Source organism: Spinacia oleracea, chromosome 3 (assembly GCF_020520425.1).
Source record: "Spinacia oleracea cultivar Varoflay chromosome 3, BTI_SOV_V1, whole genome shotgun sequence".
Lineage (NCBI taxonomy): Eukaryota > Viridiplantae > Streptophyta > Magnoliopsida > Caryophyllales > Amaranthaceae > Spinacia > Spinacia oleracea.
The window spans coordinates 152,979,827-153,051,915 of NC_079489.1; the positions used below are offsets into that span (position 1 = coordinate 152,979,827).

A 72,089-nucleotide genomic window follows, 5' to 3' on the forward strand; every position below is an offset into this window, starting at 1 on the left:
TTCTCTAATGTATGTCGTTCATGGAAAGATATTTCATCAGTGATCAACCCGGAGTGGATGCACAATAAAGTAGAGAAACCTAAGCTCAAGAACAAGCACAAGCACGAGCCCAAGCACAAGCGCAAGCAGAATCGCGAATACAAGCACTAGGTAGCTTATATAATATAATTAGGAGTCTACTATTTGATCATATATATTATTATTATTATTATAGCATAATTTCTTTCAAAGTTATCTTTGATGTTTTTATTTGAGTTTACAAAATAAAATTTATAAGCTTCTTTCTTGTAAAATTTGGACGATAAAAAATTATTTTTAGCAAATTTACCTTATTGTAATATACTTTTAGTTTCGATCAGTTTGGTATTAATTCTCTCGATCAGCACTAAATGTTACTACGTACCTTGAATGATTAGAAAGAATTTGATGAGGTCATGCATGAAATTGATCGACTTAAACGTAACTAGAGATATTATTTTGAGTAACATCTCTTAAATTGAGCTGGTTCATCACTTGTTATTAGACCTGTTAAAAATTAACCCGATCCGAATTCGACCCGAAAATACTGGATTTGAATAAGATTTTATGATCCGTAAATTAATTTTATCCGAACCCGAGCAACCCAAAAAGTAATGGGTCAAAACTCGACCGAACCTGTTTTGGAGCCGACCGATTGAAAATCATTGTATTTATAGTAATAAATGAGATTATGAGAAAATTTAAGCACAATAAACACGTTGTTTTTACTTTTATTGTGTGTAATACTCCCTCTGTATTTATTTAAGAGATACACTTGCCTTTTCCGGCCGTATTTATTTAAGAGATACACTTGCCATTTTTAGTAACTTATCAACCCCACCATCTAATTAAATAATACATCTAATATACCATATCACCCACCATTCTATTAAACAAATATTTTCATAAACCCACCCCACCCTCCACCCACCAAAATTACATGGTCCCCACATATTTAATTATTAAAATATCTATCCAACCCCACTTGCTTTATTATTTTATTTCATTCAATTATTCTTCTTAATACCCGTGCCCAGCCAAGTGTATCTCTTAAAAAAAATACGGAGGGAGTATAGATTATAGAGTCTATAGCCATATGGTTGAATTTGACTAAAAAAAATACGGAGGGAGTATTATTTTGATTTGAATTATACGTCATTTTATGGTTGAATTTGACTAAATATAAACTTGTGTAGGAAAATTTGTTAATGTGTGCCCATAATTTGTATATTTATCACCTAAATTAATGAAATATAATGCGGGTTTTAAAATCTCTCAACCGTTGGGTCGACCCGAACCCAAAAGTTCTGGGTCTTGAACAAGCATTTGTGACCCCAAACCCGAAAATAACTGACCCGATTCAACCGGAATCCGGCAATAATTTTTTACAACCCGACCCGGTCAAAACGTTTAATAGGTCTACTTGTTATAATAACTTTTTGGAGATTGGAGGGGAGGGTGTTACAAGTTTGGAGTCATATATGCATGGATAATTTTATTTATTTATTTTTATGATTACGTTTATCATGTCGTAGCAAGATGAACGTACGACCGAAGGGATGAACCAATCTTGAACAATAGAGCAAGAGAGTAAGTTCGAGCGAAATGTTCTTTATCAGATGGAGAATCGTAATCAACGTCATGAAGGAATCCTTAGACATTTCGTCAATTACGTACTAAATATAAATAGGAATTGATTATAAAGATAATAAGTTAATTATTTTAGTAATCATATTCGCTTGTTAGAGAATATATGTCATTAGTAGAATAATATTGATTGGGCCAACAACTAAAATTTATTATTTCTATGAGGTCACACATTACTACACTAGTTGAACAAAAGCAAACAAATCCATTAGTGGGCCTTGTACCAGCCAGCCATAAGGGGAAAGGGATGGAGAATTAATTCTCCTAATTAACCTAGAACTCTAATGTTATATATTGATATAATATTAGGTTTTACATACAAGAAGTTAAGCAATCACTTTGAAAATGTTTCAAAGTAAAAACTCAGAAACCCTCCCCTTGGAAAACGCCGCTTACACTGCCACCAAAAGCAAGAGAAGTTTTTTTTTCTTCGGTTCTAGCAGATTTTGATGTTCAACTGGTGTTCATGGACTAATTAGAGGTGCAACACTTGGGTATCTCAGATCTTCAAAGCTTGCATATATACAACCGAAAAACATCCAGATGAAGCGGATGGATACGGGTGATGGATATTGGTGATGCTCTATCAAATCCAAATCCTGTCTATTTCCATCCATATTACTTTGGACTTTGAAATTTGAATACACTTTTCCATCCATAATCCTATGTTTTTTTTTTTGGCAAGTAAGCATAAATAATGTGGGTTAGAAGGATAATATTACAAGGGCTTCCTTCAGCCATTGTTAGGTGCTCGATCCATTTTAAAGAAAGAGAGAGGATACACCTTTTGTTGTGTTAATACTCGCATCGGTTTAACCGGTGCGGAGTTTAAAACATTTGAATTGACTTATTAATTTAATTGGTGTTAGTTGATAGTGGGGTATTTTTTTAATATAGTTAGTGGGAAATGTGTAAGGGTGGGGAGTGGTGAGTGGGGGGTGTGAATTTTTAAATGATTTTTTGTAGGGAGTAGGAATGTAGGTGAGTTAGTAGGTAAGTGAGAGAAATAATATAATATTGGTAAAAGTTTCCATTTATAGAAGCGGTGCAAGTATTAAGGGACGGCCCGAAAAGGAAAGCGGTGCGAGTATTAAGGGACGAAGGGAGTACTAGTTTGGTGTAGAATATATGTTGATTCAAAATCACATTTTGTCGTGTTATCCACGATTTTACAAAATTCATACATTCAATATTTATTAAAATTAAGGTGCGATAATTATTCCTTCCGTTGTCCTTGTGACTAGTTCGAGATAGAAGTTTGCGTTTTTAAGTTGCCATGTCATCATTGTGACACGGCTTAAATTCAGTTTAGAACATATTGACATGGATTTGCTCGTAGTGGTGTAAATTCAGGTGGACAAACAGAAATTCAGCATAATGTCTTTTCGAAATCAACTTAACAGGCAAAGAAAATACTCAAAATGAATTTTTATTTTCAGTTATGGAAAATATCGAAAATTGCCTAATTGGTACGTAAAGGCCCAAAAATTGCCCAAATGAAAGGCCCATGAAAGTTCGGTTTTCGGTTTGGATTAAGGCCAAAACGGAATCCAAACCGAACTAATTCGGTTTTCATTTTTTGACACCCAATCCAAACCAAATAACCTTTTAATCCAAACCAAACCAAACAAGATTTTTAATTTCAATCCAATCCAAACCATAAAATCGAATTTTCATGGGCCTTTCATTTGGGCTTGTTTTGGGGCCTATATTATACCTGTTTTTAGGCAATTTTCGGGCCTTTATTATACTTTTTGGCCAAGTTCGGTTTATTCGATTTTAGTTCGGTTTATTTAGTTTCAGACTCTTCACTCCAATCCAAACCATAAAACCAATTTTTTTTTAAAAATCTCAATCCAAACCGAACCGAATAGGAAAAAAAAAAACCAAACCGAATTTCTTATTCGGTTCGGTTTGGTTTTCGATTTTTTGCTACCAAACATTCACCCCTACGTAAAGCCTGTACGAGGTTTATCCTAAAACCAATTGATATTGGTAGAGACTAGAGACCGTACTTCAACTTTTCAAGCGGGAGACATATCTATTCTTCTCCATCGTATTTCAACTCAATATTTAATAAGGGCGACATATTCAGTGGCTTGATTAATCGCAAATCCATGGAAGATTTTTACTAAGTAATTGTCAATTTTTTTCTTCTAACATATAGTTAAAGTTGCTTGTCAAATTAAGTTGATTGGGTTAACACACTATATGATCATCATTTGTGACCTCACTTGTATTTGTTATGTGTGCCTCGAATTTTCCTTGAAAGATGTTAGGGTGTTATAGTGGAAGGTCTGACTTCAAATGGACATATCTCATGATCTACTCATTAAATTGAGTTGATTCAAGTTGGAGGTGAAAGTTTGGCTCAATAGCTTTCCAACGCTTGGTCATAAGCTCATTTTGGATGAGAAATGAGGGAGTTATGACTATTTTACGAGAAGCTGTCATGCAGCAGGGGAAGTTCGGCCGAACCTGCTGGAAGTTCGACCGAACTCTTAGATAGTTCGGCCGAACCTGAAGAGAGTCAGGAACTGTGATTTTGGAGGTTCGCCCGAACTTTGGGTAAGTACGGCCGAACCTGACCTTGGTTCGGCCGAACCCTTTAAAGGTTCGACCGAACTCTGCGGGTAATCTGTTTTCTTCTCCGCAAGGTGCAATCGACGTGACCTTTTCTTGTCCCTTAGATTGGTTGGATGTCTAATACTATAAATACCAAATGTAATGAGATTTTCAGAATTAAGAGAGATAAACACAAGTGAGGTTGAAACCCTAGATCTAAGCACACATATAATTCTCTCTTCTTCACCTTTGAGAATTCCTCTTTGTAATCCTTTCTCCATTGAAGAGTAATACAAGCTCCAAACCCTCCCCCATGGTGGATGTAGCTCATTGAAGAGTAAACCACCTTAAATCTTTGTGTATTGTTTTAATTTGTTCATTTATTTCTTCTCATAATTCCAACATCAAATTGTCATACAAATCAACATTCAAGCTCAAAAGGTCCTTCATTTATAACAATATTCATGTCAGATCTTGTTAGAATCGTCTCAAATATACTTTCAGTGGTTAAAATTGTCCATTGACAAACGTGAAACCTCAAATTATATATATATATATAATATAAAACGGAGGAAGTATGTTACAATTCACGAAGTTTCTTTGTGAGGACCTTCTGTATTAAACTTACCTTTAAAACATAACAAATGGCGTGCATGGCACGGGAAAAACGAAGTTTCTCCTTAAGGTGAAAGCTTTTGTTTAGACTTTAGACACTGCTCACACTAGCTTACGGAAGGATCAACATAAATGATATGTTTCAATTAACGGAGTTTATTTGTGAGGAACCTCTGTATTACCTTTCTACATACAATAATTAATAGTGTCGTCGTTTCCACTACATTTCATAATGAGGCTACTCAAATGACGTAACCTAAATCAGCTTTTCTTAGAGCATCTTTAACGGACTAATTAGCTTATATGTTACATAATATTTCAAGCTATTCTCTTAGCTAATTAGTACTCTAATGGTTAATTATTAGCTTAATATTTAATTTTAGGTTTTAAACTTATCAAATGTTTAATTAGCTGTAGTAATACATATGCTGTACACGTCCACACCCACGTAAACAAAGTGGACGGGCACAACTTCATACCTTGATGTAATCACAATAAAAGAAAATTTAATTTCTAAATAAAATATAATATATGAAAAATTAGTACGATGTAGAGCTTTAAATACTTCGTGTCAAAGGACCAACTCAATCAAAAGCTTAAGCTGATGGTTGAAGCCCCAAGATTAGTGTTATACTCTATCAAGCCCCCTCACATGAAAGCCCTTTGGGCTTGAAGTGTGGATGCATCATAGGCCTCCTCATACCTAGCGCAAAATATTTCACTTTGAAAGGAGGGGTGGATGGGATTTGAACCCGTGACCTTTACGCCACGGTGGCTCCCCCACAAAATCTTGATACATGATCTTGCCAGCTTATTGGTAGAATAGTAAGAGTAATATTAATTAATTTACAAGGATTGCAGGGCATAACTTAATTTGATTTATAAATAGAGATCATCTCAAACTGAAATTCCACAACCCAATTAATTATTAAAAGTTTTTAATTAATTTGCAACGAGAAATTAATACTACTAAGTAAGATCAATGGCTGCTACTTATCTTGTTTTGTTCTTTGCTCTATTGCTTATTGTCAATGCTGCCGCTGAGCCTCAAGTTGGTAATATTCTAAAAAAGCCTTGCTATTCAACGCATGCACTAATTAATTAATATTCGTTCCATACATAATTATTGCTATTATTATTTTTTCTTTTACATGAACTAATTTTGTTTTATATTATTTATGTGGAATTTAATCTACAGTAACGTCTTCTTATTTTTTCACTTTATCTGTCCATTTTCGATGGAGATAAAAATTTATTTCTTCTTTTGACTGTAGAATTAATGGACTAAATTAAAATGGCTCTTAAAACCTCTCTGCTTCATTTCCATGAAGTAGAAGATGGTCGTCCCATTATCGTTTTTGGGTCAATTAGAAACAACCTCTCTGCAATTACAGGGGTAAGGTTGCGTACGTCCGACCCCCCCTACCTCGCTTCTTGCGGAAGCCTCTTTGAAGCAATGAGGTAATGATAATGATAATGATGATCTCTATACTCGTCAAGCCGTTATATGGCCTGTGTTTCGGGTCCCTATAGTGGCGGAGCTAGAGATTAAAATAAGAAACACGTTTATATACTACTTAATTGAAGAAGATATCATAAAATGTTCCCTGCTTTAGTGGTAAAGGGTGATGTGATAGAGCTTGGTGCGCATTTGGTATATCTAGTGCTCGACTATAGTATATTTCCTTTTATATACTACATCCATTTCAAAATGATATTTACACTTTTCATTTTAGTCCGTTTCATAATATTCTTTACACTTTGTTTTATTCTTTTTTTTGGACATAAAAATTTATTATCTTACCTCACAACATTTACAACTTTTCACCACTACAAGAAATTGTACTATTAACGACGGGAAATCCCGTCGCGAAAGACCAATAATTGTTGATTAACGACAGGATTTTCTATCGCGAACCTGTCATAAAAGGGGCCCGTCGTTAATAGAAAATCCCGTCGTAAATCCGTCGTAAAAGACATTTGCAACGGTTATTCCCGTCATTGTTTGGTTGTTAGCCCCGTCGCAAAAGGCTTTTACGACGGGATTTTTGACCCGTCGTAATTAAGTTGTCGTTAAAGATACAAATTCTTGTAGTGCACTCACTTTCTCAATTATGTGACTGATACCTTTAATTATATGTTTAAATTCTCAAAAAAAAAAAAAAAAAAAAGACACGCGGATCTGCCACAAGGACAGCACAAAACTGACCGGTGATTGCAAAAGGAACAAAGAATGTAAAAAGGCGTGCGTGAAAGTGGAGAAAGACGGCGACGACGACAACGATAACGACGATGATGAGAATGATGCGTTTACGGGGACATGTATACAAGAATTCACAACCGAGACTGTAAAGGGTGAATGCCGTCAAGTTCATACACACCCGCGCGCGCGCCATGGTCATGGTGGTACAAAGACTGTATGTAACCCTGATACAACCGTAAGGAATGTTCTTCCTACTAAAAGATGTGTCTGCTCTTTTATCTGCTAATCTGCTTAAATTATAAGTACAACATCGATCGATACTCAAGCTAGCTTATAGTTGCATTATGCCTACAACTACAAGTATGGATCAACTTTACGTGTGGCCTTGCGATTGTTGCGTGAAATTAATTCATTAATTAAAGCTTCTACTTTTTATATATTTTATTACTATATATGTATTGCTTTTATAAGTTTCGATTTTATTTACAAGCAGCAAAACGTATCTTTGATTGAGATTGTAACTTCAATTCAACATTTATTATCATATACTACCTCCGTTTCTGAAAGTTCTTTACGCTTTGGAAAATCTGCCCAAAGTATAAAAACTTTGACCGTAAATTCTCACTATTATATACATCAAAATGTTACATGTAAGATCTTGTCAGATTGGTCTTGGTATGTATTTTCACAATATCAAATTTTTATAATTTTTTCACATACGAAATTGGATATATTAGTAGTTAAATATTGCATTGGAGTTTGTGCAAATCTAATATATATATAAAGGGGAGTTTTTTGGAGAACATTTAAGGCGTCCACGTAGGATTTCCACGTCATCACATAATTTATCCTACTTCTCTACCTTTTTGTATATATATACACACAAAAACAAAAAAATCTACAAGAATCCCAATGAGTTCATTATATAGTTTTACGCATTTTATTTTTTTGGTTGTTACACCATACAAGCTTAGGAAATCGGACGATTTCAAAGTCGGAGTAGCTGCTTTAAAAAAATCTAAATTTTAGAGTAAAACTTCAATCAATTGGCTTGCTTTCAGAAGTTCAGTGATATGGATGATGTTTTTTTTTTGACGTGATATGGATGATGTTGGTTTGATAATTTGTACAATTAATTTAATTACATATTTTAAAATTTTGAAACATAAACTATTTTGATTCCTTTTTATTTGGAGTTTGAATTTCTTTTTGCAGTATCCAAAAGACCAGGAGTGACCTAATAGAGGAATTGTTCGAGAAAAGAAAGAGCTCTCACCAAGAGAATAGGGCAAATTATGGTTCTATAAGGATTTATATATGCAAGATTAGATAAGAAAAATCTATCACGTCTTATTTCTTTTGTTATTTTATTTTATGGGTATTTTTTTAAAAGTTGACTAATGATTATATTGTATGACTTTATCCATGAATTAATTTGTTATAATAAAAAAAAATGTTTGTAAGTTTGTAACAAACAATAGACTTCACTTTTTCAAATACCATCTTGGTCTAATCAAGTTTAAACATTTAGTTTCACAGTAAAATAATGTAATATAGAGCGCCACGAAAGATTTCCATGTCATCAATTTTTTGGGGAGTATTTAGAGCGCCACGTAAGATTTCAACGTCATCAAAAATATATTTATTTTAAATTTATTAAAATAAAAATAGATAAATAAAGACCCTTTAAAAAGATAAATAAACACTTAAAAAGATAATAAAATACTTAGTAATTTTAATATGAGTAACTACTGGTATAAAATAATAAGAGATAAATTTTGTTAGGAGTCTAAATAGATAAATAAATGCTTCATAAAAGATAATATGGGATAAATTTTACTAGGAGTCGACTACCATGCTCTATATAATGCAGCTACATTACCACACAAAAAAAAATCTCATTAGCTATTATGACGGACTCAAATCCCGTCCATAAGATATACTTTTATCCCAAAAAAAGTAACAAATTGTATTTCATAAGTGTTTTTTGGAGGAATGAGAAAGGGAGAAATGAAGAAAAGGATGTGCACCGAAGGTGAGGTGACGTGCTGGTCATGCACTCTCTGCATGGTCAAAAATGGTAATTTAACCGCACGTTGAGAGAATCTACTCTCGGGTGCATGTAAGTATGTAACTATGAGGAGGATTAGTAAATGGAGTGACAACCAGAGCTTCAAAATTTTGAATTCCTAGAATTATCTTCTTTTACTAATTTTCCTGTTTTCAATTATTTTGGTATTAGCGATTCCTCAAACGTTTGGGTATTGATGTATTTTAGTTTAGGATGGATTTCGGTTTAGGGGCACAACCATATTAGTAGTGCTGTCAATATGCTTCATTTCTGTTTGAAAATACCTACTACGATAAATAATCATGGAAAATGTATCCCACAATAATAACGCAAAATCATAAGATACCTAGAGAAGTGGATAACAAAAGAAAAAAAAACTAACTTAAAGTAAAATGTTTAATAAAAAAAAAGTGGCCAAAGTATTCATTTATTTTTATTCATTTAAGACATTTTATTTAATTAAGCTAAACTTTTATTTATTTAATCTTAACTTTTATTATTTAAGTGATATGTAAACGGAGAATCGATTGATCGACTATATACAATCGACACGGAGCCACTATACGTTAACACAACAAACCGCAATTTAGGTGTGAAAATTACACCAACATAGGATATACAATGATAAACGTTGACATAACCAGGGTTGTAAACCCACATGTGTCCATGTTTGTGCTATTAATAAATTATTATTTTGGTTTAATTGGGGGTCATTTATGAAAGATATTTTCATGTTATTTACTACTAATACTTAATTTATTAGAATTCATCAACTAATGTTCTAAAGGAAACTTCAAAATTATGCTTATACATACAATCACATACGTTAATAGGAGGTACTTTAAACTTTATAAGGTGGAATGTTAAGGCCAATAGGGGTTAGGTCTAGGACCCTAAATTGCGGTTTGCAAGAAATTGATGCGATTTATTCCAATTTTATTACGGAGTATTTGTTTTATGTATATTCGTAATAATAAACTTAAAATATCCTACTCCTTCTGTCCCTTATTACTCGCATCGCTTTCCTTTTCGGGCCGACCCTTAATACTTGCACTGCTTTTATAAATGGAAATCTTTACCAATATTATATTATTTCTCACACTTACTTACTACCCCACCTACACCCCTACTCCCTACAAAAACATTTTATAAATGGAAATCACATGAATAACTAACTCGAGTTTTACCAGTATTGAACTAACTATTTTATAAAAACATTTTAAATATTAATAACACATTTATACTCCAGCTTGAAAAGTGACATATTTAAACTTTCTATTATGGCTATAATTTATAAAATACCTATCTGTATACGATGATATAATAAAAGAAACATGTACTTTTCATTACAAACCCGTGCATCGCACGGGCTTCGATACTAGTAGTAACTGTAAAGATCTTTTTGAAACGGAGGAAGTATACTTTTTTTATTTCGATCAGTTTGGTATTAATTAATTCTCCTGGCACTAAATATAACTACCTCCATTTCATAAAGATGTTTACAATTACTATTTGCATAAATATTAAGAAAGAAATAAAAAAAGTTGGTTGAATATAATAAAATATAAATAAAGTAAGAGAAAGGTGTAAAAAGGTGGGTGGGTACATGTAAGCGAAAAATGAACAAAGTAAGAGAAAGTGAGTGGAAAATTATAAATAATATGGGTTTCGAATGATAAGGTAATAAATTTTCAAGTCCAAAAATAGAATAAAGCAAAGTGTAAAGATCAGAACATATGCCCAAAATCGAGAGCAAGTTTTGTGTGAGAGAAGAGAAATTTGTTTTCAGTTTTCTGGAAAAGTGTTTGAATTATTTTCTGTATATGTGTATTTGAAATGAACTAAAGTTCTGATTTAAGTAATCAGAACGAAGGCAAATCAACAGACAGAAACGACTGAATCAATGAAGATTGCAACGGTAAAAAACGGTAAGAAATAATCAATGTTGTAACGGACGTCATTAAGGTTAATTAATCCAACGGTTACGTAATCAATACAGATTTTTGTAAAAATGACTTAACCAAAACGACCCGGTACGAAAAAGAATAGGTTGGCCCACAAAACCAACCCACGCCCGCGAACTGCCTTCCCAAGAGCTCAAGTACCAAGGCCCACGACCCGGCCCGACACGCGCGTGTGTGTTAAGTGTCCACCCATACTACTCTCACACTTTCTCAAACAAAAGTTACTCCCACACCCTAACTAATAAACAAAGGGAATGTGAAGAGTTTTTCCAACGTGGGACTCTCTCATTTTCACTCTCTTTTGTTTGTATTTCCCAATGAGAACTTCCAACATAAATATGTAGAGAATTGGAAAGCTTAACTATTTCATTAATCATAATTTTCTTCATATAGGCTTGATACAACCCAACTAGGTTAAAGACCCGGCACAAAAAAGCACCGTCCGGCACGAGCACGAAGTCGTGGGTCGGGCCTGAGCCGCATTTTTTAGGAGAAAGCACGATAAGGCACGGCACGACTCGACCCCGCACGACAAAGCACGCTAAATTTCTTTAAATTAGGTTTAGGTACGAAAGCCCGACCCGGCCCGACACAAAAGCTCGTGGGCCTGGGCCCTCTGTTGAAACTTTTGGCTCGGCCCGGCACAATACAACGTGGGCGCGGTTCGTTTAAGCCCACGGCCCGTGGGCTCGTCACGAAGCCTGGCCTAGCCCGACCCATGACTGTAACACCCTAATTATTCCTTGCCTTTATAAAACCATTTTCCAACTTAAAATATAGGAATTACTAAGATATTACCGCCACCATGATAACGGTTAAGGCTATTACCATAATTACGTAGCGGAAATAACTAACTTTCAAAACATAATTAATAGTTAATGGCCTTCATAGAAATCTGAACCATAACGGCCCAAAACCAAAACGTTTAAGTAATTGAAATCCATTAACTAGTAGTTTAAATAATTTAAGTAGTCTACACTAATAAAATAATGGAGTTTAGAATGCAGGAGAAAACATCGTTCAAACACAATCCCATGCTGGATAACTTCTCCCGCAAGTTATCTCTACAACCTGTTATTGAAACTCTACTCCCGAACAACGCAAATGCAATGGTGAATCATCATAGGGTCATTAAGGAAAAGGCCATGACCAAAAGAAACATGAAGCACGAAGTCAGCGAAAGATGAGTACGAACAAGGTAGAATGAAATCCTAGTCTAACATGTTTCACTCACAATAAATAATCCACATGCAAAAGCCATATAAATAAACAATTAATCATGGAGATAAGACTCGACTCTTGACGCGACTCTTGACTCATAAATTAATTAAGAATAAGATTCGAACGGGCCAAAAAGAAATATCCATAAAAGGAAGGTTGTTGGGAGCCCACCAAACATCAAAAAAATATAATAAAAGTAACCACTTGTCGGACCATCCCGACGGAATTCCAGCGCATAAAGAAAATGAAACAACGTCTTGTATCACTAGTAGGAGTACAAATTTTCGGCAAGACTCCCTCCATTGTTCATATTAAATGTATATACGTTCTAAGAGTTTTGAAACCTAATGCAATTATAATTGTACAATTTAAATCCTAAGAGAATTACATTCTCTATTATTTCTTAGTTTGTCGTATATTAATGATTTCTCTAATGTATGTCGTTCATGGAAAGATATTTCATCAGTGATCAACCCGGAGTGGATGCACAATAAAGTAGAGAAACCTAAGCTCAAGAACAAGCACAAGCACAAGCACGAGCCCAAGCACAAGCGCAAGCAGAATCGCGAATACAAGCACTAGGTAGCTTATATAATATAATTAGGAGTCTACTATTTGATCATATATATTATTATTATTATTATTATAGCATAATTTCTTTCATAGTTATCTTTGATGTTTTTATTTGAGTTTACAAAATAAAATTTATAAGCTTCTTTCTTGCAAAATTTGGACGGTAAAAAATTATTTTTAGCAAATTTACTACTTCTGTAATATACTTTTAGTTTCGATCAGTTTGGTATTAATTCTCTCGATCAGCACTAAATATTACTACGTACCTTGAATGATTAGAAAGAATTTGATGAGGTCATGCATGAAATTGACCGACTTAAACGTAACTAGAGATGTTATTTTGAGTAACATCACTTAGGTGCGTTTTTTTCATCTGATTTTCACTTACTTTTTGGTGTACAATAAATATTGTACACCGAAATTAAAGTTAACTTAAAATACTTAAAAGTTACCTTTATATATGTAAAAGTTATAAAAATTTTAGTTACATTTTTAGCGAATTTACCTTATTGTAATATACTTTTAGTTTCGATCACTTTGGTATTAATTCTCTCGATCAGCACTAAATGTTACTACGTAATATGTAAATAATTAAATTATAATAGAGGAACCATTCTAATAACTTAGATAAGTTACTAGCTTGAAGGCTCTTTTTTGACAACCTATTTCGGACACCGTACCTTGAATGATCAGAAAGAATTTGATGAGGCCATGCATGAAATGAAATTGACCGACTCAAACGTCACTAGAGATGTTATTTTGAGTAACGTCGCTTAGTTTCGTTCTTTTCACCTGATTTTCACTTATTTTTTTCTGAACTTATCTTATCTGAATTTAACTGAATTTATCTGAACTTATTTGGATTTATCTGAACTTATTAAAACTTATCAAAATTTATTTATGTTATAAGTTGTATTTGGTCATGAATTTTATCTTATCTGAACTTATCTGAACTTGACTGAACTTATCTGAACAAATCTGAACTTATTTTTCATAAAATAAGTGAAACTATGGTTCATCACTTGTTATAATAACCTTTTTGGAGATTGGAGGGTGATACAAGTTTGGAATCATTTATGCATGGATAATTTTTATTTTTTTATTTTTATGATAACCTTTATCATGTCGCAGCAAGATGAACGATCGAAGGGATGAACCAATCTTGAACAATAGAGCAGGAGAGTAGGTTCGAGCGAAATGTTCTTTACGAGATGGAGAATGGTAATCAACGTCATCAACGTCATAAAGGAATATGTCTTTAGATATTTTCATCAATTACTAAATATAAATAGGAATTGATTATGAAGATAGGTCATTCGTAGTACAAATAATAATTGGGACAATAACTATTCCGGTATCGGAATCAGGTGATGTGGTAGGGCCTTCAGATCTCGAGTGTGGAGATGCGTTCGATATATGGTATAGAGAGAGAAAAGAGAGTGAAAGTGAGAGAAGAGGAGTCTGAAGAAGGTTTACCTTCCCCCATAAATTAGTATTTATAGGGGCTTGGTGGAATTAGGTCATGGGCCAAATTATGTTATATAGTTTGGGCCTTGAGTCCCTTAAATTGGGTTCAAGGGAGTATCCCGTACAATAACTAAAATATGTTATTTCTATGAGATCACACATTACAACACTAGTTGAACAAAAGCAAACAAACCCATTAGTGGGCTTTGTACCAGCCGGCCATAAGGGGAAAGGGATGGAGAATTAATTCTCCTAATTAACCTAGAACTCTAATGTTATATATTGATATAATATTAGGTTTTACATACAAGAAGTTAAGCAGTCACTTTAAAAACGTTTCAAAAACGTTTCAAAGTAAAAACTCAGAAACCCTCCCCTTGGAAAACGCCGCTTATATAACCACCAAAAGCAAGAGAAGTTTTTTTTCTTTTCGGTTCTAGCAGATTTTGATGTTCAAATGGTGTTCATGGACAAATTGGAGGAGCAACACTTGGGGATCTCATATCTTCGAAGCTTGCATTGCATACAACCGAAAAACATCCGGATGAAGTGGATGGATACGGGTGATGGATATTGGTGATGCTCTATCAAATCCAAATCCTTTCTATTTTCATCCATATTACTTTGGACTTTGAATACACTTTTCCATCCATAATCCTTTGTTTTTATTTTTTTTTTGGCAAGTAAGCATAAATAACGTGGATTAGAAGGATAATATTACAAGGGCTTCCTTCGGCCATTGTTAAGGTGCTCGATGCATTTTAAAGAAAGAGAGAGGATACACCTTTTGTTGTGTTAGTACTAGTTTGGTGTAGAATATAGAGGAAGTATTTTCGGATATCAGATATATGTGTAGGCAAATGCATATCATAGCAAAAGACAAAATAGGAAAAATGACAAAACAAAAATTAAATGGTACTTTTTAAAACAAAAATTGTACTTTTTTTTTTTTTACAGAATGATACTCTTTTTTTACAGCATGGTACTTTTTTTTTTTTTGTCTTTTAACTATTTATTTTTTAGCTGATATGTGTGTTGCCACACATATTTGATATCCGAAAAAACAACCTCATAGAATATATGTTGATTCAAAATCACATTTTGTTGTGTTATCCACGATTTTACAAAATTCATACATTCAATATTTATTAAAACTAAGGTGCGATAATTATTCCTTCCGTTAACTACTAAAAGAAATCTTTTTGACATCGAGTATATCACTATATTCCCTCTAGGGTTTACACTAGGGTTTCTCTAGGGTTTGCGCTTGGGAGGGCACATCTAGCTACGTGCTAGCCTTGTTCCTTTACGAAGGTTCCTCTCGATTTTCCGAGGTGGTTCTAATGGCTTCTGATTCTTCAAGGTTGGAGGTAGAGGAGGTGGAAAAAGGATCTACGGAGGAGGAGGTAGAGATTGACTGGGTGGTTGAGGAGGAGGAGGAGGAGGAGGCGAAGGTCTCTTTGGGTATGGTAGGGAAGATCTGGACGGAACGTAGCATCAACGCAAATGCTTTTGTAACAACGATGAAGCGGGTGTGGAACCCTAGACACGGCGTGGAGGCGAACTGCATAGACAAAAACGTTTTCTTTTTCCAGTTTCACCATTGGAGGGATAAAGAATTTGTTATGGAGTCGCAACCATGGCACTTCGATAGACATGTTCTGGTGCTTAGTGATGTAAAGGGAGAACTCAAGCCCTCGGAGATACCCCTACACACCACCCCTTTTTGGGTAAGGGTGTATGATCTCCCATTCAAAGGGAGAAACAGCGAGGCAAATGCGAGAACAATTGGTAACAAGATTGGGTCATTTTAGAAGATGGATAAGACGGAGGGGATTGGAGTCAACAAATCACTCAGAATTAGAACCATAATCGACTTGCGTAAACCCATCATGCGTGAGGTGGAATTATCAATGAAGGGGGGCACAAAGGAATCTTTCAAAGTAGCATACGATAAACTCCCATTATTCTGTTACGTATGCGGTATGCTTGGCCATGGAGAGAAGGATTGTGATATGCACACGGGTGACTCTACCCCTCCACGGCTGTATAGCGAGAAGCAAAGGGTATTATCTCCATGGCAACCTATTAGAGGTGAACGAGCGAATGAGGGCTCAGGGAATCCAATGTGTGCAAGACGTCAATTCGTGACAAAGAATACAAAGAAGGTTACACATGATATGCAGGAGAATGTTCAGGGTGTCGTAAAGCAGCTAAAGCAGGTATCCTTGAGCCTGGTCAAGTACTCGGCGAGGGGGGAAGATGTGGCTGGAGAGGAGAGGGAGGTGGTTGAGATAGGTGGTAGCTCGGAGGAGAAGCTCGGGACGGAGGCGGAAGAGAGACAAGCCCCATTATCTAGTGCCCAACAAGGTCCCAAACTGTCTTTTGAAATTGGGCAGTGTGATAAAAAGACGAAAAAACTCAGAAAAGTTCGGTTGTTACAAAACAGTGAGAGACCTAGCAGGGAGTCGAAAGGGGTGGATGAAGGAGCTGGTTGGTGCGGAAAGAGAAAAGTTCACATGGAGATAGATGTGGAGGTCCTCCATGACACGGGAGAGGGAAGCAAGAAGGCCAAGGGAGCTATTACGGGTGACAGTAAGTTGTCATACAATTCAGTAGCGGTGGTTGACAGTGTTCAGCCCCGCGAACAACAATGAAGATGCTAAGCTGGAACTGCCGGGGGGACCGACAACCCCCGTGCAGTGCGCGCTCTCCAGACATGGTGCTGGAGGGAGAGGCCGGAGATCGTCTTCCTTATGGAGACGAAAATTGATCAAGAACATTTAGAAAGGGTACGGAATAAGTGTGGCTTTACGAATGGATTGTGTTTGAGCAGTTAGGGTTTGTCAGGAGGGATGGGGCTGTGGTGGAGGGAGTCGAATGTGTCTGTTATTTCCTACTCTCGGCACCACATTGCGGTGGAGGTTCGTAGTGTGGAAGGGGTTCCATTATGGGCGGCGATTGGTATGTACGGATGGCCAGAGACAGAAAATAAATATCGCACATGGGACTTGATGAGATCGCTGAAAGAGACTATCAACCTCCCAACTGTGTTTTTTGGAGATTTCAATGAAATAACAAGTATGGCTGAAAAGGAGGGTGGGGTGGATAGGCGTGAGTATTTGATGGATGCTTTCAGGGGAGCAATCGATGACTGCGGTCTGCGTGACTTGGGATTTAAGGGAAGTATTTTTACGTGGCAACATGGCTCGATACCAGGGAGTACAATTCGTGAGAGGCTCGATCGTTTTCTTGCAGATGAAGAGTGGTGCACCCTTTTCCCACAGTTCAATGTACGCCACTTTCCGATTTATAAGTCGGATCATGCTCCCATTTTCTTGACCACATCTGATAGTCCGGATCACAGGAGCAAGAACAGAATATTTCACTTCGAAGCATTGTGGCTGTCGAATTCGGATTGCCAAAGCGTGGTAAAAAAAGGCTTGGGAGGACAGGCCAAGCATGAGAGTACCCACGAAAATTGAACATTGTGCTGAAAAACTCAGAACGTGGGCGTGGAACACATTCGGTGCAGTGAAGAGGAGGATTAAAAAGGTGGAGAAGGAACTAGGGGAGTGGAAAAATGGAATACCTGATGCTGTCATGCTCGAAAAATTCAATACGCTAGTTTAAGAACTAGACGAGTTGCATAGAATTGAAGAGACCTACTGGCATGCACGAGCAAGGGCCAATGAAATACGGGATGGTGACAAAAACACGGCGTATTTTTATCACAAAGCCAATTCCAGACGGAAAAGAAATAACATTGCTCGTTTGAAAGATGCGCAAGGAGAATGGTGTAGCAAGGAAGAGGATATGTTAAATATAGTGTCAACCTATTTCACGGATTTATTTGCTTCAAGTAACCTGACATGTTTGAGGAGGCACTGGCTGGAATCTCACCTATGGTTTCTGGAAGCATGAATGACACTTTGGTGGCTGTTCCGACGGGAGATGAGATATTTCAAGCTCTCAACCAAATGCACCCGAACAAAGCGCCCGGTATGGATGGTATGCATGCTCTCTTCTACCAAAAATTTTGGCACATTGTAGGTCCTGATGTTATTATGTATGTGCAAAATTGGTGGAACGGGGATATTGATATTGCTGAAATTAATGACACTTGTGTTGTTCTAATCCCGAAGTGTAAGGAGCCGGAACAAATGGGTGATTTCCGCCCCATTAGTTTATGTAACGTGTTATATAAAATTGTTTCAAAAGTAATGGCCAATAGGTTGAAGGTGATCCTACCGGGCTTGATCTCTCACCATCAAAGCGCTTTTGTCCCGGGAAGATTAATTACTGACAATGCGATGGTTGCTTTTGAGGTTTTTCACGCCATGAAGAGAAAGGGGGAAGGCAAGGCAGGAACTTTTGCATTAAAGCTTGACATGAGCAAAGCTTCGAATGGGCCTTCCTGGAACGTGTTATGTTTCGAATGGGCTTTTGTGGAGAGTGGGTTCGAAGGGTTATGAGTTGTCTATGCAGTGTCAAGTATGCTTTCAAGTTAAATGGAAAGGTAGGAGGTTCGGCGACTCCAACTTGCGGCTTGAGGCAAGGCGACCCTATATCGCCGTACATGTTCCTTTTATGTGCTGAGGCATTCTCTTCTCTACTGTCCAAAGCTGCACTAGACGGTTGTATACATGGTGCAAAAGTGTGCAAAGGGGCTCCACGTGTATCTCACCTCTTCTTTGCCGACGATAGTATATTATTTGCAAGGGCGATACTTCAGGAATGTTCTGTAATAGCTAATGTGATTAGCTTGTATGAAAGAGCATCAGGGCAAAAAATAAATTTCAATAAAGCTGAAGTCACCTTTAGCAAAAATGTGGAATCAACGAGAAGAAATGAAATTCTGAATATGCTTGGGGTTCGAGAAGTGGCACGACATGAGAAGTACCTAGGCCTACCAACAATAATTGGCCGGTCCAAGAGAGCGGTCTTTGCGGTTTTAAAGGAACGAATTTGGAAAAAACTTCAAGGTTGGAAGGAAAAGCTTCTAGCCCGTCCAGGTAAGGAAGTCTTAATAAAAGCGGTTGCGCAAGCAATACCCACATACATGATGAGCATCTTCTGATTGCCAGAGGGTCTGCTTGATGAGATCAATTCAATGCTTGCAAGATTCTGGTGGGGGGCCGACAACACCAGGCGCAAAGTCCACTGGGTTAGCTGGGAAAAGCTTTGCTTCCCAAATGTATGGGCGGTATGGGGTTCAGAGACTTGAAAGTGTTCAATCAAGCCTTATTAGCCAAACAAGGTTGGCGACTTCTCACTGACTCGAACACGCTGGTGCACCAAGTTTTCAAAGCAAGATACTTTAAGAATGCTGAGTTTATTGATGCTTACAGGGGGCATGACCCAAGCTTTGTTTGGAGATCCATTTGGGGGGCAAAATCCCTTCTCCTTGACGGTTTAAAGTGGAGAGTGGGCTGTGGGGAGAGGATAAACGTGTGGGAGCATGCGTGACTGCCTGGGGACTCGTCTACCTGTGTTCCTACACCAAACATAAACAGTCCGTGTGACCTGCGAGTGAAGGACTTGTTGGATGCCCAGACCGGAGAATGGGATGTAGAGGCGATTACAAATCACCTAACCGTAGAAGATGCTGCATTAGTGAGGGAAATACCTCTGAGTGTGAGGATGACTGCTGATGTTTTGTACTGGTGGCCTGCAAAGGATGGAGTATACTCCACAAAAACGGGATATTGGCTCGGTAGGTTGGGGCACATTCGAGATTGGATGCTGCGTTTTAGTGGGTCGTGCAATGAAGTGTGGAAGACAATTTGGAGTCTAGGAGGACCCCCAAAACTCTGTCACTTTCTATGGAGAGCCTGTACTAAATCTCTAGCTACGCAAGGGCGACTTAAAGACAGACATGTAGCAAGTGACGGGTCATGTAGCTTGTCCGGTGCGGATGAGGAATCTATAGTGCACACACTGGTTGAGTGCCCGGAAGTTCAGATGGTGTGGCATAATTCACCCTTCCAACTGGTCTTGCAGGAAGCCCCAAAGACATCCTTTATGTCCTTGTTCGAATGGTTAATGGGCAAGCTCTCAAAGCAGGAGCTGCTGTCCTGTGCCACCATAGCATGGGCTGCGTGGACATTCCGCAATTCCGTCGTCTTTAATGAACTGTGGAGTGATCTCGAAAGAGGGGTGGTTGGCTTTGTCAGACTAGTAGAGGACTACAAAGAGTACGCTGTTGCGGTCTTCAACAGACCAACACAACTTCATGGTGTACAGTCGAGAGCAAGCTGGTGTATCCCTGCACATGGGAATGTGAAGGTAAATGTTGATGCAGCAACTTTTGGAGGAGGTGGATTTGGGTTAGGTGCTGTAGTACGGTCGAGCACATGTGAAATACTGGATGTAGGGGTCAAAAGGTACGGTTCAGCGTGGGATGCAGGACTTGGTGAGGCAATGGCAGCCCGTTTTGGGCTTTTTGTGGCAGCAAGATTGGGATACATGGAGATTGAGTTAGAAAGTGATGCTCTACAGGTTGTGAAAGCATTGAACAAGCAGAAGGTGGGAAGCACTCCAAAAGATCTGATGTTGGAGGATACTCTGAGTATTAGCTTACAATTTAACTCCTTTTGTTGTAGTCACGTTCGTAGGGCCGGGAATGCCGTGGCTCATCTAGCGGCTAGAATACTCCCTTCTAACGGAGTGGAGCAAATTTTTGTAGACTCTTTTCCGCAAGGTCTCATAACCTTGGCGGAGCTCGATTTAATTCCTTAATAATACGTTCCATTTGTGAAGAAGAATAATCCAAAAAAGAAGGGCCAGCGAGTTTGAGAAAATCCAAGATAATAATTCAACCAGTTTTGTTTATAAGGTTCGACAACAATGTAGTCAGAAGAGTAACAATCTTTTCACCATCCTAACTTTGAGAAAGAGCAACTCAAGTTTGGTAGTGATATGGGAGTATTTTTCAGTATGTTGCAATATTGTTCTTTTGCATAAGTTTGGTAGTGAATAGTGATATCTGTTAAGATTGCTTGAAATATTCCCAGTAGACCATTGGTTCCAGACCTCTGTCTAGTGTCTATGAATAATAATACATCTCTTAAATAATTAGTGTAGGAAAAGTATATTGTTTCTGAAGCTGGAATTAAATATGTAAAGGAGGATGTTAATCTAAATTCGAAGGTGTGACAGACTGATTTGATTAAAAGGGATAAAGAAAACCAGACTTCATAATTCCGGTACAACTTGTACCCTGCATTACATCTAATTATTATTTCTCAACTTGAAGAAGCTATTCCCGGAATAAGTGATGTTATTCCTAATATTATGAGTACATCGATTTGGATGTGCCTAATGTGTTGCATGTCGGTGAGCATAATTTGGTAAAACATAAAATTATGCAGAAACTTCAAGTTCCAACTTCCAAGGTTCAAACTTGGAAACCAAAGATTCGAGGTAAACCACCTTGAGAACATTTTATATGCTTCTGACCTCTGTAGGCGTAGGATCGTGACCTTTTTCTAAAATATATTATAGCGTAGTTTTCGAAAATTTGTTTTTGTAGATAGACTAACTGAAGGAATTTTTTTTTAACCAAGAGTGAGGAACTCACCCTTTAACGCGGACTCTGGATAATTTTGAATTTTCTTGGGTTCTTCTTATATCAATCAGATGGTGAACGGTCTTTACATGTTTAAGCAAGTTTAACTCTTGTTTTCGTTGTCGCATTAGGTCTAATGCAACGGTTTTTTTGCCCCTGATGTGACGATTTTCGGCATTGCATTAGCTCTGAAATGTAGTAGTGAGTGTATTATCTAGTTATACGAAGTTAGGTAGTTAACTAACTTTCTATTCTTTTCTTTAATTGAATTTGATTGATGGTTACCTTAATCTTTTTCTTTTGTGCTTTTTATTAGAGTTAACACTCTTAATTATTACCTTGAGGAAATTGATGACGAGTAGTGAACAAAAGGGGCAGTCCAGGGGACAAGTAGGACAATCAACCAGGTAATATATTTCTTTTGGCATTACATTATGTTGCATTTTCTCATTCTCCAATATAAAATCTGATTTATGTCTCCCTTCTTTTCTATCTTTGTTTTTGTCTTTTGACTTCTTGTTGAGGGACTTATGTTCTTGTTGCACTAATGGCCACTCTGGTTAGGCCAGAAATAGAGCAACTTGAGTTGTTTTAGGCTTCTTCGATGAGTTGAGCAGTGTCATATTTAGAGACAAGAAGAATAGGACCCTATACCTGTATTGAAGAAACTTTTAGATCCACAAGTAATCTTGTCCTCCTGGAACTTATAAATTGGAAATTAGAAGTGAGTTATAAGGTTGGAGTTAGGCTTGTTCGCTGTGTTGCAGTGAGGGATAAATAGTTAGGCATGTTTGAAGTGCCTTTGTCATTTCCAGCACACCATCCACACGAGGAACATTCCCTATATCAATCTGTTTTCTCTTTATTAGCCCATGTCGATTTTTCTATGATGAACCTCTTATTATTTATTAATAACTACCTGGTCTTTGGGAGACGAAACCACCCCTTTTGTCCACCAGCTCCTTTTCCTTGTCTGTTTCATGATCAACTGTAATCTAATGTATAATGCTAGAGGTGTCAAATCGGGTCATCGGTTCTGTTTCGGTTCGGGTTCATCGGTTCGGGTTGAAATCGGTTTATTTTGTTATCGGTTCGGTTCGGGTCGGGTTGAAAAATTAACGGTTCGGTTCGGGTTCGGGTTATGTGTTACGGGTTCATATCGGGTCGAGTTCATATCGGGTCGGGTTCATAACAGGTCGGGTTCGTATCGGGTCGGGTTCATATCGGGTCGGTTCATACCTGGTCGGGTCATAAACGGGTTAAGTCGGGTTCATATCGGTTCAGGTTCATATCGGGTCGGGTTCATAACGGGTCGGGTTCATATCAGGTCGGGTTCATACCGGGACGAGTCAGATCGGGTCGGTTTGTAGTCGGGTCGGGTCAATTCAGTTCGGTTTGTTAACGGGTTTAGCCGGATTGTAATCGGGTCGGGTTCATATCAGGTCGGGTTCATGTTTAGTCAGATCAATTCGGATACAAATTACAAACAATGTCGAGTTATTACTAAAATCACAACTAATGTTATTTCTTTTTTGACGAACAACTAATGTAGTAATGTTCACTATCCAATTAATTTCATAAACTTAATTAAGAAAAGTATGTCAATGTCTTTTATTATGTCATGTAATATTTACCAATCAAATGATTCAAATGGAATCAAAATCATCTATGCCCTCCCCCACCATGCTAGAGTATTACGAAATATGTATTGATGAACTAAATACTAATAATGTAGTAATTAATAATCGATAATGATGAATTAATACGTAATGAATTTGTAAAGTTTGTAAATACAAGTTTGTCATATATTCATATTGGTTTAAACAACAACGAGACTAACATGTTTATTAACGAAACGAGGCAAACAAGTTCAATTGGTAATGAATTAAGTCGATTCAATTAAAATAGCATAGTCTTTCGATTAGTTCTTAGGTTACAAGCTTATAAGCTTATAAGGTATTGAATTAGATCAATTTAGTTTAATGATCCATTAGACGATTAGTCAGTTGAATACGAGTCAATAAAAGAGTGCACATTCAATTCTACAAGCCTATAACTATACAATAATATAGCTATATTGGAAATACATCTAATAAAGAACATGTTTAGTTACTTAGTCGGTTGATAAACAACAGTTCGAATACTCGGTTGAACAACGCACATTGAATTATATCTTTTGTTTATAAATGTTTAAGAAGTACAATTGCTTACGAATTATATCATTTGATATCTTAGCATTTCGGCTCTGTTTGGTTTGACGGAAAATATTTCAATAAAAACTTATTTTTGAGGCGGGTTATGAACGGTTTGAATTAAACGGGGTGTAAACGGGTTACGGGTTGTAAACGGTTCGGGTTGAAACAGTTCGGGTTGTAAACGGTTCGGGTTGAAACAGTTCGGGTTGTGAACGGGTTTTCCCCGGGTTGAAAAGGTTCGGGTTGAAATAAATCGGGTCATTAACGGTTTTCGGGTCAATTCGGTTTGGGTAGAAACGGTTTCGGGTTGACGCATGCCGGTTTGTTATCGGGTATCGGGTCTTAATCGGTTTAATATTTTCGAGACGGTTCGGGTTCGGGTTGAATGTTATCGGTTCGGTTAGTTTTCGGGTTCCAACTAACGGGTTATTAACGGTTCGGGTTCTTAACGAATCAGATTAACCCAGCGGGTTCAACGGTTCGGGTTGAAATTTGACAGCCCTAATAATGCGTTTTTTGCATAATATTCCACGGGAGTCACCAACTACTCGCCCATATTTTTTGTCACTCTATTCTCGATCTATCTTTACAGTCCTACACCTCTCCATCTCCCAAAGTTAGGGTTTTGGGTAGAGTTAAAATGAAATTCATTCGAAAAAATTTCAAGAAAAATTCATCGAAATTCTTGAAATTTTGCTAGTGAAAGAAAAGGTTTACAGAGATTTACCGACTCTGTCTCATCTTTTCCATTGGAGGTCCGTTGAAATTTCCATCTTTAAAAAGGTATGGAGCTGTCTTTCTTTACTCACGATCAGTTAATGGAAATTGCATATTTGTGAGTTCTTCATACCTCTAAATTGACGTCATTGATGCAATCTAGAGCTTTTTCGTTGTTTACTTGAGTAAGTTTCTTGGTTTACCAATTTATTTCATATTCTTGACAAACGAATTATTTTGGTTATTGTTAATCTTGGATCAAATTGGGGCATTCTCCTATTTTAATATTAGGTTCCGAATTAATCATAGATTTTTTTTATTGGTTCTTCGATTAAAAAATTGCGATGCTTTAAACAGAATTAGTGGATTTCTTCAATTACCCATGGTCTTTCATTTTGCATTTTAGGAGATATAGACGGAGTCATTACAGGGTAGTTGAAGAAAAGTTGTAAAAGAATAACCCATGCTGTAAGCGCATGGTAACCCATGCTGTAAAAGAATACTTTAGATTTGTAATATTGATCAAATTGGAGGCAAAATCACCTGACAGTTTTTCCTTGCTTTCAGATGCACCAATTTCAAGCAGATAAAAAGAATGTAGACTTATTTGACCAGTACAGCATAGTTAATAGTTAAAACAGCAAGAACATGTTCATTAATCATTATAGATCATTATATAAATCTTGTTTGATTAGTAGTTTTAATTCTCCTTGGTCATAAAATTGTTTGATCACTCCAAAAACATTTGTAAGATCAAGAAAAAAATTATAGCAATACTGCAGTCCTGTGTTTCAATTGGTTCCTGATAAATGTCAGTCAGTTGAAGAAAAGTTGTCAATTATCATGCTCGGCCAGTGGACAGTAATACTCATTTCGAAGGAACGGCAACCATTCAACCGCCTCTACAGGTACGGATATCGATGTGCTGTTTGAAGTGTGTGAACATACAATGATATACAATGATGTACAATTGCAGAAGCTTTTAATCATAAGTGATTTAACATAAATCTCTTTTGTTTTTGCCTTTAACTTTTTACCCATCCTTTTCTTTATGTAATCATAAATAATTTAACATAAATCTCAAATTCATATTGGTATGCCTTTTTGGTAAGCAAGTGTTGCTTGAGAAACTTATATCTATTTTGGATATATGAGTCCATGGTGTGGAAAAGGGAGAAGATGGAGAATAGAAGCGAGATTTAGTAATTACTGAGTTCTACTCAAGGAGAACTCAAATAGGGACCATCCCATTTGGGTACCGTTGAACTCAAATATGTTTGTCGCGAATGTGCGATAGTTATGAAGAAAGGGGATTTCTGTTTTTGAAAACGCGGCATCTATATATAAAGAATGAATACCATGCCCCCTTTGTGAAATTTTAGTAATTTTAGTAGTATTTTAGTCGTATCTGGTATTGCTTACGTTTTTGTGAAATTTCATGTTTTTATTTGAGTAAACATGAAGGTTATTGTGTTTTAGCTAGTGCACCATCTCTAACTTGTGCACATTCGTGATTTAAACTTGCAGGAGCATGGTGAGCTAAATGGAGAAGAAATGTAGATCTAGCAATGACACGGTGGAGGCTCTTGTTTGTTTTTGAGTCATTTTGTGATTTCTATTAATGTTGAATTTGTTTACGTGGATTTTAATTTTATGCATTTTTGTCATTAAAAACACTAAATTAATTAGTGAATAACTATTTTGTAATGCATGTGTCCTATGGTCACTGATATTGTAATATTACTCTTTAAGTCAATGAAAATCTTTTATTATTGACATCCTTTCTTAATTTAGAAAACTAATTATTATTATTATTATTATTATTATTATTATTATTATTATTATTATTATTATTATTATTATTATTATTATTATTATTGTTATAGGAAAACACCATAACGTTACAAGCTTAACAAGCTATAAAGATCAAGTGAACTACAAGAAGTTGGAGGGGAGCCGAGATACAATCTGGGCCCCCACTCCTCTAGCTATGGCGAACCCGATCCTGCTGGAAATGTGGGCAGCTGCCCGTGCCCCAATGTCCTGAGCCCTGGAGTACGTCTGAACCCGCTTCAGCAAAGAAACAGCCCCTTTCTATAATTCCCCAAAAGAAGAGAAGGAAAAAGGAAAGAAACCGTAACCCAAAGCCCTACAACGTGCCGCATACTTATCCTGCTTCCGCTGTGCTGTAACCGCCACAACCCGACCCGGAATGAAGCCTGACAACCCAGATTGCGTCGCATTATTATTATTATTATTATTATTATTATTATTATTATTATTATTTATTATTATTATTATTATTATTATTATTATTATTATTATTATTATTATAAATAAATGAACCCGTTGCATTAGGTGTTCAACATATTTATTTTGGCAATAAATTAGCGTTGCATTAGGCTAAAACGCGTTACATTATTTCTTTAAGCCATCGTAGATATCCGTCGCATTAGCTAAAATAACCGTTGCATTAGCTAAAATAACCGTCGCATTAGCTAAAATAACCGTCACATTAGGTAAAGAACTAATGCGACACCCCATCTAAGGACCGTCGCATTAGATGTTTATCTAATGTGACGGTACTAATTTCCCGTTGCATTAGGTCACTGATCGTCGCATTAGACCTAATGCAACGCCACCGGATGCAAGGGTCATTTGTCGTCGCATTAGGTCTAATGCGACGGATTTTGATGCCTAATGCAACGATTTTAGGCGTTGCATCTGATAAGAAATGTAGCAGTGTTTCCTGTAAGACCGTCTTGATGTCAAATGAGGTGCCACATAAGCTGCAACATAAGCGGCCGACGTCAGCGTCAAAAAAGTAAAATATATATCATTTTATGATTTATTTTTATTTCATTTTCATTTTTCAAAACCTAATTCTCTCCTTTCTCTCTCCTAAATTTTCTGCCTCCTCTCTCTCTCCTAAACGTAGTTTTGCTCCTCTCTCTCTCCTAAATGCAGATTTGCTCCTCTCCCCTCCATAACTAAGGTAAAGGATCGGTGGCGATGGTGGAAGTGTTGATCCTTCATCACATCAGGCTCAAAGCGGTTGTAGGTACGGCAGATCGAAGGTGCGACGAAGTTCTCGGCCTTGTTGCCGCCGCCGCTCTATTTGAGTAACAAGTCGAAGGCGGTTATTCCGTTGATGTTGGAGGCCAGAACTAGTTGTCGGATTCCGTGTTGAAATGAGGTAATGAATCGGAGGTGGTCTTACCTCGCCGGTCGATGAAAAATCTTTGAATTTTGTATTTCTCTTGTGTTCTCCTCTTTTCATTAAGGTTTTTTCAATTTTTTAATTAAGGACGAGGAGGCGGAGTATTCGATGGCGGTGATAGTGGAGGTCTTCGCTGTCGCCAGTAGATCCATCGACACCATCGACGAACACCCTCAAATTCATCAACGACGGCCGCAGAACCATAATCTGTTCTCGTTCCTCTACTCTGCTGCTGACATTGTTTATTCGCGTGGTGGTGGTGGCCGTTGTGTTTCACAGCCGGAGGAGAGGAAGCGTTGCATGTTGCTTGGTGGAAAAATAGCAAGATTATTTAATTACCAAATTTGTATTGTAAATGTAAACAATTTTATTTATTTTTATTAGTCAGCATTAAATTGGTTTTAGTTAAGAATAATTTCATTTTAGTTACATTTTTGTTATATTTAGTTAAGACTATTTTCGTTTTAGTTAAAAATAATTTCGTTTTAGCTATAATTAAATTTGTATTAGTTTGAAATAATTAGTTCGGGATTTTTTCGTTTTAGTTAAGATTTTTTAAGATTTAGTTACGATTTTTTTGGTTTTAGTCAACGTTCTTTGAGTCTTAGTTACGTATTTTTGAGTTTCAATTCAAGGCTTTAGTTACAATTTTATGGGGTTTAGTTACGATTTTATGAGTTTTAGTATAGATTTTTAACTAACAACTTAAGCAATGTAACAAATTAGTTAAGTAATATAACTAATTAGTTAAGTAATATAACCAATTAGTTAAGCACGGGAATCAATTAGTGAAGCATGGGAACCAATTAGTGAAACACCGGAACCAGTTAGTTATGCACTGGAACTAATTAGTTAGCCACTGAAATTAATTAGTTAAGTCTGAAAATCAATCAGTTAAGCAACAAAATCAATTAATTATGCAACAGAACCAATTGGTTAAGCGCTGAACCAATTAGTTAAACAATGAAACCAATTAGTTAAGCATTCGAACTAATTAGTTAAGATTTTATGAGTTTTAGTTAATAATAAGTTTGTTTAAAATTAATAACTATTCGACTCATAAGTTTAACTATTTGTCTTTATATCTTAACTATTTGTCTTTATATCTTAACTATTTGTATTTATATAATTTTTCGAAGAAAAATAATGTCGAAAATAATTTTTAAGCCTTTTATTGAATTAGTTAAGTTTGAAATCCAATTAGTTAAGCTAGAAGTTCAATTAGTTAAGCTAAAAGTCCAATTAGTTAAGGCCGGAAAATATAAATTTGAAAAAAAATTGGAAAAAAAATTTGGGAAAAACAATTTTGAAAAAAATTGAAAAATGATGACGTCAGCATTACGTCAGCGCGCACCACAAGGCTGTCATCAAAGCTGCCAACAAGGCGGTCTTTCCTGTGAGGCGGTCTCAAACAAAAGTTTCTCGTAAGCAGTTTATCCTAAAAGCAATTTAAAAGCTAATTTAGAAGCGAATTTTATATTGTTGATTCTTATATTGTGCAATGTGCCGATACACCATGTGTGTTGGGGAGGAATATATTTATTGCGCGGTATTCCGGTTAAATTAGGCATATTTATCAAGAGTTTGGATTTTAGCTTATATATTCTTGGCTGGAGTACGCGGAGCAAACCATATGAGTTTTAATATGAGTCATGTGCTGGAATGAAATTCAATTTCCCTTTTTATGTAGTCCTAGCGATTAAAATATTTTTGAGTACTCAGTTATTTTGGAAACACTATATCTACGGAGTACTCATAGTGTTGGAAATCCTAGTGAGAATACAAAAGAAAATGAGTGGGAAAATGTGGGAATATGAAAAGTCCCACATGGGAAAAACACAAACCATATTCAATGTTTATATTTGGGGGTTTGAGGGAAACATCTGTTTAAGAAAGCATGTGAGTGGCATGGGTGGTCAAAACACACACACGCGCGCGCGCGCCGGGCCGGGCCGGGCCTGGCTCGGGCGAGGGCCGTGGGCCTTGGGCCTTGGTACTTGGTACTTGGTACTTGGAGAATGCGGTTCGCGGGCGTGGGGTGGGATGAGATGAGATGACATGTCAAAGTTGACAATACGTGAAACGACGACATGTGGCGAAATGACATTTCTTGGGGCCGGGCCTGGCTCGGGCGAGGGTCGTGGGCCTTGGGCCTTGGTACTTGGTGCTTGGCGAATGCGGTTCGCGGGCATGGGGTGGGTTTTGTGGGCCGGGTTATTCTTTTTGGTCAAGAGCGGTTTGATTAAGTCAGAAGACTTAATCAACCCACTAACTTTGGAAACTGCTCCATTAATCACGTCATTACTCCCCACTAGCCGTTTTATGACTGTTGCAGTTCCCCATTACTCCCGTAACTTCTCCACTAGTTGTTTTTTGCTGTTACAGTTTCCCAAAAGCCTCACTATAAATTCATTGTTTATTTCCACAAAATATACAGAAACTTACAATCACATCTCTCTCTCAAATTCCTCTCTTTCTGGGCAAATATTCTGGCCTCCAATCGGGGATTGTGAGTGCACATAATTCTCGATGTCGTGTAAACCCTGGAGGGCAACCGCAAGTGTTCTACTGCATCGGAGGTAGCGCGGAATTGTCTTTTAGAGCAGTGGTCCGGCCACGGCACGACAATCGGTTCAGTTCGTATTACGCAATATCCAGTTAAGTCGTTCCAATTACTTATTTAGCTAACAATCTAAAAGACAATTATTCTGTTATGGCTATGAATATGTCGAAATTTCTTATTCCTGATATGTCGAAATTGGAACCTCTTGATGGGAAAAATTATAAACGTTGGGTTGTTAGGATGAGATTTTATTTGGAGCAAATTGATGTTGCGTACGTTATTTCTGATGTTGTGAAACCTGTGAATGATGATGAATTGCATGATTTTGAGGTTAAGTTTGCTAAGGATGATAGAACCTGTAAGGGAATGTTGTTGCATCATATGTCGAATGTTTTGCTTGACATTTACATGGGCTATAATCATGCTAGGGATATTTGGGACGGTTTAGAGAAAAAGTATGGAACTGATGATGTCGGTACGAAATGTTATTGTGTTAGTAAATGGTTAGGTTTTCAAGTTGAAGATGATAAACCTATTATTGATCAGATTCATGCATATGAGAATATCTGTATTGCTATGGCTGCCGTGGGTCTGAGTATATGTGATATAACTCTTGCTATTGTTTTAATTGAGAAACTGCCACCCTCATGGAAAGACTTTAGAAACCAGTTAATGCATAAGAAGAAAGACCTTACCCTAGAGGAACTCGTAGGTCACCTAAAAATTGAGGAGGAGAACCGTATTAAGGATAAGGGTCAATCTGTATTTTCTGGGTCTGCTAAAGCTAATCTGGTTGAACCTAAGGGCAATTTCTATTCTGATAAGTTTAAGGGGAAGGGCAGTCAGTTCAAGCCTCAAGGGAAAATTCAGAAGTATAAGTTTAAGGGTAACTGTTTTGAATGTGGGAAGGTTGGTCACAAGTCCAGGGATTGCAGGGTCAAGAAGAAGCCAGATCAGAATCAAGCTCACCTTGTTGAAGCAGTTGCTGATCCTAAAAATTTTATTGCTGTTGTTTCAGAAGCTAATCTGGCAGGTGATGTTGCTGAATGGATAGTTGATACAGGAACAACCAGGCACATTTGCACCAACAAAGAAATGTTCACTTCCTACGAGAAGACTGATGGTGAAAATGTATTCATGGGTAACTCTGCTTCTGCAACTGTTCAAGGCAAAGGGAAGATCGTTCTCACTCTCACTTCTGGAAAAACACTCACTTTAACTAATGTTTTGCATGTTCCAGAAATGCGTAGGAATTTAATTTTCGGTAGTTTACTTATGAAAGCTGGTTTGAAGTTGTCCTTTGATTCTGATAGGCTAGTTATTACTCACAATGGGGAATTTGTGGGAAAGGGTTTTTGTAATGGGGGGTTGTTTACTCTTGATGTTTCCATTGAAATTATGAATAAGAAAGCTAGTACTTCTTCTGCTTATATTGCTGAGTCTATTGATTTGTGGCATGCTAGATTGGGTCATGTTAATATTGCTTCAATTAAAAGACTCAAACAAATGAACATGATTCCAAGCTTTTCTAAAACTAATTTTGCAAAATGTGAAGTATGTGTTGAAGCAAAATTTGCAAAGAAACCCTTTAAATCAATAGATAGACAGACGGAAGTACTAGAACTTGTTCATAGTGACTTGGGGGATTTTAAAACTATGAAAGCAGGGGCGGTAAAAGATATTACATTACTTTTGTTGATGACTGCTCTAGATTCACCATGGTTTATCTTCTCAGGTCTAAGGATGAGGCTGAGGAGATGTTCCTCAAGTACAAGGCTGAAGTTGAAAACCAGCTAGACAGGAAAATCAAGAGACTTAGGAGTGATAGGGGGGGTGAGTATGACCCTAACACTCTTAAGGCGTTTTGTGAACAGAATGGTATAGTTCACGAAACAACAGCTCCTTACACACCCGAACAAAACGGGATTGCTGAAAGGAAAAATAGAACTTTAAAAAATATGATGAATTCAATGCTTATTAGTTCTGGGCTTCCTGATAATATGTGGGGGGAAGCTATTCTTTCTGCTTGTCATGTTTTGAACAGGGTGCATCACAAGAAGCTGGACAAGACCCCATATGAGCTATGGAAAGGTCGAGCACCAAGCCTGAAATACTTGAAAGTGTGGGGGTGCTTAGCAAAGGTTGCCTTACCTAGTTTCAAAAGGGACAAGATTGGTCCAAAAACGGTTGATTCTATCTTTATTGGTTATGCTTATCAAAGTTCTGCTTATCGTTTTTTAGTTAAGGGTGCTAACAACTCTTATGCAAGTGGTAACATTATTGAAGCAAGAGATGCTGAGTTTTTTGAAAACACTTTTCCTTTAAAGATCTCTTGCATTAGTAATGATGTACCATCCTCTAGCACCTCTAATGTTTTACCCGTTGCTCCTTGTTCCACTACTAATAATGAGTCTGATTTAGAACCAAGGAGAAGCAAAAGGGCAAGAAAGGAAACAAGTTATGGTGATGATTTTGTTACTGCTTTCCTAACTGAACCTTTCTTGATTACTGATGATTTTGTGTATGTATTTATCCTAGAAGACGACCCTAGAACCTATGAAGAGGCAATGAGGTCGGTTGATGCAGTTTTCTGGAAAGAGGCCATTGATAGCGAGCTTCAGTCAATCCTAAGTAATAATACTTGGGAATTGGTTGATCTGCCTAGAGTTTGTAAACCCATCACCTGTAAGTGGATTTTTAGGAAAAAGTTGAAATCATGTGGGACCATTGATAAATATAAGACCAGGATTGTGGTAAGGGGTTTTACTCAAAAACATGGCATTGATTATTTTGATACATACTCTCCTGTAACTAAGATTGCAACCATTAGAACCTTAATTGCTCTTGCATGCATTCATGATCTTGTTGTGCATCAAATGGATGTGAAAACTGCACTTTTGAATGGTGATTTAGATGAAGAGATTTATATGGTTCAACCTGAAGGTTTTGTTGTTCCGGGTCAAGAAAACAAAGTTTGTAAACTGGTCAAGTCATTGTATGGGCTTAAACAAGCGCCTAAGCAATGGCATGACAAGTTTGACAAGACAATGACTAGTAATGGCTATCATGTAAATGAAGGTGATTCTTGCGTTTATTATAAACATGATTCTTCTGGTTGTGTGATTATTTGTCTTTATGTGGATGACATGCTAATTTTTGGTACTGATTTGGATCGAGTGAATGAAACAAAAGAATTTTTGAGTTCAAAATTTGAAATGAAAGATATGGGTGAGGCAGATGTGATTTTGGGAGTGAAAATTATTAGAACTCCAAATGGCATCTGTCTCAGGCAAGCTCACTATGTTGAAAAGATTCTTAAAAAGTTTGATTCATTTGATGTCGATCCAATCAAGACCCCTTATGATATAAGCATTCATTTAAAGAAAAACAAAGGTGATCCTGTTTGTCAATCTGAGTATGCTAAAATTATTGGTAGTGTCATGTTTCTCATGAACTATACTAGACCTGACATTGCCTATTCTGTAAGTAGATTGAGCAGGTACACCCATAACCCAAGCAATGAGCAATGGGGTGCGTTAAGGCGATTGCTTAGGTACCTAAGGGGTACCATGGATTGGGGATTGCACTACTCCAAGTTTCCAAGAGCATTGGAGGGTTATTGTGATGCCAACTGGGTATCCGGAAATGATGAAGTCAACTCCACTAGTGGTTATGTCTTCACCCTAGGGGGTGGAGCTGTCTCTTGGAAATCCTGTAAGCAATCTTGTACTGCTATGTCTACTATGGAATATGAGTTTATTGCTCTTGAATTGGCAGGTCATGAGGCAGAATGGTTGAGGAACGTGCTTGCAGATATTCCACTGTGGGGGAAGCCAGCTCCTTCAGTTGCACTTCATTGTGATTCGCAATCTGCTATTTCCGTGGCAAACAACCAAGCCTACAATGGAAAGAAAAGACACATTCGTTTGAGGCACAAGGCTGTCAAAGAATTGCTGTCAAGTGGAGTGATATCACTGGACTATGTCAAGTCCGAAAAGAACATCGCGGATCCGTTAACGAAAGGCCTATGTAAGAAACTAGTTTTGGAAACGTCGGAGGGGATGGGCTTGAGGCCCATTGGATGAATTGTAAGGTAATGAACTCCTACTCACCATGAGTTCAAAGGGGAACATTATGTAATAATTCAGAAGCACAAATTTTTTTTTTGTCCATCCCTTAGATGTTTATGATGTGCTTGCTATTATTGAACGAGGTTGAGCATACGGCTCTTAATGAACCCATATCCATATTTTTGGTGGTGTGATGTAGCTCACACTTGATGGGATTCACCTACTTAGGTGTGGAAGTGAGGTCGCGCGCTTCCTATGAGAATTGCATGGGCTATTCTCTAGAGCACCTATGAGCATCCAGGTTATGGACGTATGGCCAGTATAATGCGTCACCTTTATTGGCGGAGATTCAGAATATCATACATGTTCAATTGTGTGCTTTGAGTAATGAGTTTCTAACCCCCTATTAAGTTCAATACGAAAGTCACTTGGTAGGAAAGAGATTCTAGCTTGAATGTCACTAAGTGTCAATTCAAGTCGCAAGACATTGACACCTATTCAATTGTTTGTTTTGCCCAGAAATTCAATTCTTTTATTTCTTTCTTTTTCTTCTCATCTTTGGACCTGTGGGGGATTGTTGGAAATCCTAGTGAGAATACAAAAGAAAATGAGTGGGAAAATGTGGGAATATGAAAAGTCCCACATGGGAAAAACACAAACCATATTCAATGTTTATATTTGGGGGTTTGAGGGAAACATTTGTTTAAGAAAGTATGTGAGTGGCATGGGTGGTCACAACACACACACGAGAGCGCGCGCGCGCCGGGCCGGGCCGGGCTCGGGCGAGGGCCGTGGGCCTTGGGCCTTGGCGAATGCGGTTCGCGGGCGTGGGGTGGGTTTTGTGGGCCGGGTTATTCTTTTTGGTCAAGGGCGGTTTGATTAAGTCAGAAGACTTAATCAACCCACTAACTTTGGAAACTGCTCCATTAATCACGTCATTACTCCCCACTAGCCGTTTTATGACTGTTGCAGTTCCCCATTACTCCCGTAACTTCTCCACTAGCCGTTTTTTTGCTGTTACAGTTTCCCAAAAGCCTCACTATAAATTCATCGTTTATTTCCACAAAATATACAGAAACTTACAATCACATCTCTCTCTCAAATTCCTCTCTTTCTGGGCAAATATTCTGGTCTCCAATCGGGGATTGTGAGTGCACATAATTCTCGGTGTCGTGTAAACCCTGGAAGGCAAGCGCAAGTGTTCTACTGCATCGGAGGTAGCGCGGAATCGTCTTTTAGAGCAGTGGTCCGGCCACGGCACGACAATCGATTCAGTTCGTATTACGCAATATCCAGTTAAGTCGTTCCAATTATTTATTTAGCTAACACATAGTTGGTAATCATAATATGGCCAACGAGTTAGGTTGAAGATGTACTTTGTCGGCATCGATGAAAAGATCACAACCTAGCCGAAAATTCAGTAGAGTAGGCTGCCAAATGATTTATGAAATAACAAGTAAGTCGATGGTAGCCCATGACATATCTTTGAATGTCTCGCTTGGGTCGCGGTGTCTTGTTCATGAATCTTGGAAAAGTACCGGTACAAACATATACGAGTACATTATACGAACTAAGGCGTATTATTGTATTAGTATTCAGTATGGAGCATTATCTATCTATATGTTTACCGGGACATGTATACAAGAATTCACAACCGAGACTGTAAAGGGTAGATAGCGGGGGCGGTGGTCGTTGCCGCCGCCGTGGTAGTGGTGGTGGTGGTGGTGGTGGTGGTAGTAGTACCAGTACAACATCGATCGATCCTCAAGCTAGCTGCATTATGCCTACGTACAACTACAAATATGATTGTTGTGTGAAATTTATTAATTAAAGCTTCTACTTTTTATATTTCTTTCTTTTTTACTATGTATTGTGTGTACTCTCTCCGTTCTTAAATATTAGTTTATTTTTTTTACTTTTCAACCCGTTTTAACTCGACATTTAACGTTTAAATATCTCTAAATACATATGTTAAAAAAAATATAAAAACATTAGTCCTAATAGAATTCTCTTAGGATATATATAAATTGTACAATTATTGTGAAACTCCTAGCTTGTATCATATATATAGTGTTACAAAATATTAGTCCTAATTGTATTAGGAAACCTAATGCAATTATAATTGTACAATTTAAATCCTATGAGAATTCCATTATCTATTATTACTAAGTTTGTCGATATTAATTATTTTCCTAATTTTATTACGAATAGGAAAGATAGAAACCCTATAAATACAAACAAATATTGATGAAAGTAATACAAGTCAACAAACACGAATATACGAGTATCATCATAAACTTGGACGAACAAGAAGAAGAAAACATGGCTGATTTGTCCCCTGATCTTCTCAGCAAAATTGCTCTGGAATTGAGATCAATGGAGGACTTGATTAGTTTCTCTAATGTATGTCGTTCATGGAAAGATATTTCATCAGTGATCAACCCGGAGTGGATGCACAATAAAGTAGAGAAACCTAAGCTAGCCGAGCCTAAGCTCAAGAACAAGCACAAGCACAAGCCCAAGCCCAAGCGCAAGCAGAATCGCGAATACAAGCACTAGGTAGCTTATATAATTAGGAGTCTAGTATTTGATCATACATATTATTATTATAGCATAATTTCTTTCATAGTTATCTTTGATGTTTTTATTTGAGTTTACAAAATAAAATTTATAAGCTTCTTTCTTGCAAAATTTGGATGGTAAAAAATTATTTTTAGCAAATTCACCTTATTGTAATATACTTTTAGTTTCGATCAGTTTGGTATTAAATCTCTCGATCAGCACTAAATATTACTACGTACCTTGAATGATTAGAAAGAATTTGATGAGGTAACTACATATGTTATTTTCATTACAAGAAAACAGTTAATTTGTGACCGTCAAAAATAGTCGGAAAATTGGGAAATATTGGGTAAATTTTTTTGCGACTGAATATAGTCGTAAAAGGGTGGTCGGAAAATTTGAGTAACATCTCTTAAATTGAGCTGGTTCATCACTTGTTATTAGACCTGTTAAAAATTAACCCGAACCGAATCCGAACCGAAAATACTGGGTCTTGAATAAGATTTTATGATCCGTAACTCAATTTTATCCGAACCCGAGCAACCCGAAAAGTAATGGGTCAAAACCCGACCGAACCCGTTTTGGACTCGACCGATTGAAAATTATTGTATTTATAGTAATAAGTGAGATTATGAGAAAATTTAAGCATAATATACACGTTGTTTTTACTATTATTGTGTGTAATTTGATTTTGATTTGAATGTTGAATTTGACTATATATAAACTTGTGTAGGAAAATTTGTTAATTTGTGTCCATAATTTGTATAGTTATCACCTAAGTTAATGAAATACAATGCGGGTTTTAAAATCTCTCAACCCGTTGGGTCGACCCGAACTCGAAAGTTCTAAGTCTTGAACAAGTATTTGTCAACCCGAATCCAAAAGTAACCGACCCGATTCAATCATTCAACCCGAACCCGGAAATAATTTTTTTATACCCCGACCCCGACTACACGTTTGACAGATCTGCTCATTATAATAACCTTTTTGGAGATTGGAGGGTGTTACAAGTTTGGAATCATATGCATGGATAATTTTTTATTTATTTTATGATTACGTTTATCATGTCACAACAAGATGACCGTAGGACCAAAGGGATGAACCAATCTTGAACAATAGAGCAGGAGAGTAAGTTCGAGCGAAATGTTCTTTGCGAGATGGAGAATCGTAATCAACTTCATAAAGGAATATGTCCTCAGACAATTCTTACGTACTAAATATAAATAGGAATCGATTGTGAAGATAATAATTTAATTATTTTAGTAATCATATTGGTTTGCTAAAGAATATATTATCTCCGTTCCTTAATGTTCTTTACGGTTACTATTTGCACGGACTTCAATGCAATATTTAACCACTTATATATCAATTTCTGTATTTAAAAAAATTATAAAATTTTGATATTTTGAAAATACATAACGAGACCAATCTAACAAGATCTTACATGATGACATTTTGATGTATATAACAGTGAGAATCCACGGTCAAAGTTTTCATACTTTGGACACATATTTCAAAACGTAAAGAACATTAAGGAACGAGGGTAGTATGTCATTAATAGGACATATATTGATTGGGCCAATAATTAAAATATAGTAATCCTATGAAGTCACACATTGCAATACTTGTTGAACAAAAGCAAACAAGCCCATTAGCCGGCCTTGTACCAGCGAGGCAGCGACCCATAAGGGAAAACCGGGAAAGGGATGGAGAATTACTTCTCCTAATTAACCTAGAACTCTAATATTTATTGATATAATATTAGGTTTTACATGCAAGAAGTTAAGCAATCACTTTGAAACAAAAGAAAAACTCAGAAACCTCCCCCTTGGAAAACACCGCTTATACTACCACCAAAAGCAAGAGAAGTTTTTTTCTAACAGATGTTGGTGTTTAACTGGCGTAATTTAGAAGGTGGACCATGGTGCACAATAAGCTGGTGCACCTTAAGAACACTAATATATAATTAAAATAACATTTGGTTACGTGAAAAGAACATGAATATATTTTTTTTTATGTTTTTAATAAATAATGAAATAAATAATGAAATAATATTATTATTTTTTATAACAAAAAAGTTAAATATTATATTGCATGTTCTTTTATCGTAATGTTATGTTCTTTTTCTTATGCACATATGTTCTTTTTGTGCACCATACTCATTGTGCGTCATGGTCCATAGTCTATGAATTATTCAACTGGTGTTCGTGGACTAATTAGAGGAGCAACACTTGAGACTCTCATATCTTCAAAGTTTGCATACAATCTAAAAAAAATATCCGGATGATACATGTTTTTATCGTAATGGTACATATTTTGGTACTCTGTTTAATGAAATGGTACTTTCTTTTTAATGAATGGTACACAAAATGCTCTGTGATATACATCACAGCATGCCGAAATTCCGCTCCCCTCTATCAAATACAAATACCCCCGTTTCTATCCATATAACTTTGGACTTTGACTTCACTTTTCCATTTTGTTTATTTGGTTTTTATCCTTTTCTTTTTATTTTATATTGCTTCATATATATATATATATATATATATATATATATATATATATATATATATATATAATATATATAATTGTATCATTTGAGATTTCACGTTTGTCAATGCATTATTTTAACTACTAATATCTCTCATTATAAATTTGAAAAGATTATAACAATTTGATACTTTAAAAGCATATTTTGAGAAGAATATACCAAGATCACACATAAATATATTCATCCTTACATATAAACCACAAAAAATAATTATATAAGAAAATGAGAATAGTGCTAAATAATCCAATTAATAAAAAAATGGAAGAAGAAAAGAAGCGAAACGATTTTTTTTCTTTTTATGTGCCAAAATCAATTTGAAAAAAAAAGGAAGCTAGCAGTTTACTCCGCAGCCGATTTGCGGGCAACAACTCCAACCAGTAAAAATGGCTTCGAAAAACAGAAGAAAAACCAGTAATCTTCAACCTCCGGTTAAAGACGCCATTAAAGTGCAAAACCAACCTCATCCTCATCACCCCAACAAGTAATTTCGTTTCTCGTTTCTATATAAGGACTATTCTTGCTTTCTATTCTCTAACTTGTGTGTGTGGTTTTTTATTTTTTTGAAGTGATTGCTGCTTCGAAGGAGACCGTTTATTTCGTCTTCTCCAATCCTTCCAAAGGTAAATTCTTTATTCATTTCTCCATTTATTTATTGTTTTTTTTTTATTCTTTTATATTCCTATTTTTCTTCAAAATTCATGGATACAGTAGTATTTTGGGTAGATATTCATAAAATTTTAGAACCCTAATTGCTGAAAACCCCTAATTTTCAGATAAATCAACCCTGTCATATATGATAAATGGGTGCATAAATAGTTATAGGCAAAAGAGGGGTTTGGAAAACGTAGCTTTGGTTAGGAGGGGGGAGGTGGTGCTCTATTTTCCATCCAATGTTGGAGCCTTGGAGGGATGATATTTATTAACACCTTGTTTGGATAGCAAGATAGAAGATTAGAAGGGAAAGGAGAGAGGAGAAAGGGATGAGGAATATGAAGCTCCATTTCCCCTCCAAGATACCTCCAATTTTGGAGAGATGGTGTTCCTCTACTTGTTCCCCTCCCTTTATTAACACCTTGTTTGGATAGCAAGATAGAAGATTAGAAGGGAAAGGAAAAAGTAGAAAAGGAGGATTGATGTGAAGCTCCATTTCCAGTCCAAGTACCTCCAATTTCGGAGGGATGGTGTTCCTCTACTTGTTCCCCTTCCTTTCTCTTCCCTCCCTTTATATCCATTTCCTTATATCGAAACAAAGTTTTAGTGTCCATTTTTTATGGCATTAGTGCTTATCTACAATTCTACACTACATAATGCGTTAGCTGTTGGAATGCATTGGACTTGCTGTTCTGAGAGGTAGAGGAACTCACTTCTATGTGTGATATCTTGCCTAATGGTGTAATGGATGTGGATGATTCAAGGGTGTGATGGGAGATTTGTCAAGGTTTTTTCACCCTTTAAGTCTTTGTTTGAATCTTCCTTCTAAATATCCTGCATTTCCACTAGCAAAATGCATATAGATAGTGAAGTTCCTTCTTAAGGTGAAAGCTTTTGTTTGGACACTACTCACGCTAGCTTTGGGAAGGATCAACACAAATGATATGCGTTAGACTAAGTATATATTAGGAATTAGTCTTTGTATATTTAAATTAATGTTATAATTTAAATCATTTCCTAATGTACAGCTACTGACTTCCTAAAGTCTAACCTTAGATTTAGCTTTGATACCATATAGGAAATTGATTCCGTGAATATTGTTGATTGTGAGCTTTCAATATATACAAAGCTATGTGCTAGACTTTAGGAAGTCAATAGCTAAATCTAAGGCTAGACTTTAGGAAGTCAGTAGCTGTACATTAGGAAATGATTTAAATTAAACATTAATTTAAATATACAAAGACTAATTCCTAATATGTACTTAGTCTAACAATATGCTTCACAGAGTTTCTTGTATTACCTTTCTAAGTTTTAATAAGATACTTATTCTTTTCAGAAAAAGAATCATGTCTGCTGCAATGTCTTTGAGTAGAGCTGACATGATCACCCTCAATCTTGTAATTTTGGTAGAAAAGATTAAAATATAGGAGGATTGATGTAATTCTGGTTTTGACTAAGATTATGGAACAGGGAAATCGAATCAGAGTTACTGTCCAATAAAATCTTGCCTGAGAAGTTGTGGTTCAAGGTTTGGTCTTTTCTTCCTCTTCGCCCGCCCTGCAAAAGAAAACTGAATATGCAAAAAAAATAGGTTGCCTAATTTAATAAATACTCATTATATTTTACTGAACTTGATGTGGGTTATTGCAGCAACACTTTGCTGTTGGGATCAATGAAGTGACGCGGCTGCTTGAACGAATGGCTCCATCTAGTGATGATACCCTTGCTGCTGACCAAAGAGAAGTATCTTCTCTCTCTGCTGTTAAACAGGGCAGTAGCCGCCCTCCGTGTTCTTCTGTTACCAAACTTCAGGTTTGACTTTTCTTGTGGTGCATGATTGGGTCAGTTGACTTAGCAGTTGTTTAGTGCTTTCAGTTTTGGAACGAGCATTTTCAAAACTCTATCATGCATTCCTGTCCTAAGGAATAATGTGCATGTGATTTATGATTTTTGCTGTTTAAGAATATTGGTTTGCAAGTTGGCGGCCTCATTTCCACACATCTGGCTTGAATGCTAGTACTACTCTTTCTATATGGGAGTCGAAGGATTTTTGTGGGCATCTTCCTGAGCTTCATAGTTCAAAACCTGTTCGAAAATTTTGTTTGAGTACTGAACTCACTTTGAAGGGAGTTTGTGAGCACTCAGAAGAAGCTGTAAAGGACAGAGGACTAGGGTGTGATAACGGGAATTTTTGGACTTGGCATGGAACATTGTTGTTCTTCATTAAGTCCATATAATTAATAGATGCTCTGGACATGTTCTTTGCAAACAAGTGGACATTTCTTTCTAGAGATTTGTGTATCCATGCCTAATTGGCAATCTGGGATGTCAGGGCAGGAAAGTTTTAAAAGTTACAAGAGAAATGGGGAGTCGATAGAGTTTCTAAATGTAAGGATTATGTTATTAAGGTGGTTAAGATCATCTAAAAAACCATTTTAGGACTTAGGAGGCCAAGTGACAATGACATGTAAAACCTGGGAACATTATGCATATTGGGAAAGAGTTGGACCCTTTTATCTGCCTGATTTTGATATATTTTCTCATGCTTATTCCATGATTGCCTCGTCATTCATTATTGATCTTATAGATTTGTTTGAAAATAAATGTATATTTGGAGTTCTATGTTGAAGTACATGGGAACCTTTTGGCATGTTCAATAACCACCTGAAGGGTACATAAAGTCTCCATTGAAGACTATAATTCATGTCATAAGGTTGATATCAGCTAGTCAGCCATGTAAACGCTAGACAGAAGCATATAGGAATACCATACGAGACAGAAACTAGAGCTTATTCCAAGGATGATGTTGGTGTTACTAAGAGGACCAGACTACTATTCATTTTGACAGGATTGAAGAGGTTGCCATAATTGTTGAATTAGTATTACCCGCGATCCATTCTATTCATCCATTCTATTCTAGGAACCTGATAATGGGATAAACGGGTATGTATCCGCGCCTTCTAGGAACCTCAAGGAAATACTGAAGAAGAGTGATTGTGAGGAGCTCAAATCAATGATTATAAGTTATAACCTACATCTATGGATGGTGGGAACAGACTTTCTAAGATTTAGAACCTATGTCAAAATTTTATTGGGAGTTCTTTAAGGATCCCCATATGTGGCTGAAATTGTGTCAAGATTGAAGAGGTTGGTATAATTGTTGGATTGAGTCCTGAAAACCAGCATCTTGGGGGCAGAAGTTACCATACACATTCGAAAGTACAAGGGTACAGCGAGTTTTATGGGAATGTTTGACACAATTGGGGGATATCTAAGATTCATCCAAACATATAACTAATGCAACATTCTTTGACCTCCTATCAACGTTGGAGATTACACAACAATGAAAAGTTGATCTTCCTGATGCCTATGAGAGACTTTATGTGTTGTGAATGATGTATTTATGTGGTATTGCATAAAAAGAAAATCGGGCATGAGACAAAGTAGTATGTGCTTGGCATTTTTGTAATACTTAGCAGATGAACTTGATATACTTGTAATAGTATGTGATAATATCACTGTTTGGAGAACCGGTTTAGAAAATGAAGTTGTTTTATGGTACAATGTGTACACTACAAGCTTGTTGCACATAGTCACCTACCATTTCACATAAGTGAGTATCATGATTTGGTCATGTCTAACAGTCAGTTTAATGCCAACTTTCATTGTTATCATTTTTACTTTTGCATGAATTTGGATAGTATGGATTATGGAAGGTCAGATTGAAGACATAATGTATTCCATTCATGTTTACGGTCTACCTTTTCCTAGTTCCTATATTTGTTGTATCTTGCTTTAGATGCATTCATGATTTTTGCAAGTGTGAAATCAGGCTGTGCTGGTAGCATCAGACTGCAACTCAAGATGGCTCACTAAGCATCTACTAAGCTTGGCTTCTTCCAGAAATGTGCCACTAATCTATGTCAAAGATAATAAAGAAGGTTCTCTGAGACTTGGTGAAGTTGTTAAGGTCAAAACAGCCATTGCTCTTGGAGTTAAGGTAAGAAATCATGACTTCCCTTTTCTCATTTTCTGTTGTTTTACTTATTGGTTTTTCCAGTTCTATAACTCCATAAGCATGGAATCCTTAAAATGCATATCATAGACGTATTTTGGAATCCGAGTCATAAACAGGGGTTTATTGGGGATTAGGGGGAAAATACGGTGGCAGTTGAGACTGTGATATGTATTTAAAGCAAAACCAAGCAAGGTTTGGCCTAGTAGTAACCACTTTTGGAGTGAGGATTTCCCTTATAATCCCCCTCACTTCCAATGAGTATGACCTGCAAAGCTGGGCTGGAAATACCTGTACGAGATACCAGTTCAGTAGGGTCCTTTATCTTACCTTTTCAAAAAAAAAAATTGTATTTAAAGCAAATTGTTGGTGTATACCTGGAGTTTCGCTCATTGCCCATCAGGAATGATTCTTTTATTTACGGGTAACAAATTTACCATGTCTTATGATAGGTTAAAGGAAGTAGTATCAACCAACTTCTTGTAGAAGTTCTTCATCGCGAGAAATCAAAGGAAATCAAAACCTAGACTCCACAAGGTTGGCCACTGTGTCTTGTCAGTGATATGCAGATTGGAGACCAATTTAACTCTCATGTACTACCATGTAGGAGACCATGGCCTTAAACAGATACATCCAACTAAAAAAACGCATTCATGAGCTCAAACTGCAACTGTCTCAGCGAAAAGGGGCATGTTTGAGCAGGACAAAGGGAGATCCTCAAACCATTGTTCAAGGATAGGACAACTTCTGCTGCACAATATGAGTAGTGTTATTTGTCATCGAACTCTTTTACTCGTTCTCAGAAAAAACATGTACTTAATCCACTGTACTGAGACGGTTTACAGCCTTCTTCTTAAGGAGGAACAGCAGATCAGTAGGTCATACGGGGCATTTGAATACAGGCGTTGGTCCACCTTTGCTTTTCTTGACTACAGAGTTTCAGGGACGAAAATGCAAATAAATAGGTGATGTTGATTCCTCATATCAGTATTCAGTACCATTACTGGAAGGGGAAAACATCCTGTTTCTATGATTTGGTATGTCTAATTATTACTCATTACAGTAGTAGTTAAGAGAAATAACCCATCAATTATGGAAACTGATTGTGTTCTTAAATATCTTTGTGCCCTTTTCAACTCTGTATAACTTCATTTGTCTCTGGCTCTCTGCTGGATTTATTTGGATTTATTTATTTAGTAAATGGTCCCAAGGTTCTGATTTATATTGCTTGTCTCAATGAATACTGATTTTTATATGCAATTTCACCACCACTTGGCCCAGTGGAAAGGATTTGTCTTTCAACCAAAAGGTTGGGATTTGCCCTTACTATTCCTCTCGCTCTTAAAGTATCTAGTCTGTTAACCCGGGTTGATCCGTGCGGGATTCCGACCCGATAGGACACTTCATCTTACCTTCAAAAAAATTCAATCTCACCAATAGAAAATTACTGTATACGGCCATACGGGTACTCCATACGTACTCCGTAGTATTGTGTGGATGATACCAACTAGCTTAGTTGACAGTCTTGAAACTCGTTTGTCTAGAGTGACAACAGGCCATAGGTACATCTACCCACTAGGTAGGCAACCACTACTAATAAAACATTAAAAAAACAATTAATAAAGCTGACGTGGATTTCACTACCACTACTCTCTATTTGTGGTGGGTAGTTTACCCGGTGTATAGGCAAAGTTTTTTACTGACAAGGTTTGGTAGTAGTTCACAACTTATTCACGGGCCGCATAGTGGCTTGGTGCCTTCTATCGAAAGTCCGGTATGATGGAGGAGATTGTTCGGTCGCCTCATTTTCTTTGTAGTGGGCCTTGATACAACACACTATAGTCTGTAGATATTAGTGTTCAACGTTTAAGTCTGATATAGAACATAAAAAGCAGTATACCTCCAAAAAATTATAGATATTAATGTCCAAAGTTTAAGTCTGATGTCGGATATAGGGAGCATTATTGCTCATATTAGTTGTTTGATTTAATCAAACAAAGTTCCCGACAAGGTAGAAATGGGATTAAAATAGGGTCGAAATACAAGAATAAGCTACTTGATGCTAATCATATTGTGGTCTAACTATCCAGGATTGAATTTTGTATTCAAATCCATAATTTTTTTGTTTTTCCCTAACAAAAAGTTTTTTGAACCTAACCTTATCAATTCAAACAATATAAAACAGCCCCACTTACTAACCCGGTTTTGTACTCGGGTCAGACAGGCCCAGCATCCTTTTGTAAACATGTTCCGATTCCTCTTACAAAATACAGATGGGATTGAGGCCCATGTTAGATAAAATTGACCAGTTTCTTTATCCTATTAGAAAACACTACATGCTCCTTGTTAATAAGCAAATTACATTATCAATTGAGGTTGGTATGAGTGGTGGGTCTCTTGCTCATTAACCAAAGTCTCGGGTTTAAACTTTGGGTATGGAAAAAATCTCAACTGCTATCTGGGAGGGATGCTGCCCGTCGAGGTAACCATGCAACTCCCACACAAGATTAGTCCACTCGCCGGAGGCGGTGGGAACTCCTCGTAGTAGAACTAAAAAAAAGCAAATTACATTATAGCTAGCTTGAGCGTTGAGAGCTCACAAGATTGTTCACCATACAATTGGTTGTACCATGTACCTTTTTTTTAGGCGAAAGTCGGGATAATACAATAGTAAGGGACAAATTATCTTATAATACGCAGGGAGAAATCTTCATAGGACGGTAATCCACCCATATTTATTCTACGCCATACTACACTAGCTTATCAAAGTGATGGCCTGATGGGAAACAAAATTACCATCCCCTTTTGCATGAGATCAAATAAGAGAATTAAAAGTAATACTCAATGAACCAAGGGTATTTTTACTGCTCATTTGAAAAATAACGGTAATATATTTTCGGCACATTTTTTTTGTTTTTCGATCTACTATTGCATGATCTCTATTATATAAGTGAAGAACTGAGGTTATTTTAGTAAATTCACTTTTGGTGTCCCCTTGGATTATTAAAATACCCTCCACACTTATAGAATAAATAATATAATGAAAACCTACCCAATAGAAAAAGTCCAATGAAGTATTTTAATCAATCTAGCCCCTTAAATAAATTCTTACAATTTTAATCAATCAGTTTATATGCATTTTGCTCTATCTAACTTATCTATTTCTTATATTCGCAGGCATCACATTTTATTACCCCGTATATTTTTTACATGTTATCTCAGGTTAATGTAATAACACAAACTTATTTCTTATATTCGCATGCATCGCGTGCATATAAAACTAGTACATTTACATTGGATTTCTGGTCTTAAAATAAATGGTGACATGTAATGCTCAAGTAGGCCTCTTAAAATGTGTAACATTGCTATCAATGTTTTGTAAAACTATGAAATATACGGTCTATGGAATTTGTGGAATTCACTGATTTATATTTCACATCAGGCAATGATTGAGTTAAAATTTGCGAGGAGATCCCACAAGGGAGGAGAAGGCTTTTTAATGCTTTACCACCTACTTTTCTGTATTGTCCCCGTCTTAATATTATTGGTCTCGCACTACAACAAACAGGATCAAAGAGGGCGAAAAATGTCGCCCTCTTTGATCAAAATATCGCCCTTTTATCTTTTAAGGGCGAAATAAAAATCGCCCTCAACTCGCCCTGTTAGGTTCGTCCTATTAGCTTTCCAGGGCAACATTATATATTCGCCCTTTTTGATCAAAATCAAAGAGGGCAAATAATTTTCGCCTTCTTTGTTTGAAAACAAGTAGGGCAACTTAAATCTCGCCCTCTTTGCTTTTATTTCGCCCTCTAAAACAGTTTAAATAGGGCAATTTCCTGCGTCTTTTTTGTTCAAAATCAAAGAGGGCAACTTGATAAAGTCGCCCTCTTTGTTCTATTTTTTATTTTTAAAAAAAATAAATCAGCTACTTAAAAGTGAACGAGAAAGCTGATACGCTCAGTACACTCAGTAACACACTGGTGACGAGGAAGATGGATTACCTTCCTAAGCTCAGGCGTATATTACAAATTTGATGGATGAAGGATTCAAATCAACTTGTCCAAACAAAATATAAAATATTTGATCAAGAAAACGACACTGTGAACTGTAAAGTTTATAATATACTACTGTCACAAGCATTTTGCATGAGAAGTAAAGTACGGAGTAATGGAGTATATAGTTTCACAAGACAAGACTTGGTGTCTTAGGCTAGACTCCCTTCTTTCTCTGATCCTTGGCTATCTTGTTAACATCTTACAGGCAGCATAACAATGTCAGCTTACAGGCATAAAGAATTTGAACCTGCACAAGCAAGTAGTTATCCGTTAGCATAACAATGTCAGTCTTATACACAGTGATCAGTTGAAGAAATGATGAAAAAGAGGCATATTATATGTACTGGTAATATAACTACTCCAATACTCAAGAAGATGGTAGAATTGAATTGAATGGGATTGAGTAAATGCAATAACCAGTGGTTGATTCCCATAGCCGACCTAGTGATAATTAGAATGATTGAAAATCGAACACCCTACTCCGATCCTATATATATTCTCTAGTTTAATTTCTGATTTCTGAAATAGAAGTAGCAAACTTAATCACTGCATTTCTCACTGACAAAACCAGCCCACAACGTTCATTGCAGTGAGATTTCTTCCTGTGTTACCATTACACATGGTCTCGAAACTACGCATGTACAGCAGGAGGGTGATACAATACATGGAAGATCTTTAGAGAAACAAGCACCAATCTATGTTTAGAAATTACAACCAAATCCTGCTCAGAAAATGCAAACCAATTAATCATGATATCACTTCATACGTCCAGACTCCTACTATTCAGTATTAGAAAGCCTACAAGAAACTTTGTTCCCATGAGTATTTTCTCAGAGAGTCAAGGTGAGGTTTGATAAGAATGATTCACTTTGTCTCTTATTTTGTTAACACTTGTGTTCTTTTTGTATGTATATTTTTCTGCTTTCATTCTGGTTGTTTATTTTTCAACTTAAGCTTTGTTTTGTTAATGGGAGTTCACCCTTCATTCCTTGGTTGATTCACAGGTATGTATTATAGGTTGACTGAAACCGAAGGATTGAAAGCTATATCAGAATTTATCTTGAATTGTACTTTTATATTGCAACATCTCCTTCAAACTTTGTCTATGATCTTAGTCATATTGCACCAAGTTAAATAACTGAATCTGTAGCTTAAAGTGTTTTTGGTGTGAGTAATCTCAAACTTCATGCTGTGTTCTCTGTGTTCGGTACAGAGAACCTAACATGTGGTATGCCGGGGTATAGCCGTATAGGAGAATTAGATAGCCTACAGTTAGGAGCAACCCATTAAGTAATAATCATTAATTTTCCTCATTGCTTCTTTAATTTCATGCCTTTTCTTGAACTTCTTATTAGCACTTCTGCTAATGCCCTTTCCCCAAAAGACCAAAAAAAAAGAGAAAGAAAAGAAAAAACCTCTTTGTTGGCTGCACACCACTAGTGTCATACTCATTTGTTGGGGTGACCATTGTTTGATAATTTATTGCTGTCTATGTTAATCTTACTATCAGTAGATATTTTACGTGTTTAATTTAGGGTTCTTTTGGTTTGGCGAAAAACGTTTTCACTGAAAAATGATTTTCTATGAAAAACATTTTCCAATGAAGAACACAACTTCAAACTTGTTTTCCTTTGTTTGGTTCCTAATGGAAAAATTCGTATAAAAAAATGGAAGTAGATGGGTGAAGATTGATGAGATGAGAGGAGGTAAGGAGGATAAATATCCCTTCATTTCAAATGTAAAATGTTATTGGTTAAATTGTTCTACGCTCCTTGCCATACCAAACAACAAAACTTGTTTGAAAATTGAAAATTCATTTTATGGGAAAAAAAATTACGCTACACCAAACACACCCTAATCATCGATTTTTACGGTGCCTATGGAAATACCAGAAAAGTCCTTTTACTCCTCCCAATCCGAAACGTGATTTACATTGCACGGTAGATTAAGACTAAATTCAGTGAATTTCATATATGTCGTTAAAATTCATTGTCGATGATCTGTTTGTTTCAATTTCAGTAAAAATAAGTCCATGTAAGTTTAGTCCAACAAAAGTAAGTTTTTCCAGACAATTCAATACACATAAGTTTTTCAGTAAAAATACGTTCATGTAAGTTCAGATAGGTTCGATTAAGTTTTTGTTCTGTTCACCTTATTTCCATTTATTTCAGGAAAAATAAGTTCAGATAAGTTCAATTAAGTTCAGATAAGATAAGTTCAGGAAAAATAAGGGTTGACCAAGTATAACTTATAACTAAAATAAGTTTTGATAAGTTCAGATAAGTTCAGTTAAGTTCAGTTAAGTTCAGATAAGAAGTACAGTAAAAATAAGTGAAAATCAGGTGAATAAAACGCACCATACACTATAGAAAATCGTACCATTAACGACGGGAATTTCCGTCGCTAAAGGCCAATAATGGTTGATTAATGACGGGATTTCCTGTCGCGAACCCGTCATAAAAAGGGGTCGTCGTTAACCCGTCATAAAAGACATTTGCGACGGTTATTTCCGTCTTTATTTGGTTGTTAGCCCCGTCGCAAAAGGCTTTTGCGACGGAATTTTTAACCCGTCGTAATTAGGATGTCGTTAAAGATACAAATTCTTATAGTGATAAGTTCAGATAATTTTAGATAAATTCAGATACATTCAGATAAGTTAATTTTAGTCGTTGAACCAAACAAGGTCAAAGTGAGAGGCCAGAAGACCACAAGCAAATCAGGTGGGAGTTTTATGGCACAAACACTTGGATTGGATTTTGATTGGTCCTGGGCCTTTGTGCCATCTCCCCTCCATATATGAAAGAAAAGGATATATAATGGGCATGACAAAGTTCAACAGTCGAGAAGTCCCTGTAATACAGCTATCTATATTCTTCGTTGATTTTTGCAAATGTTTCTTTCATAACCAGTTGCATTTTGTCTTCAAATAACCAAATGCTCCAATTTTCCTAAACATTTGAGTTGGCATACAATACACCAGTCTTCTTCATCATTTACTAACAACACTTCAGGCACTTAATTGGCTATATTAGCTAACTTTTTTTTGGATAATTACCTCACTTACCCCCAGTGGCGAAGACAGGGGTGTTAAGCCCACCCAATTTTGTAAAAAAAACGTTTATACCTTATATTTATTAGAAAAAATAAATTAACAAACACTAAATAATTGTTTTACTAACATGTCTACACCCCGATTCAAAAATCATGGCTCTGCCACTTACCCCTCAATGTCATTATACTCTTCCAGCATTGCTTCACTGAGATTTTTTCGGTTTATTTATCTCGTCCTACCTTATACAACGCTCATACACAGAACATTAAAACAACATATGTAGACGGGATTTCATCTTGGTCATGGATACCACATCCACATGACTTGACCACTTATATATATAAGAAGTACTTCGTATATGCTAATTGGCATCCACGGATTATAGCCTCGTTGATGGAATACGTATATAATATTATCCACGTGTTCTGATACCACGTTAATATATATTATGATACAACTTACCTTATACGGATATATGGGCTCATACACGAATTAAGTACAAGGGATCGGAGTAGTTACATGACTTACATGTTACGTTGTGTAAACTTGGTCAACATGAAACAGGACCAGCAAAATCTTAGTGAGGGTCGAAGAGATCGGCCAACTACAAGATCTCAATGCATAACCCAATAATGTACTCTTGCATCTTAATTAGTAATCAAATAAGTTCAGAGTTCTTGAGATCAGATTATCTGAGATCACTTTACCCATAATGACCCAATAATTAAAAAGGATATATATTTAATATATAGATCAATAGAATATATTACACAGGAATTTCTCAACATGGCATAACATAAATAACTAATAATTGTTGCCAATAATTTACTTAAATAATATGATTATCATAAATAAATTATGAGTATAATCCATTATAAATAAATAAATAAATAAATAAAACAATCTAGTCAAATCATCAAGAACAAACTAACGTATTTTGTTGATTCCATTAAAAATGATTCTCCCCAAAAAAGATATGGCATGGATTTGCGATACTGTTTGGAAAATTAGCTACTCATCATGATCAACTGCCTCTCTTAATATAGTATAAGGTTGGTTGCTTCATATTAATCATTCCCTACATGTTTGGTCTTAATCTCTACCTTATTGTTAATTTGGCATACCCGGCCCGCCCTGGCCCCACCCCGACCCGACCCGGCCCCACATGTTTGGCTAAGTAAGCTAGTGTTAGGGTGAGGTGAAATTTTTAAGGACCTACTAGTACAAATTTGAGGCATGTTCATGTTCCCTTGTATCATTTGTATGAATATTGGAGGATACCCTCTTAGATGTTGAGGTGTTTTATGGTCTCTTAGTATATGGTTTAGTAAGATTAGTCAAACCTTGAGTCAATTTGACACAATTGAAAACTTGTCAAGTAGGTCGGATCATTTTAGTATATACGCAGTACAGGCCAAGTAACACTTCAAATCGTGTCAAATTTGTTTCAAGATAACACTCAAATCAAGTCTATTTTAAAATAGTTCTCTTTAAATATGTCATTCAATATGTTTCGGATAGGTCAGATATTTGGAAGAAGTTAGTTTTTGAAACATAAGTTATACTTGTGAGATAGTGAATTTTTTTTTTTTTATGAACGTACAATTTTCACTATTTTTTGGTGAGAAAACTTTTTACTGATTCGCTAAAGCTAATAAAATACTATATATGTATATTATTTACTTATTTTCTTAACTTATTTATACAAGTAGAAGAGAATATAAGTTAATACAAGGCATTTTATTTGTAAGATGCATGTAGGGCATATAGTGTGTGGAGTTTAAGAAACCATGTGATGAGGAAAAAGATAGCAAGAAATAAAAAGAGGGGACATATCGCATAAGAGAGAGGGAGAGAAAAAACTCATAAGCAAATAAGAAAAATGTTGCAATAAAATTTAAACTACCATAAAAATAAAATAAATAAAAGTTGCAATACAAAACGAACAGCGCGTCTCCTGTGAGACCGGTCACCCCATCAACTTGATGGTGTGACGAGCGCGAAACCAATAGCGTACATCCCCTAAAACTATAAAAAAAGAGTAACAAATCTAAACTATAGAAGTAACATACCTAAACTAAAACGTACAGTACCTCCTCTAAAATTATATAAAAACAAGTAACATGTCTAAACTATAGAAGTAACATACCTAAACTAAAAATGTACCTCCCCTAGAACTATTCCGTATAAAAAAAAAAAGTAACATGTCTAAACTATAGAAGTAACATACTAAAAAAATACCTCATCTAAAATTATAAAAAAAAAGTAACATGTCTAAACTATAGAAGTAACATACTTAAACTAAAAAAAATACCTCCTCTAAAATTATTTTTTTAAAAAAGTAACATGTCTAAACTATAGAAGTAACATACCTAAACTAAGAAGGTATCTCCCCTAAAACTACTCCGTATAAAAAAAAAGTAACTTGTATAAAGTATAGAAGTAACATACCTAAACTAAAAAAAGTACTTCCTCTAAAATTATATATAAAAAAGTAACATGTTTAAACTATAGTATTAACATACCTAAACTAAGAAGGTATCTCCCCTAAAACTACTCCGTATAAAAAAAAAAGTAACATGTATAAATTATAGAAGTAACATATTTAAACTAAAAAAAGTACCTCCTCTAAAATTATATAAAAAAGTAACATGTCTAAAACTATAGAAGTAACATACTTAAATTCGCAAGTATAAACTGGTCTTACCATCAGTTGATGGTGAGGACAGTCTCATATAAGAATTTGGGCAAAACGAATGGATGACTTACCAATTTGGTAATTTTTTTGTACTCCATTCATTTCTTATTTTATATTTATTTAGAATTTTGCAACTATTTAAAATTCCAGATAATCTTCTATTTTAAGTCAAATTTCCTCCAGTTTTTAATAATTGCACCATCTTGTGTTTTAGCCTATTTTTATATTCTTATATAGTTATTTTTTTATTTATATGTGAGGAAAACTATATTCATGTGGGATCTTGTTAGATTCGTCTCGAAATAAATACTTTCAAATTATCAAATTTTTATAATTTTTCCAAATGTATAATGAGAGATCTTAGTGGTTAAAATATCGCATTGGCAAGCGTGAAATCTCAGATGTTGCAATTAAAAAAAAATGGAGGAAGTATATAACAGTCATGTCAGGTCTTGTCCTATTCATCTCAATAAATGTTGTAATAATATCAATTTTTTATAATTAATACGAATAGAAAATGAAAAATATTAGTGGTCAAAGATGCACATTAAAAAATACACTAAGTTAAAATTGTAAGATCAATAAAAAACGGATGGATAACAAATGATTTGGTGAGTAAGAAGCATTTTATGTTCTACCTAAGAAAACACGGAAAATACCAATTGAGATTGTCATGAGTGGTTAAGGGTCTCTTGCTCTTTAACCAAGGTCGCGAGTTTGAGCCTTGGGAATGGAAAAAACCTCAGCTATGAGGGATTCTGCCCATCGAGGTACCCACGCAAACTCCCGCGGGAGATTAGTCCACTCGCCGAATACGGTGTGAACTCCTCGCAGTAGAATTAAAAAAGAAAACACAGAAAATATAGTGAATTCATGCTTAGAAGTTGGAAGGTATTGTTGGGCCATGTTGACAATAGAATGGGGACACCACATTGACCATTTCACATGATCCATGTGGTCCTTTCAATTATTCTCCCGCCTATTTTTGCCCATTTTATTCCCGCCCATTTCCCCTTAAGATTGGCAAAATGCATCCTAAATTCATATGTACTCAATATTAGATATATTGATTAACTCAACTACCTAATTATATTCAATTATTCTCTTTGCATATTTTCAATATCCTTGTCTTTCTTTGCTTGTTTTTCGATTATTAGGTGACAAGTAAAGCGACGAACAGAAATAGAAACTCGGGATTTCCAAAGAAAAAGAACCTATAATTTCGGATGATTAGGGCAGTTTTTAGAACCCAAGTCATCTCCTCATCATCACTTGAGACTTCAAAAAGGGCCTTTTGGTAAGAGAGAAGAAGCATGTTTGGCTCCATTTAAACCAGTCCAATGCGCAAGCCAAAAAGGCACAACGGAGAAAAGTTATGAGCGCAAAAGAGAAGAAGGAAGCTCCTAGGGTGATCATGCAAAAGGTTTTTAAGGAAGAAATGGAGCAAGCGAGGAATGACTCGTGCACGACCGTGAAAGACACTCGTCCCAATCAAGGGGAAAAAATATTGTTCAAAAAAAACTCACCGCCAATTATCACATTATAGAACAAGAAGTCAAATAATTCACTGGTCGAATCAAAGTCGTTACGGATTAAAAAAACGCATTGGGTGATCACCTTGAGACATGTCAAAATGAGTCATGCCAAAGAGGGTCAATATTAATAACATGTTAACAGTGTGCGGCTATAAACGAGCAACGAAAAATGAGAAAGAAGAGAGACAAATGTGAACAATAGAATACAAACCATCTAACTTTTTTACCGTAACAATTTAAATTTTCAAAATAACTGAGCTTCATCATGTCCAATAAAGACTTTGTGTATTAAAATCTTGTACACTAAAACTTATTAAAGTCATTTTAACTCGGTCTTCACCTTAAAGTCTTAGGGTGTGTACTATTCACCTGATTTTCACTTATTTGTTCTGAACTTATCTGAACTTAACTGAACTTATTAAAACTTATCAAAACTTATTTTAGTTATAAGTTATGCTTGGCCAACCCTTATTTTTGTGAACTTATCTTCTCTAAACTTATCTGAACTTATTTTTTCTGAAATAAGTGGAAATAAGGTGAATAAAACAGGGTCTTAAACAGTTAAACCCCATTGAATTACTTTGTACATTTACTAGGTCTATCTATCACTAGTAATTAACTGAACAATATATTTAGGATATTTGCTAAATAATACAAAAGATCTATATTCTCTTTGTTTCCTAAAACCCAATTGTCAACACAAAATCTGAGAAAGTAAAACCAAACACTCCAAACCGTGTGACACTGTTTCTTCCTGTAGACTGTAGTTAATTAGTAACATTTCAGATGGGTACTTACTACTTAGTCTGGTGTTCCTGACATATTAATTAATTAGACGTCAAATTTCTTGACCGGAAATTCTGAAAATGGGATCAACAAAATTAAAATTGCTTATTATTTAGCCACTGCTTTAGAAATTATCGGGCATAAACACCGAAAGTAATAATAATACAATAAAGCTCCATGGTTAATTATTATATTAATAACATTGTTTTTACTGAGAGCTCAAATTGGGGCTTAATAGGAGAAAATATGTTGTTAAAGAAGAACTTTTCATTGGACGAGTTACAAAAAATAACGATTGTTATCATTTTTATAACTCTTCTCAAAGGGTTTATTTTTCTCTATATAATTGAAAGATTGTGAAAAAAAAACAAAATCTTTCATTTATAAATTTAAACTTACTTTTTTTGTTTTCTTATGAGTCTCACCATTGAATGTTTTAATCTCAAAAGGGGTTCTAAAAATAAGGATTCACCATTATAGGGGGAAAAAATGTTATAATGGATGCAAAGAAAGATTAAATAACGTGATTAAAGAACGCAGAGATTTAACGTGGTTCACTAACAATGTATTAGCTATGTCCACAGGCAGAGGGGAAGAAAGTTTTATTGATCTTTGAGGATTACAGATTACAGAATACGGCTAGGTTATGACCTAGAGAGTTTATATAGTACTCTCTAGACAGATGCGGAAAAGCCCAGAAAATAGGCCCAAAACAGATACCGTAAAGTTCGGGGGCGTTGCCCCTGGACCCCGACTCGCTGACCGGTCAGCGAGATCCCCGTGCTGGGGCGTTGCAGTAAGGGGCTTGACCGATTCAAGGCATTATCTAACAAAAAACAAATACTTTCTCCGTTCCGGAAATATCGTACCATTTATTTTTTACACTATTCATACTACGACTTTGGTCATTTTTTGTAATTCGTACGTAAGGAAATTTTAGTTATGTGCGGTCATATTAGATTTGTATCGATATATATTTTCTAAATAATATTTTTTTATAATTTTTACTTGCACACGATTTGAGATATTAAGAGTTAGAGTAGTAAAAGTCAACCATGTTGCGATATTTTCGGAACGGATGAAGTATGAAACTTTTTAAGCCCCATGTGAAGGCTCACAAATTGTGATACTCTAACGGCCTTGGTAGCTGACCATATATGGCGTCAATGAGAATAAATTTAATGTAAGTTTGTAAGGAAAATCAATATTCATTCTCATGATAATGCTAGTTCACTCAAAATTATCTCTTTCTCTTTATAACTTTCCATTACTATTTCGAGAATGGTATTAGGCGGCAATGCAAAGTTACGAAAAAAACACCAAATTTGAGATGAAATTTCATTAACATGGACATCATGATGTTATTTTCTTGCCAAATAATACTTAATTTTATTTTTATTCCCACTATTTATTACTGACTGTCAAATGAGCCGTAAAGACACAAGACGGATTTGTCAAAGAAGAGTGTAGTTTATAGTCATCCCTGTTGAGTTATCGTTCACATGCTCTCAATTTTTATCCGTGATCATTCTTCACCATTTCTGCACTGAGGAGTCAGGTGTACCATCCAATTTACTACCAAGTACAAAATAAGATGTTCTCTCACCTTTTAATAATCACTCAACATTATGTCTTGAGTGAAAATATCTACAATTACCAATTGCATGTTGGTTCAGTGGTGATTGGGGCTGAATTTGGTAGGGAGAACTCGTATTCGATTGGAACATATCTACTCAGAACTCGTCCCGAATCCAAATTAGTCCTAAAGGTTAACCGGGTACTAGCCCAAAAAAAACTAATCACTCGAAAATCTAGTAGTTCTGAAGTTCATGATGGATATTTCATGTAGGGTTATTTTTAACTACTTAATAATTTCATCATTCATAATCTAAGTGAGGTTTGACCAATATCAGGCCCTTTTAACATAAAAAGTGGGTCCCCCATTATTCAGGTAGCTATAAAACCAACGGCAGTTTGATTGGTTTGCAGTTGTTGAGCTTAAATAAGGTTAAAAATCAATTAATCCCAAATTAAGTAAGATCGCTTTTATTTAATCGTTGACGTTAATCACTAATTATAATAATTACGTGCATTTCTGTTGAGTCTACTTAATTTGCCGACCCATTTAGTTAGAGGTACAATAATTATTTTCACAAGATCTTGTGTGGACCTGGACTCATTTTTACCGTTTATGTTGAAGACTTGAAGTTCTCTTGGGCCTTGGTGATAAGAAAAATTGTTACTTAAATACACAAAAATGTAGGTAAGAAAAAAGTACATATTGAATCAACATCGATTCCAGGTCAACCAACCCAATTATGCAGGTTCGTCAATCCAGTATGCAGGTCAACTTTTGAACAGTAGCGGATCCGAAAATTCGAGATAACGGTTTACTATTTAAAAATTGATGAAACTTTCACTAAAATTATGTGTTTTTAAAAAAAATAATGAAAATTTAACTATAAAATTGTTTCAAGTGAGGTCAAGGACCCCGCTAAACCTCTTGTGGCTCCGCCACTGCGTTTGAACCAATTTCAATAATAAAACAGTTGAGGTTGCTCAAACTTATGACCTTCAACCAGACTTGTCAAAAATTGACCTGACCTCAAATTCAATACAAAATCGACCAGATATTATATTGAGGTTATTTTTATTAGGCTAGTTAATGAAAAAATTATAATGTGTTTTAAATCTCTCAACCCATTAGCATGACCCGAACCCAGATACTCTAGGTCACGAACAAACATTTGTACCCAAAATCAAAAGTGGTCGATCAGATGTAAACCCAAACGCGAAAGTAATTCATTATAATTCAACCCGACCAACCTGTTTGACAGGTCTACCTCCAAGTCACAAGTTGAATTTCCAACAACTCCATCGATATGTGTTAGTTAAAATGATATGCTATTAACGTTTCTCCAACTTATACAAGTATAAAGAAGTTACTTAAAAAATGGTCACTAAAAAACATAAAAGGGATAATTTATGGATGGGAAGTTGATATTGTATTTGAGTTAAACACAAAAGTAGATCATACTATTATAACTTGAACAAAATTAACACGACCTTTAAAGTATCGATAGACTCAAATATGACCTGACGCTGATCGATAACCTGAGCTGAAGTAAACAACATGTTAATGAAACATGATGACTCGAAACGAATTAACCCGAACAAGAATAGAACATACAATATGCCTTGTTACAAAAAAGAGACATCCTCAACATACGATAGATGATTTTTTTGTCCATAAGTTGCAATGACAACTAGAAAACGCGGTTATGATAATAGACTTGGAGTATACCCATAAAAGTACAATTAATTGATTAGTAAAAATTGGTATTTTTTGGGACATTTCATGTTAACTTTGCCTAGTTGGAGCAAATTTCTACCATACCCACTAAGAGGTGTAAAAGATTGAAATCAACTACATTTGTTTTCCAATTGATGTTTATTATTTAGCCATTTTAATACAAGCCAACAAAGTGAGATGTTTTATGTTTTGTCCTCCGTCTTTTTTCTGATTATATGTGAAAAGAAATTGACCTTTTTACTAAAAGAACAACATCATAATCTTATTAAATTATTCGAAGCACTTATTTTTTGTTTAAAACTAAAAATTATAAAGTTTTCAGGATCCGTACAATAAAAGAACGGTTACTGGATTGTTGTACACTTTGAGTAACTAGTATTGGATGACTACTTGACCTATCAGCTATACGTGGCGATTACGGTGATTAGACACTTGTCACCGAGTTAAATTAAAGTTATCTAGACAGTTATTTACGCTTAAGTATGAACTCCGTACTTGATAATCGAACAAATTAAAAACTCGGGTTAAAAGTTTAAATGAATTCCATCCGTACTTACTTAAAAAGTAGCTTGAATTAGGTCATGTTTTGTTCACCTTATTTCCACTTATTTCAGGAAAAATAAGTTCAGATAAGTTCAGATAAGTTCGGTTAAATTCAGATAAGTTCAGATAAGATAAGTTCAGAAAAAAGATGTGTAAAATCAGGTGAATATAACGCACCCTTAATTAACTAAATCAACCATTAATTAGGTTATACACCTACTCCTAATTCAAAGAAGTGAAAATTAGGAATGTGAGAATGACTATGCATGGAAAGAAATATTATAATTAACGTTGACTTTGTTTTATTTTTAATATTTTATTTTAAGGTTGCTTGCTTAAGATGGGTCAAAAAACAAAAATAGAAGGAAAACTGAAAACAAAAGCTAATGGAAAGGTTTATATTTTTTGAGAAAGTGGCCGACAAAACTTGAAAAGTGGGGCAACCCGGCAGATGGACAAAAATCACTATTTCGGGTCCAACTTTGCATGGGCCTTTGTGGGTCAAGTATTACCCTTGTCGCTCAGATATGTTGTCGGTATGGTTTTCTAATTGTTACTCCCTCTTGTCTATAATTTTTACTTAACATCATATATTCATATATATATATAGCTACTCCAATCCTTATGTTACATTTTAATTGGCACAAATATTTTTAATAAAAATGAGATTTTTTTTTTTTTTAATTGTAGTAAATCAATTCTTTAATGAACATTCACATATATACAATAGAAATGTAATTTAATAAATACATATATAATAACTTAAATAAAATTGAGGTATTCATTCGTCACTTCATCAGAACTATCATTATTGAGAAAATCTAGCATTGCGTAATATTTCTCTCACTTATTACTCGGGAAAAGAAAAATTAAGACAAAAAGAATGGTGAATTGGGAGACGATCTATACAAAACATATCCAAAAAAATACTACTCCGTCAAGTTAATTTCTATTAATATGAGACATACTTTGACAATTGTTGAATTTTTTTGCTAATCAAAGTAAGAAAAAAATAACTAATTATTCCTTAGAAAAGAAAAATATAACTGATTATTCCTTAGAAAAAAGTAATTATTTTAAAAATCCAAGTACATTCTTTGTAATTAAATAAGTAATCACTTGTCAAAAAAAAAAAATCATTTTAATTCTTTAAATACTCATCTTTTATGGTTCTAAATTTGAAATTTCATTAACATGTATATATATCTCACTAACAAACAAGTGTAGGTAAAACAAAATGTGGTCCTTAATTAGAAGGCGAAATAATTTTATTGTTAGATATTGAAAATTAATGTTTAAAACTGAACCTAAATTTGGAATTATTTGGATTAATAATTTTATTGCACCCAACTAACATGCAATCCGCAATTCCCCACACAAATTTGCAATTGCAACCACCAATTAACTCGTATTTTAAGTACTATACATACATACATACTACGTATTAAAGATGACTTGCAAATGTTTAATTATGTTAATTATTTATACTCCTTAAATACAATTAATTGGTAAATTAATCGGATTCCAATTAATCCAAACTCGTATTATTGTGGATGATCCAATTTAATTTACCACATCGATCATAATTATGGTTTCATGCACAAGGTTTAAATTAGTACGTAAGTACGTACGCAACTACGTACGTAAGCAGCAAATCCAAGCTTTTGTGGGTTTGTACACCTTAATTGTCTAATGACGATTATTTTTGTTCACTTGTTTACAAACTTTGAGACAACAAAATCATGGAGCAAAGACATTTTCTCTAAATTAAAGTAACTTTTTTTCCCTTTATGTATACGGATTGGAGTATTCTACTATATTCTTATGCCTCTTTTTATTTTGAGCTTTTTACCTACCACCTCTAATTTATGCAAGTTCCACCGACTTTAAACAATTACGTACTTTCTATGTTTCGTAATAGATGCATCGTTTCTCTTTTGGACACTAGACATTTACTAACTTTGACAATTATTCTTTCACATTATGTAAAAACAAACATAGTCAAGTGAGATCTTGTTAAGTTCGTATCAATGTGATGATTACAAATATCAATTTTTTTTATAATTTTTACTTACACGCAGTTAGAGATATTAATGTTCAAAGAAACCTTTTGGAATATGTGAAAAAAGAAATGATACATTTATTGCGAAACGGAGGAAGTAGTATATATTCCGCACTTTGCGTCTATGTTTTAACTTTTTACAGCACGTAATTACACTATATCTCTATATATTATATAAAGAAACGTTTGAGACGGCATCAAAAAAGTGATTTCCTATTTTATCCTTTGTTGAAATCAGAAAAACAAAAATATATTACAATAAGAAGGAAATCAATTTGAAAGATATTTACCAAATCGATCAATAAATCTTAAAACCATTGAAAAATAATCAATTTAAAGGACAAGTAATTAACTAATTAAATACTAATCAAATAATATTAAAATCCTTGAAGTATTAGTGTGTGTGCATTTTTTAATTTAATTTACAACCATGATATATGCATAGAAAACTAGTGCAGCGCATATAGAACTAACAATGAAGCCTATATACAAGGGCTAAACCAAAAACTTTAATCCCAAACAAATATTTGAATTTACATCATACAAAAATATTAATTAGAATAACTACTATCTCACCGTTTCATAAAGATTTTATGTTTACTATTTGCACAAATATTATGACATAAATGAAAAAGATGGTTGAATATAATAAAAGTATGGATAAAGTAGGAAAAATGTGTAAAAATGTGGGTGGGTGTAAGAAAAAAAAATATGAAAATAATATAAAGTTAATGAGCGAAAAACTGTAAATATTGTGGGGTAAGAAGGATAACTTAGTAAATTTTCATGTTAAAAATAAAATAAATCAAAGTGTAAAGAAAACGTATGTTTTGTTGCATGTAAGAAATGTAAAACAAAAGTAATAAAGTAAGAGTATTAGTGGGAATCGAACTTTGCACCCAACATCTTCCAACTTTCTAAACAAAATTTACAACTTCAGCTACGTACATTAGATAAGTGCTTTGTTCTCTTAAATAAAAAAAATTAGACAAGTTCTTTGTTAATGCATACGAGTAATTATTTTTTAACCTATATTATGGGGGGAGGTCATACCCTAAACCCCCTAATTCCGCCGTTGTATACAACACACATGAAGGAAAGCAATAATAATATCGAAAGCTCAATTTAACATGGCCGGTCAAAGGAGAGTAAAGAACTTCATACAAAGAGAGAGTATATAACACCATCAAAGTTTTAAAGGGTATCCCGTATAATTAAGACAAGATATATATATATATATATATACGAAGTACTCCCTCCGTCCCGAAATATAGGGCTTGTTTGACTAAAAACACGGAAATTAAGAAAAATGATAGCATTGATAATAAAATAATAATTATTTGTACTTTCAAGATAAAGTATACGTTAGGTGACTTTTATTGAGAGAGAAATTAGTGATTAAAGGTTTGTACATAATAAATGAGCCTCAAAGAGACAAAAATCAAGCACATGGGTTGATTAAAAGTCAGAAAGTACAATTTTCAAAGTAAAAATTCTGCATTTTTTAGGACAATATTGGAATTATAATTAGTGTATGAGGGTATTATGGGTAAAAATTAATGGTTTAAAATAGAAATAAGCACAACATTTAGGGACACCATTTTAGAAAAGCAAACACTATATTTTGGGACGGAGAGAGTATTAAGGAACAACATAATATAATGAATGTAAATATGAGTATTTTTATTAACATAAAGTAATTAATACGGAGCAAGATTATGTTAGAACATATTAAGTGCATTTGGGTACAACGTGTATCCTCTCATATTTTCCCTTTACGTGTAAGGAGTAAATGTGAGAGAGACCATGCACCAATGAGACTTAAAATATCCTTGGGTGTGCGGTGCACCCGAATGTATCTAATAATTTTAATATCTATATATAAGCATAAGGTTTCTACTATAATAGATATTAACCTCTATCAACCTTATTAATTTTCATCTGAATTTTTAATTTTAATCATTCATTCATTATCATTACCCCATCTAAATTTTTAATTTTAATAAAAAATAAAAAATTATACTTACATAATGAATGTCGGTATAATAATAATAATAATAATAATAATAATAATAATAATAATAATAATAATAATAATGTAATTTTTTGTACATGGTGTATAGATCAACATTTATTTATTTTTTTTATTTTTTTTTGTATATAAGAAAGATCATACTAAAAATCATATATTTCATAGTAAGTCCAGCTACATATACGTCAACGCTTAAGCCACTCTCAAACATAGCGTAGCTGATAAGTCTCGACTTTATGAACAAGGTTAATTTTCAAAATATGGTTTATGCACCCGGGTGCACAATGCTCATTGTGCACCCTGTTTTTAAATGAACATATAGTTCAAATACAAATAACATATAGCCAATGAACATATAGTTCAAATACATAGAACATATAGTTTAAATATTTCACTAGTACATGTACATTGAAATCATTCTCAATGTTCATTAGATTTTCGATAACTGTTCAACAGGGTGCACAATGAGCACTGTGCACCCAGATATATAATCCAAATTGCGGCTAATTTTTCACCAACTCTACCAGCTTATGTTGGTTATTTAATTGATTTGTTAATCATCCCTTTTATAACACGGTATAGTATTACCGAATAAATCAAAGAAAGATCGAAGGTCGCACAATACTAGTTCCTCCGATCGGTAATTTAAAACTGCATCACTATTTGGACTTAATTTGGAGTAAAATAAAATTAAAAAAAAAAAAAGCATTTGTGTTTGTATTAACAAGGGTCCCAGTCATGAAGCTGACATGGCAATATGCAGTTTCTATAAATAGCTGGAAACTCAGCTACTTGGGATCAATCAACAAATCAGTCTTACTACAACAACAACAATAACAAGTTAACAACTCATCTCTCTTCTTTCTCTCTCTACAATCTTCAATTCTTTCCTTCCATTTCCAACACCAAATAAAAACCCAACTCATTTACACTCACTTCCAGCAAATTCCAGATTGATTAAAATGACGACAATAACGACGACAACAACAACGACGAAGATCTCAGACTTAGCTGCCACCAATAACCACGGCCAAGACTCTTCTTACTTCCTGGGTTGGGAAGAATACGAGAAGAATCCATATCATGAATCCGATAACCCGGATGGTATGATCCAAATGGGTCTCGCCGAAAACCAGCTTTGTTTCGATCTTCTTGAATCATGGCTCGCTAACAACCCGGAACCCGCTTCGTTTACTAAAAATGGCAAGTCCGTTTTTAGAAACCTTGCTCTTTTTCAAGATTACCATGGCCTCCCCGAATTCAAAAAAGTAAGTACTCACAGATTATAATTGAATACTATATAATCTTTTTCAAATAATTGTATTTTGTATGTATATGTATAATGTATGAGCAAGTTACTGATGATTTGTACCTTTGCTTGTTTACAGGCTTTCGTAAACTACATGTCAATGTTGAGGGGAAATAAAGTCACATTTGACCCTAAGAAACTTGTTCTCACAGCTGGCGCTACTTCTGCTAATGAGACCCTCATTTTTTGCCTTGCCAACCCCGGCGAAGCCCTCCTTTTACCCACTCCGTACTACCCAGGGTGAGTACTACTCCGTAAATATTATTTAATACTTCATTCGTCTCATTTTACTTGCTCCACTTATCAGTTTTTGTAAAACTGTGACAGTTTTTTTTTTGTCAAGATAAAAGTAAAAATGAATAAGTTAGCTACTAACTCGTTTAAATTTTACTTACTCCATTGATCAGTTTCCGTGAGAGTTTTTTTGGGTCAAAATAAAAGTAAAAATGAATAAGTTAATTAGCTACTGACTCGTTTAAATTTTACTTACTTGATACTCTATTCGTGACTCATTTTACTTGTTCCACCGATCAGTTTTTGTGAGAGTTTTATTTTTTGAATGAATAAGTTATCTGATGAATTATGTTACATGATTTTAGGTTCGACAGAGATCTTAAGTGGAGAACTGGAGCGGAAATCGTTCCGATCAAATGCACAAGCTCAAACGGGTACAAAATAACAAAGTCAGCGCTCGAAGAAGCTTACAACTCTGCCAAAAGGCAAGGGTTGAAAGTGAAGGGAGTACTAGTGACGAACCCATCAAACCCTCTCGGTACGACATTGTCGAAAGAAGAAATAACCTTACTTCTTACTTTCGTATCAAACAAAAATGTACATTTAATCAGCGACGAGATCTACGCCGGAACCGTTTTTAACGGGTCCGGGTTTCTAAGCGTAATGGAGGTACTCATGGAAAAGAAATGGGCCAACAACAAGGATTTGGTCCAAAGTGTTCACATAGTTTCAAGTTTATCAAAGGATTTGGGTCTACCCGGGTTCAGAGTCGGAGCTATCTACTCAAACGACCCGCTAGTTGTATCCGCCGCAACAAAGATGTCAAGCTTCGGGTTAGTCTCCGCCCAAACCCAACACCTCCTCGCCGGACTTTTATCCGATACCAAATTCATGGATTACTACATCGCCCAAAACCAACGTAGGCTCCAAACCCGACACTCCATGTTAGTATCGGGTCTTAAAAAAGCAGGGGTTAACTGTTTAGACAGTAACAGCGGGCTTTTCTGCTGGGTTGATTTACGGCATTTGCTTAAATCCCCAACATTCGAATCCGAAATCGAGCTGTGGAAAGAGATTGTTTACGAAGTGAAATTGAATGTTTCACCCGGGTCATCGTGTCATTGCTCCGAACCCGGTTGGTTCCGGGTTTGTTTCGCGAATATGTCCGATGATACACTGGATTTATCCATGCAACGAATTAAGGAGTTTATTGATATTAAGTTGAATAAAAACAGTCATCAATCAAAGAGGAATTCAAGAAGAATGAGGTCACTGAGTAAGTGGGTTTTTCGATTATCGTTTGACGGCGACAGGGTGCCGGAAGAACGATAATTACGGTCGATTAATTTTCCGACCACCACCCCAACCACCGCCTGTGTGAATCTCATTCATCATCATCATCATCAAATCAGTAAATTATTTTTTTCTTTTAATTAAGGATTAATTAATTAGTGTGAAAACTAAGCATGTGTCATGTGTAATTTTATTTTATTTTTTTTTTAATTTTTTTTTCCCGCCGCTGCTGTTTTTAGTTGCTTGATAGGCAGGGTACAAAAAGTTTCTGTTTTTGGAAGGGTCGGCCTTGTTTTTGAAGGGAATTGATTACTGAGTAAGATCAATTCCTTTTTAGAGAGACAACAACAAAAAAAAAAAGGAAAAAGAAAAGAGTAATTAAGATTAAGATTATTGTAGAGTTGTCATCAGCACTCGGTCCATGTGGACACGAAGTGGCTTTCATATTACTTTCTTAATACAAGTACCATTGTTTACATTATTATTCTTTCTTGGAAATAATAATCCAACTTTTTATCATCATATATATTACATTGAATTAATTTCTTTATTGGTTTTCTCTTTTTAGATTAATCCTATTCCCAAACCCAAAAAAAAAGAGGATGTTTTACGGGTATGATGAAAAAATATACTCCGTAATTGTTATTATTTTACATAAGTTAAACGAACAGTATTACAAACTACAGAAAGTAAAATCTCCGTAATTAGGAGAATGATCGATGTGATACATTGCAGAAGAATACAAAACGAAAATATTTTTGATTGCTTCCTTTTTATTCAATAATTTAAGTGAATCATAATATTGTCAGGTTTGTAATTTTTTTTATTGAACTAGAATAAATAAATTTTGCCTATTTTGTTAAGTAATAAATAAATGGTGGTTATTGAAAATGAATTTAGATGTAATATGACAAGTAAATAAGTAATATTATACTTCCTCCGTCTTTTAATACTCGCAACGTTTGTTAGTTTCACGCATGCCAATGCACAACTTTGATCATTTATATCTTAAATTCTCTTTATGCAAAAATTATAAAAAGTTGATATTTTGAAAATACACATTGAGACGAATCCAACAAGATCCTACATGACTATATTTTATCTTATATAAAAAGCATTAAGAATAGTCAAAGTAGATTATATGAATAGTGACAAAAGTCCAAACGTTGCGAGTATTAAAAGACGGAGGAAGTACATAGAGGTGAGGCTTCTCTTTAATTTAGGGTCATAGTAGGCCATGGCCCCCTGTAAGTCCTTATAGACACTTGGAAAATTGCCAAGTCTATAAATAAAGCCAATAGTTTTGGAGTTTTCATAAGTGTGGCCCCCTTCATCCCTTCGTAGTTTATACTCCCTCCGTCCCGGAATACTTGACCTGTTTTCCTTATTGGGCCGTCCCTTAATACTTGACCTGTTTCTAAAAATGGAAATATTCTAACAATATTATATTATTTTTCACTCCACCCCTATTAACCCACCTACCCCCTACTCCATACAAAAAATAATTAAAAATTCAACCCCTACTCTCCCCCAACCCCACCTCTTAACCCACCTCCTACTAACTACATTAAAATAATACCCCACTATCAACTATTACCTATTAAATTAAATAAGTCAATTCAAGTCCCTTAAACTCTGTGCCGGTCAAACCGGGTCGAGTATTCCGGGACGGAGGGAGTATAAGTATACAAACTTTCATATGAGTTGAATTTACACAAAAAATTACCTCAGTAGTATAAGTTAAGCAATGGAAACAGTTAGATAAACAATGAAATCAATTAGTTAATCACTGAAATCAATTAATTAAGCAATAAAACTAATTAGTTAAGTAATAATTTAACCAATTGTTTAAGCAATGAAACCAATTAGTTAAACAATCAAAGTAGTCTTTTCGGTAAGGCAGTCTTACACAAAAATTGCCGATATAAGTAATGGAGAAATATATACCAGCTATATAATTAATCATTTTGAAACTTACTACCTTTAAAAATTATTCTGAAAGTTACCATCTTAATTTTTCTAAAACTTAAAAAATTAACACTAATTAACGGTTTATGCTAATATCTCCGTCAAGTGAAATCCAATTGATATTTTTCATTTCCTCTATGTTCTTGTTCATTTCCACAAATTCCCTTTTAACTAACTATTCTCATCCTCTATATTTATTTATAAACTAGTACTAACCTCGTATTATGCGCCTATATACGGCTTTTGTTATGTTTTAAACGTGACTTTAATTTTTTAATTTTTCACACGACTAAGAGAGTAAATGTACTTCGTTTCGTGTTTCACTAACAAAACTATGTAGATAATAATATAAGTTGGTATATTATACTACTAGATATTAATAGAAAAAATAAAAGATAAAGAGACATGAAATATATTGGAGGTGAAATTGTAATACCTCGTATTTTTATAATATTTATAAATATATTTTATTATATTTATAAAGCATTTTACGATTTATTATCATTTAAATAATATTTAAGCGCATTGCATTTAATGTATTTTAATTAATTAGAATATTTATTATTTTACGCATTGCAAATGATTTTTAAAGCTTCGGGTTTTAGATAAAAAGTCCAATTCGTTTTATTAATCGAGCCCAATCCAAAGAGTTTAATTTAAATCCTAAGCTAGCCCAATTCATTTAATTCCTAAGCCCAACTCAAATATCCTAAGCCTAGTCCATCAAGGGATTAGGGAGCCTATAAATAGGACTCCCCCATCATTAAATGAGCCCCTAAAATTCATAAACCCTATTTTTGCTTTGCTTGCCCAACACTCCTCTTTCCTCTCTCTTTGCTCGGCACCCGCACGGCCTCGTGCCCTCGAGCCCTCGTGCTCGCCCGCCTCTCGCCCACACACTCTCCCTCGCCTCTCCTCTCTTGCCCGCAACCGCAGCGAGCACTCGTGCGCTGCTGCTGTTGCTCGTGTGCTCGTGCACACCCCTGCTCGCCTCGCTTGTTTCGTGTGCTCAGCGCACACCCCTGCCTTGTCCCTCTCTCGCTCGTGCCCTCGCGCACAGCGCTGCACCCATACTCTCGCTCTCTCCTTCGCGCCCAGCGCGCGCGCGCCCCCTCTCTCTCGCTCGCGCCTGTCGCTGCTCGTCTCCCTTGCTGCGCGCATACACACGATCGTGTGTGTGTGTGTTGTTCGTGTTCATAATTCGATTTCTTTTTCGCCCAATCACATTAATTCGTGGTTGTTCCGTGCTATAGGCCGGATTGGTATAATTCTATTCTTCCTTACCTATTCTATTTAAATTCTGTATTTTAAATTATTATATTAATATTGTTTTGAGTAATTAAAATGCTGGGAACCGGTTATGAATACCGTGGTTTGAGGATTTGTGTGTTGTGATTCATTAGGCTTGTTTTAATTATTAAAGGATGAATTTTCAGATTTGTTTATTGAATAAAGCATTGATTTTTATCATGATAAACTAGTGTTATTGGGATTTTCAAGTTAGGGTTTTAACCTAGACCTAATGGATCAATTGATTAGCATAATTAGGTGATGATTTTAATTTTGATAATCAATTATATTTTCAAATTTGAATAAAGGTTTAAAGTGTCGATTTTTATTGATTTTAATGGCGGAAAAAGTATGTTTTCGTACTAAGGATTGATTTTGCAAATTGAGACGTTTTTATTATTGAAAAACGATTGAATTCTAAAGTCTAAAGGAGGATTTAAATTTTATAAAGTTGCTGGAAATTTAATGAACATGGAAATAATTTAAGTTTCATTATTTTGATGATAGGAGGTGATTTCTAGTTGAGTGCTCGTTATTGCAAAGTGCCCCCTACGCTTAGGTATTCAAGGTACGTACAAGTCTAGGGCGACCACACCTTTTTGTCAATGACATTACATGATTGTTTTTGATGTGAATTACATTATGTGGAATCATGTTTATTTTGGTGAACGAGCATGTGATTTGTGATGTTGGATTTATTGGATTAGTTGTTGAACAAGCATGTTGAAATTATTATGAGTATGGATTTCATTGTCAATCATGTTGTTCAATATTTATGCATGTATGGTTTATTTCACATGCAAGGGATGAATTATTTATTTGTATGCTATTTGTACGGGATGTCTAGCATAATTTGAGCCAATTATTTGTACCTCGTTGTACTACTTATTTTACCACATGCGAAGGGTTAGCTCACGTAAGTCACCGCACATGTAGGGTTCAGTTGGGAATATTATGTATGAAATGAATTAGGATTTGTCGTGCAAGGGCACAACCCTCATGTTAATATGCATGATGTGGAGTCTCACTTTGGTGAGGAGGAACATGGTAGTAATATCACAAGTGTCTTGCTTGGTTGATCACAAGTCTTAAAGCATTAAAATAAGATTGTTTTGGTTGTCGTTTATTAATTGTATGTATGCATGTTGTCGAGTCTTGAGTTCGCCTTTAATAAAATATTAATAAACGTAAAGTGCAACCTGAACAAGCTTCAAAACTCTTGGAACGTATATACCTTGAGTATGAACAATGGGGGGAGTCTTGCCGGAAAGCTCGTACTCCTACTAATGATACAAGACGTTGTTTCATTTATATTATGCGCATGAATTCCGTCGGTATGGCCCGACACTCGGTATGGCCCGATTTTATTATTATTATATTTGGTGTATGGTTGGCTCCCATCACCTTTTTCCATCATGGAATATTTCTTTGGCCCGTTCGAAGCTTATTCTAATTAAATTG

General features: G+C 35.4%; 4 protein-coding genes and 1 long non-coding RNA gene across 5 annotated transcripts; all 5 read left to right on the forward strand.

Annotated features, from left to right (window-relative positions):
* Positions 1-17,199: 17,199 nt before the first annotated feature.
* On the forward strand, positions 17,200-17,977 carry LOC130470182 (uncharacterized). Its single transcript, XM_056839821.1, has 2 exons — positions 17,200-17,637; positions 17,786-17,977. Exons 1-2 carry the CDS (start codon positions 17,200-17,202, stop codon positions 17,975-17,977), a joined length of 630 nt encoding a protein of 209 aa, XP_056695799.1.
* An 838-nt stretch (positions 17,978-18,815) lies between these two features.
* LOC130470183 (uncharacterized) lies at positions 18,816-21,085 on the forward strand. Its single transcript, XM_056839822.1, has 4 exons — positions 18,816-19,359; positions 19,469-19,604; positions 19,696-19,771; positions 19,883-21,085. The coding sequence occupies exons 1-4, from the start codon at positions 18,816-18,818 to the stop codon at positions 21,083-21,085; spliced, it is 1,959 nt and encodes a 652-aa protein (XP_056695800.1).
* A 6,684-nt stretch (positions 21,086-27,769) lies between these two features.
* On the forward strand, positions 27,770-28,590 carry LOC130470007 (uncharacterized). Its single transcript, XR_008930112.1, has 2 exons — positions 27,770-28,022; positions 28,134-28,590. It is a non-coding gene; the product is annotated as an uncharacterized lncRNA (long non-coding RNA).
* An 11,496-nt stretch (positions 28,591-40,086) lies between these two features.
* On the forward strand, positions 40,087-45,680 carry LOC110803645 (uncharacterized). Its single transcript, XM_056840963.1, has 7 exons — positions 40,087-40,273; positions 40,359-40,412; positions 41,914-41,971; positions 42,094-42,255; positions 44,276-44,443; positions 44,911-44,995; positions 45,066-45,680. Exons 1-6 carry the CDS (start codon positions 40,176-40,178, stop codon positions 44,983-44,985), a joined length of 615 nt encoding a protein of 204 aa, XP_056696941.1. The 5' UTR covers positions 40,087-40,175; the 3' UTR covers positions 44,986-44,995; positions 45,066-45,680.
* A 19,531-nt stretch (positions 45,681-65,211) lies between these two features.
* Positions 65,212-67,894, forward strand: LOC110803641 (1-aminocyclopropane-1-carboxylate synthase 3). The gene is made up of 3 exons (XM_022009165.2): positions 65,212-65,802; positions 65,923-66,083; positions 66,443-67,894. Exons 1-3 carry the CDS (start codon positions 65,497-65,499, stop codon positions 67,407-67,409), a joined length of 1,434 nt encoding a protein of 477 aa, XP_021864857.1. The 5' UTR covers positions 65,212-65,496; the 3' UTR covers positions 67,410-67,894.
* The last annotated feature ends 4,195 nt before the right edge of the window (positions 67,895-72,089 follow it).

Coding starts and splice junctions, on each gene's coding strand:
- LOC130470182 (XM_056839821.1), top strand. CDS start 17,200: ATGGGGCTGTGGTGGAGGGAGTCGAATGTGTCTGTTATTTCCTACTCT. Junction 17,638..17,785: donor CCCTTTTCCCACAGTTCAAT/GTACGCCACTTT, acceptor TGGTAAAAAAAG/GCTTGGGAGGACAGGCCAAG.
- LOC130470183 (XM_056839822.1), top strand. CDS start 18,816: ATGAGTTGTCTATGCAGTGTCAAGTATGCTTTCAAGTTAAATGGAAAG. Junction 19,360..19,468: donor AAAGCTTCTAGCCCGTCCAG/GTAAGGAAGTCT, acceptor AATGCTTGCAAG/ATTCTGGTGGGGGGCCGACA. Junction 19,772..19,882: donor TTGACGGTTTAAAGTGGAGA/GTGGGCTGTGGG, acceptor CTGCGAGTGAAG/GACTTGTTGGATGCCCAGAC.
- LOC110803645 (XM_056840963.1), top strand. CDS start 40,176: ATGGCTTCGAAAAACAGAAGAAAAACCAGTAATCTTCAACCTCCGGTT. Junction 42,256..44,275: donor CTTCTGTTACCAAACTTCAG/GTTTGACTTTTC, acceptor GTGTGAAATCAG/GCTGTGCTGGTAGCATCAGA. Junction 44,444..44,910: donor CCATTGCTCTTGGAGTTAAG/GTAAGAAATCAT, acceptor GTCTTATGATAG/GTTAAAGGAAGTAGTATCAA.
- LOC110803641 (XM_022009165.2), top strand. CDS start 65,497: ATGACGACAATAACGACGACAACAACAACGACGAAGATCTCAGACTTA. Junction 65,803..65,922: donor GCCTCCCCGAATTCAAAAAA/GTAAGTACTCAC, acceptor GCTTGTTTACAG/GCTTTCGTAAACTACATGTC. Junction 66,084..66,442: donor CCCACTCCGTACTACCCAGG/GTGAGTACTACT, acceptor ACATGATTTTAG/GTTCGACAGAGATCTTAAGT.